A 72,089-nucleotide genomic window follows, 5' to 3' on the forward strand; every position below is an offset into this window, starting at 1 on the left:
AAGTGGATCAATGCACCTACCTCAAGATGAGTGGGAGCAACTTTACTATACTTGTCCTTTACGTTGACGACATTCTATTGGCAAGTAATAGTTTAGACATGTTGCATGAGTCGAAGCGGTTACTCTCGCATAACTTCGACATGAAGGATCTCGGAGATGCATCTTACGTCATTGGCATCGAAATTCACCGAGATAGAAACAAAGGGATCTTAGGATTGTCCCAAAGGGCCTACATAGATCGTGTCCTTACACGATACAACATGCAACAGTGCAAACCCTCCATCGCTCCAGTAGTTAAGGGAGATGTTTTCGGTTCGTTTCAGTGTCCGACAACAGAGGTTGAGAAGGAGCAAATGAGCCAGATACCTTATGCATCAGTAGTCGGGAGCTTGATGTATGCTCAAGTCTGTACTCGTCCAGATATCGCTTATATTGCTGGAATGCTAGGCCGTTATCAGACTAATCCTGGTCTAGATCATTGGAAAGCAGCTAAGAAGGTACTTCGATATCTGCAAGGGACGAAAGACTATAAGCTGACTTATAGAAGAAGTGATCATTTAGAAGTGGTGGGCTATTCTGATTCTGACTTTGCCAAATGCAAAGATGACAAGAAATCCACTTCGGGCTATATCTTTATGTTAGCAGGCGGCCCTATCTCTTGGAAGAGTCATAAACAACAGTTGACCACAACTTCCACAATGATGGCAGAGTACATTGCTGTCTATAACGCAACCTGTCATGGAATGTTGATTAGAAATCTGGTCACTGGACTCAAAATCGTTAATTCCATTTCTAGACCATTGAAGCTTTACTGTGATAATTCAGCTGCCGTTAGTTTCTCGAACAGTAACAGTTCGACTGGAGCTGGTTTATATCTCGATACGAAATATCTGTTTGTACGTGAACGTGTTGAGGAAAATAATCTTTGTATCGAGTATATTAGTACTAAGGATATGCTTGCGGATCCGATGACTAAAGGTCTCCCTCCTAAGGTTTATGAAGAACATGTTCGGAATATGGGATTATGTAAAGACCTTATTTGAGCATATTGTACTAGCTTATGTTTTATGTTTAATGAAATTTCCTCAAGTTTGATTTTGTATGTCTATTAGAATATGTTCAACCGGTATAATGGCATATAGACAAATAAAAGTTACAAATCAAACAAAGGGCTTACGCGTATTTTGATCATAACGACTAGGTTTTAAATTAAGGCTATAGTATGATTAATGGGGGTCCTGAGTCGCATAATGATTCAACGGCTGTATTTCTCTGCTATAGTACTTGTTTAAGGCTAAAATGAGTGTTAACTCCTGATCAGGCTTAGCTAATACTCATAGTAAATGATTACTCGGCTAAGTGGGAGAATGTAAGATTAAATATATTATGTTTAATATTTAATCTATAGCCATCTTAATCATTTACATTATAGAGATCAAAATATATTAGAACCTATTATTAATTAGTTGGTAATTGTTGATGGACCATATTACCCTTAGTAACTAATTAGGTTTCCTCCTGGGTGCTTATATAAGGAGAGTTATGTGGAGGTTTAAGGGTTACTCAGTTTTCACAATTCACACCCCATTAGATCATAACATCATTAGTTTCGGCCTCCTCTCCAAAGCCGATATCCCTTTTCGGTTTTCTTAGCACCATCATCAGTTAGCACCCTAAGGAGGAACCAAATCAAGATGACAGGCATGTCGAACTCTCTCACAGGATTCTCCTCTGCACTATCTGCTGTGACAGGTATGATTATATTGTTTTCCTTTATGCATAAACAGAACTGAACCAACATGAAATCCATTGATGTAGACCGTATCCAATCTTATGCATAAATCAACGCCTTAACGGTTTTAGAAGTAATAGAGCTCCTATATTTGTTATTGACCCTACCACCAGCACCAAAGGCTGATTTAGAAGGAATAGTTGACATTGGAATTCCCAAATACATATAAATTTTAATCTACTTATCAAGTTGCCAAAAAAATTATACAAAGTAATAGAGCACAATACACGTACACAACGGCCAACTAGACATTCCAACCTAGCCTTTTGGGCATGAAAAGTTGAAAACAATCAATTGCTCACACTTTCTTTATAGATTAAATTAAAATTAAATTAAGAAATACTTTTGTGAGCAAGCTTAACTTATATTATATAAAATACTAAACATTTGTTTTATTATCTAACTTTTTATTCAAGTTGTTTCCCACATACAAAGTGCTAGAGTTGTGAATTATTTTTTGAGTGTCAACAACAAGTTTAACTAAAAATAAACTAAAATTTCTCTTTTAAAGGAGACGTCCGCTCACCTAACCTCTCACTTGGGTCCACGCCTACTTAGATGACAATTTATGATACAACATGACACCAGTGCCGGCTCAAGCCCAAGCCAAATAAGGCAACTACTTTATGCCACAAAATTTTTTAGGCCCCATATTTTACAGGCTCGACTCTAGGTTAAACCCTTTTTTTTCATCTGGCATTCATGATGATTGCAGTCTTGCAAAGTCCCGTAAGTTTCCCTTAATTCATTGCATGTTCCCATGACAGAAATAATTGATTTTACAAATAGAACATGTGAGTGAAGAAGATATAAATGTATAAATCGTAAGGTTTGTTTTTTTTCTTTATCCTGTTTGTGAAGCCACTTCATATCCCCATAAGTGATGAATTAGTAAAGCACACCTTTATTAAGTGCTAATTGCATCATTCAATCACTTCGGTATGTTTTGATTATGTTTATGGAATTGATGTGTGAAAGTTGGAGGTGTTTACACCTGGTTTGTGATTGTCCTCATAAATCACAAAACAGAGGAAACTTACTTAATCTGTAAGTATTGGCCTTACGAGTACTAACCGGATAAAATGCCTTAATTTCGAAATTCGCTTTGGATCTCCAAAAGGGTTGAGCCGGCCCTGCATGACACAAATGAACTTATATATAAAGTGACTTGTTTATGACGTAGTTAAAAATTCAACTGTAACCTATCTAATGTGTTTGCATATGTGTTACTGTATCAATATGTCATGTGTGACATATTTTGCTGAACGAGTTATGCATGGTCGGGTTGATTCAACCCACTAATTACACTATCTCAAAGCAACACAACATATTATGTTGATTTTAAGATATTAATAGCGTAAAACTAGTATTAAATAGTGTTATTAATCTTAAAACAAAAGGTATATATATTTTCGCAATAGGTAGAGGATCCTGTAAAAAAAGCCTAAAGTGTGAGAATGGTAAGAAAGAATCTCAGCCATTAGATCTTTTGATCTAATGGTTGAGATCAATAGGGACCAAATTGTAAAATATTTTCATTAATTTGGACTGATTGAAATATCTAGGGGCAATATAGTCTTTTAAACCCACTAGAAATTAGGTAATGCACATGTAACTTCCCCCGTCTTTTTTAAACATCAATAACTTTTTATACGTAACTTTTTAAAAAAAAAATTACACCATCATAACGAGGGTTTTTTTATCTTTAATATGAGTACCATATTGCTATACTTATATAGAGAAAAAAATATGTTTCGATCAGATGTTTAGTCAATGAATGGTGTTATATACTTGCTGAATGGTGTTATATAGTTGTTGAATGGTGTTATATACTTGCTGAATTGCGTTATATACTTGCTGAATGGTGTTATATACTTACTGAATGGTGTTATATACTTGCTGAATGCTGAATGGTGTTATATACTTGCTGAATGGTGTTATATACTTCCTATAATTAAGGTGGCGGTTATGGGAAGTTTTTAATTAATTGAATTAATGATAAAATTACTTGTTTACCCTTTTCAATTAATTTAGATCTAATGGCTGAGATTCTTTCTTACCTTTCTCACATTTTTGGTGTTTTTTACAATAACCTTACCCCTTTGCAATATTCTAAATAAGAATTGCTTGGATGTATATTTAGGAATGGTAGTAACTCACATGCAGGTAGGTACGCCAAATCAGTCACAAACACAACCAAACAATGCTTAATCATTACCATCATTGGTATATTCTTTCTTCATCTTGCTTGTATATGATTGTGGAGTACAATAGTTTGTTAATTATTATTCATAAGAGTAAATTATAAGTTTTGTCCTTTATGTTTACATCAAATTGCAGGCGTTGTCCTTTTGGTCAAAAGTTTACAGGCGATGTCCTTAACCTTTCAAAATCTTGCACGTTTTGTCCTTTAGGCCAAACCTGGTTAGAAATCTCAGTTAAAAACTGTCATGTGCAATGCACAAAAGGGTAAAATGGTAATTTCCCTCACCCTAACACTTTCCCTTCTTCTTCAATGATTGAAACCTGCAATTTAATTACCTCTAACAATACCCTTCAACTTCATTCGAGTTTTCATGATCCACCACATTGGTTTCCACATCCATTACACCATTTTCATCTTCTACATTGTTTTCATGATGAACCCCATTTCCAGCCTCCATTTCTATTAAACTTTTTTTTCATAAAAAACACAAATTCAAAAATCAACTTGCTAATAATACTAATGGATCATAAAGTCTGAAACCACCAAATTATTGCGATTCTAGTTAAACCAACAAAATTTAACACAAATGAACAAAACCCAGATCGATTTTTAAGTAAATTTAGGGTTTTAAACCATAAAAAACCTTATTTTTGCGGAATTTTAATGCTAGAAAAACAGACATCATGCGCAACACTCACCTTCATACTAAAATTACAAAAATATATACTCAAATCAGTAGATAAATACAAATTCAATGCAATTGAGTATCGGGAACTGAGCAAAACAGAGTAAACCCACCTGTTTAAAACCGTCAAAAAGACTGCATAAAGCAAAGAAATTTTACTAAAAATGTCAACGAAAAATACAAACTTACCTTGTTTGATTGAAGATTTTGAGGGTTTAATTACAATTAACACAGAGATTCTGCCTTCAAATTCAAATAATACAATGAAAATGAAGTCTTGATTGATTGTGTGTGTGAAGAAGATTTTGAGTGGGGTGTGTATGAAAACAGTGCGGTATGGGTAAACGATATTGTAATGACGGATATGACCCTATGATGATTGTTTGGTAAAAACAATTCGGACACTTTTTAATTGCAGGTTTAAATCATTGAAGAAGAAGGAAAAGGGTAAGAGTGAGGGAAATTACCATTTTACCCTCATGTGCATTGCATATGACAGTTTTTAACTGAGATTTTTAATCATGTTTGACCTAAAGGACAAAACGTGCAAGATTTTGAAAGGTTAAGGACACCGCCTGTAAACTTTTTGCCAAAAGGACAACACCTGCAATTTGATGAAAACATAAAGGACAAAACTTGTAATTTACTATATTCATAATTTTAAACTCAACAATTTACGCTGTTTATGTGCCAAACACATTTAAGAACAAGTTAACATGATGTAGACATCAAAACTTAATATAATGTTAGGTTTTCTGGACAAAGTTAATGCCACCTAATTTAAAGTTATTAAGTGTTTCTTGCGTCAAAGATTCCCTCGTTTCTTTATTGTGAAAAGTTTGTTTTCTGAAGCGTGTGATACTGAATATGTTTTAACTTTTAACGATCATGTATTCTATTATTAATAAAAAATAATTACACATATTAATAAATATAAGTTAAATTAACAATAATAACTTGTAAGATTAAATATATATATATATATATTATGTATTTAACCAAGGGGTGGAGATATAATAGGAAGTTTATTTCACTAGGAAGGATAGGAAGCAATCATGATCGTCCAATTGAACAATTAACGGCCGAGATTAAAATCAAATTAAAAACTGTCATTTAAACACGTTCTCCGGGCATTCAAGGGTATTATCGTCAAATTGCAAATGTAACCGCTGTTCAATATACACAGAAACCCTTCGAAAAAAAGTTCATTACGTTTTACACTTCCAGTGAACGAACACACACATACAGAAATTTGAGAAAATCAAACTCCATTGAAGTTCATGGCATCATCGAGAGATAATTTGAAGGTTTACATTCGAGTTTCTGAAAAGAAATTTGTATCTGAAAACCCTAAATCATCAAAGAAGCCAAAAACATCATCAGTTGAAGAAAACATCGATCAACAAGGAAACATTAGCCGAAAATCAACAATGGAACAACAAACTAGTAGAAAACGCAAAGAGATTTCTGATAATGGTATAGTTTTGGTTTCTAACTGTATTCAAGTTACGTTTTATAAAGCGCAATAGACCTAATATACCTTATCCCTTCCCAAAAATTGTTTATGAGTGATATCTTATCCCTATCTTACCATTGAAAGTGCTTAATTAGGTTTGTTATTAGAGACTGTGTTGCGTTTTATGTTAAAACTATGAACTAAGGTGCTAATGCTTTTTATGGGATTTATATATTGTGAACTAATGCGTTTTACCTTAAAAAAACTAGCAGAAACAAAGAGATTATTATTATTATGATAATTGTAATCGAATATTAAAACATTGCATTTTATCTAGTCTTTGTATTTGCTGAGATACATGTGTTGTTAACTATTGCGTTTTATCTTAATATTGTATCAAATGCATTTTTATTTCTTGACTAATGCGTTTTAATTTAAAATAGAGTTAAATGCTTGGTTGGTCCCTGTGGTTTGCGAAAATTGCAGACTTGGTCCCAGTGGTTCACTAATTACACGCGTGGTCCTAATAGTTGTAATTTTTGCACTCGGGTGGTCCTTGACACTAACCTAAGTTAAATATCTCAGTTAAGTGTGTGTGAAATGTCTGTTTTACCCTTAAGATTAAAAAAATAGAAATAAGGCACCCTTCTTCTTCCCCACTCCACCCTTTAAAACCATCCACCACCACCAACTCTCCAAACCACCATTACCCGGTCAGTCAGTCACACGCACACACCCTCCCTAGCCCATCACACACACCGATCACCCCATTCTCTCGGTTCCCTTTCTCTCTCGTGTTCACAGCAAGAAGCACGGCCAGTCACCGGTGAAACACTGGCGACGGCTGTCGGTGGCGGGTCCGCTTACAGGCGATACACAAACACCCCTAGCCCTTCCTTCTCCGACAAACACCCGTATCACCTTTCTCTTCATCTTCATCTTCTCGATTTACAACTGTTTGTTCTTCCTGTGCATCTGAATCAACGATCTGTTCAACAGATCGTCACATATTTCATACTTTACTCAAAAAGGTTGAATCGAATCATGTTGTTTTAGTATGTTATTGCAGACGACCTGTGTTCGGACTCGTGGATCTTGTTTTCTTTCTCAGTCATGAAGATGTGATTTACCGGAAACATCTTCGAAATCCGGTTGAATTCGGAATACACATCGGTTTCGTTAACGTCTTCGTGTGATGCATCTGGTTGCGTGTTGAGAGTGAAATTCAGGTTAGAATTTGTGTAATTTAGGTTAGGGTTTGTGTGAAACAAGGGTGGATGGCAGGTGGTTGTTGGGGGTTTGTCGGAGGTGGGTGTGGTGCTATCGGGGAACGGAGATGCCGAAAACCGGCCGGTCACCGGTGTGAGATCGAGATAGAGCAGAGGGAAATGGGTATGATGATGGTGATGAAGATGATGCAGAGGGTAATATAGTTTTAGGTTTTTAATTGTTCAAGGGTAACATAGTCATTTCACACATAGTTAACTCAGAAATTTAACTGAAGTTAGGGCTGGGGACCAAGAGAGTGCATTTTTTACAAGTTTTGGGACCAAGAGTGTAATTAATGAACCACTAGGACCAAATGTGAAATTTTTGAAAACCACAGGGACCAACCAAGCATTTAACTCTTTAAAATATTATTAAAAACAAAATGAGATTATGTAATGTTAATTTGCTGAATTAATTTAATATGATGTAAAGTATTGCGTTTTATCTTAAAACTGTGAACTACTGCTTTTTATCTTTATAGTGTTAGCTAATGTGTTTTATCTTAAATTTGTTAATTGAAATTGTTTCACTATTCTGTTTAAAGATAAAAAAACAAGTGGAAAAACAAAAAAGGAGAAGAAAGAAAGTGGTGATAGAATCTTCAGAAGATACAGATTCTGTTTCAAAAGATGAAAATACTAGTCGAGCTATAATTCTGCATACTTCTGAACAACAACAAGTAAATTCAGGTAACATAAAACGCATTAAACATAATTTCATTGAAAATATATATGTTTCTAAAACACTTGAATGTATCAGATGATGATTTTGTTGATCCACCACCAAGAGTGAAACAGACAAAATATCAAAAGAAGGAAAAGGCAGAATAAAAAACAAAGAGATCATTGAAGAAAGATAAAATAGAAGAACAGCCAGAAGAACAACCAGAAGAACAACCATATTATGATTACGAGGGAAAAAAATCAACATAAGATGTGCAGTCAATAATCTCACAGATTATATTGAAAGTTTGTCAAAAGAGCAAAAGCAAGTTGTTAGAGAAAATAGGGTTTGGTAGCATACTATCATTCAAGTTGCATTCAGTTCCACGCAAATTCGGATATTGGCTGGTAAAAAACTTTGATGCTGAAAATGATGAGATAAATACTGGAGATAAAAAGATTAAGATCACAGCTGAATTGATCCAAAAGGTATTTCAAATACCAAATGGAAAAACAAAGATTGAGGAAAAACTGAGACCAAAAGAAACTGATCTTATAATTAAATTCTGGCGCGGTCAATTCAGCAAAGATATTTTGAAGAGAATGTATGCTGCCAAGTTGATTAAATATTTAAAATCAAGAAATGAGCTTGGAAGACTGTTCAAACTAAACTTCTTAGTTATATTTTTTACGGTCATGGCAGAGGCAATGCAAAGTAGTAATGTTAACCAAAGATTCTTGACATTGATGAAAAATGACAAAAAAAAACCCAAGATTTCAGTTGGTGTGAATATATTTTGAATGTTTTAAGGCGTACAAGAAGACAATGGCCTGGAAATGACAAGCTCTTCAATGGACCTATTGGATTGTTAGCGGTATGAAATCTGATCTTGCATTATTGCTACATATTATGCTGAATGCTTGTTTAGCCTGCTTGTTTATATTCTTTACTTAAAATATCTTTGATTAAAACGCAATGACTTGTTTATATTATTTGTTGGTTTGTTTAAAACGCAACGTTTATAAAGCAAAAGGCAATGACATGTTTATATGCTTTGTTCAAAATATGCTTGATTAAAACGCAATGCTTGTTAAAACGCAATATATATATATATATAAAGTTACAAAAATTAGTTGGGTAAGTTGTTTACAATGATTTATATTATAAAACACAACAAATTAGTTTGAATTAAAACGCAATGGACCTATTGGATTGTTAGCGGTATGAACCATGATCTTGCATTATTGCTACATATTATGCTGAATGTTTGTTTAGGCTGCTTGTTTATATTCTTTGTTTAAAATATGTTTGATTAAAGTGCAGTGTATATAAAGTTACAAAAAACTAGTTGTGTAAGTTGTTTACAATGATTTATATTATAAAACGCAACAAAATTATTATTGAGTATTGTTTTAAAACGCAATGATTCATACAGATTCTATATGCTTACAGAAAAGAGGATTTGAAGATGCTGAACACACTGAAGAGTTCTCTCTAGATAAAATTGACTCAATAACATTACAAGAATATGAAGATGAATTGGAAATTGCTTCACTAAATGAGGGGAGAGATCTTGTAAAGGATAAAAAGAAAAAAGAGAAAAATGTAAGAAAGAAAAAAGAAAAAAAGAAAGAGGAGGAGAATGAATTTTATGTTTATCCATCTGAATCCGACATTGGAAATGAAGAAATTTGTCAAGATGAATCCGAAGAAAAAGATGAAGACGATGTTCAAGAACAACTAGACATCCAAATCAACTCAGAAGAGATAAAAGATGGAAACACCTTACTTAAAGCTGCAATAGACTGGATTAAACTAGATGATGCTCAAAACAGCCAACTTGAAACCATTAAAACTGAAAAAACACAAACAGAAAGTGGAGGATCATGGGGGAAATTCTTCATAAAACCATCAGAAGAAAATAAAGATAAAATGTGGGTAGACAGTCAATGCCAATTGCGTAATTTCATGCCATCACAAAATCAAAGTGAAGATCTTTCTGACATTCATTCAACAAAAAGTGGCGGTGAAAATATGAAGAACATTGAAGGAAAAAAATCAAATGAAGAATATGTTGTGACTGCCTTAGATTTTCATTTTAAAGGATTTGAAGAAGTTTTCGAAAGCATCCAATCACGCATAGATGAGATCATTGAAGAATATCCAAATAGTGAAAATGTTCATAACAAAGTGAATTAATGGGTTTCATTGATTGAAAAAATTCAATGATCAAGCTAAAAAGCACAAGAAAGTTAGAATTAATTCAACTCTGATCGAAACTCCATCAAGATTTCTAAATTTGAGCCAAAGTGAAGACACGGAAAATCAACTCATTTCATCTCCATTGACTGTAAAACGCAATGATGATGCTACAAAACGCAATGAAGATAAAATAATTGAAGACCAATCCTCAAATCCAGAAAAAAATCATTGAGAAAGAACCTACATCAAGTCTGCAAACACACATTGAAAACCCTTTAAGGGTACAATCATCTTTTAGCGAAGAAACTCCATCATTAATGTTGGAGATAATCGAAAAGACAAATGAAGCAGAAAAAAAATCAAATAAAAAAAAATTCAAAATGATGAAGTACCATCCTTTGATTTGAAAATTTCTCAGTTGTCTTCAAATGTGGATGAAAATGAAGTGAAAGGTGATACTACTTGCCACGCTACACAATCCGAAAATCAAACAGAATCTGAAAATAAAACAAGCGATAAAGAAGTTGAAACTTCTGTTCAAATTACTGGGATACAAACAATGTTTGATAGAATTGAAGAACAGAACACTGAAAATGAGATCAGTAATCTGATTCAAAACACATCATTCCTGAACCCACAAGAAGATCCTTATAAAACACTTGCAAAACCTGTTCAGGAAGAACAACCAACAACTGATATAAAAAAACAGAAGAAATAATCACAAAGATAGTACGACCAGATCGACAGAGAAATGTTGCAGAAGCATTATGTTCACCATACTATCAAAGACAAATAGCAAAACGAAGCAAGAACGACACACGAAAACAACATATCGGGATATGCTTTCCATGTAGAAGGAGAAATAACGTACAAAATCATTTATATACACTAACACTAAACAAAAAATCAAAATATTATAATTTAATTATTTTTTTTTGCAGGGACACTCTCTTCGAAATTAAAGATCATGTATTTCTGTCGAGATATGCCGCAGAAACAATGAGGCCAGGATTGGAAATAACAGGAGAAGTAATCAACTGTTGGGCATATATTTTGAATGAAGAAGAAAAAAGAAGATCGAAAGACAACAAAGCTCCAAGATTTTTCGGTACTATTCGAATGCTGGTAAGATCTATAAAACACAATTTGTCTGTTTTATACAAATAATATATGTTTAATGATGTTTTTTGAAGTATGATTGAATAAAGTTATATAAAACGCAATTGTCAGTTTATTTGTTTCATAAAACGCAATGTGTAGTTTGTTTGAATGTAGTTTTATAAAACGCAACTGTATGTTTTATTACCTTCATAAAACGCAATTAATAATTTAATTTGTTTATCGTTATGCAGGCTTTATCATTGAATGAAAAGAAAGAAGAAATGATAGCAGAGTTCACCAAGAACATAGAAAAAATTCTTCAAAGTGCAAAGCTAAAAAGCATAAACGATTTTAAAATTATCCTTGTCCCGATTCTCCATGTAGAGCATTTCTATGTGATCTCATTCAATCTTGAAGATAAAGAAATATTCATCATTGACAACAATGCGAAAAAGGTCACAAATAAACAAAAATATGGGAATGTGCCTTCAAAGAAAGTAAGTTTTCCGACTTATGCTTTTAAAACACAATATAAACCACCTAATCTTTTTGTTTTTTTTTTCTGTAGAGGAATGCTTTAGCATGTTACCTCGAATCTGTTGGTTACAAAAATGCAGATGATATAAAGGGCATAAAACCTGTTAAAATGGAGATGAAATGGAAGACAAAAAATAACGACATTGATTGTGGAATATTCTGTATGCGTCATATGGAATGTTATAACGGGGAAGAAGCCGAAAATTGGGATTGTGGGTTTCATGAGGAAGATGAAGAACCTGCAATTATCGACCAGGGTAAAACACATGTGAGCAAGCAGAAAGCACAACTTGAAGATTTAAGAAGAAAGTTTTTCACAAAGCTATTATTGCACGATATCAACAAACGCAAAGATTTTGTTATTGAGGATTCAAAGAAGTTACGGAACCTCAGTGCAAAACTTAAAAAACAATCTTATGACCCTAGTTTAGAGAGGATTAATGTGACAACTCGTACCTTAGACCTATCTTGTAACGTTACGTGCTTATGTGAAGCTATATGATTAACTTAATGAATGATATATTTGATACGTGCTTGGTGTAAATGTATGTATGTATGTTATGTGAATATTACACGAACCGAACGCACAACACCGAATCAACCGCACAAGCCCATTTGGGCCACATCTTGTAATCGGACTAGGGCAGCCCATGTAAGGGCCGGCCCACTCCTTCCAAACGTGTAAACACCCACCTATGGGGTTTGTGATTTCATTTGTTACAATTTACCTCACACACAAAACCCTAGCTCTCCTCTCTCTCTCTCTCTCTTTCGCGAACCGAAGGCAGCCAAGCAATCCCCCATCATCAAGGATCTTTCTTGTTCGGATCAAGCCTTGTTCTTTCTCTTAACCGGTTAGTATTTCATGTTATGTGCTTTGTTTGAATGATGTGTTGATATATTGATGATATGTGATCGGATTTGAATATGAACTGTGAATCGTGTAATGGATGATTTTATGAGTGCCATGAATTATGTAGAATGATAATTATGCGCTAGGATCTAGAACCGATCGAATCATAGTCGGCTCAAAATATGTTCTTGTTTGTATGATTGTTGGGTTGGTAAGATGCATGCTAGAATTCAGATTCATGAGCCGTGTAATGATTATGGCGGGGCTAATGCTAGAATATGATTAATGTTCATACTATGATGCTACTAGGGTTCATGTGAATTAGTAATAGATTGTCATGTTTGATCGAAATTTTATAAAACAAGAAACTGTTAGTGGATATGGTAATTTTGGAAATTGTTAAATGTGTAACCGAATGAACATGATTTCCGGAATAATGAAACTAATCGCACAACACAAGTCGGTCGCACATCATGACTGGATTACACAAGCTTTCTGACCGCACAAGATGGCCCACTCGCACAAGATCCTTTGGATCGCACAAGCTGTAATAATGTTAACTGTTGGGCCGCATGTTAATTATTGGGCTGTAGACATGGGCTGGGTATTAGAGTTGATCGCACAACCCATCCGGAACGTACAATCCCATCCGGATCGCACAAGCTATACCATCCATTGGGCTGCGTTTGATAATGGACTGATGGTGTTGGGCCTCAAAGCCCAAAGGCCAATCGCACAACCCAGTTCAGTCGCACAAGGTTAACCGGGTCGCACAAGGTTAACCGAGTCGCACAAGATGTTGGTTTAACTGCTTTTGGGCCGTATATGTTTAGACTGTTTACTTATTTGTGGGCCGGGTATTGTTGGGCTTAGACATTGAATCGCACAAGATGGTTGGGCTCGCACAAGCTCAATGGCCCAACCATCCGAGACGCACAAGTGGTGAATGTTATGCGTTGACTGTTTACGTGCTATATGTGTTTGCTATGATTCATACGTGCATTACTTGAACCAAACCTGACTTGTATGGTAACCCTGTTAGGACGTGGTTGACCACCCTTAGTTCAAGAAACCCTTTTGTGTGTATCTGCCGAGCAACCCAAGGTGAGTTCACACTCTTACCAAGGCATGGGATTCCCGGGGTGTTGGGAATGGGATTGAAAGGATAAGGTTGAATAGATTCATACGGATACCATTACTAGACTACCATACCATCGTCCTCGGTTGTGCAGGACACATACGTAAAACCTACGTATACCTAAGTTACTCACTGTCCTCAGGTTGCGAAGGACACTCACGTAAAACCTACGTGAACGGATACTCACTACTGCCTCGGTTGTGTCAGGCACTTACGTAAAACTTACGTAAACCCCCGCGTACCCCTATCCTCGGTTGTGAAGGATACTTACGTAAAACCTACGTAAACTTGTACGTATTACTGTTCTCGGGATATGTAGAACACTTATGGTAACGCATAGTCTAGTGGATAAATAACATGGGAAGCCCCCACCAATAGAAACCAATATCGGCCCAGTAGAGCCACATGTTACATACGGACTTACTGTTATGCTTTTACTTACTGTGAACTCGCTCAACTAGTTGTTGACTCTCTGCTGCATGCCTTGCAGGACCTTAGGTACTAATGGAGCTTGCACAAGGAGGAGCAGGTCGTTGTGGACAAATGGATCGTGATTACTTATTAAACACTTACGATGTTTCAAACATTAATACTTATGTTGGGTTTTTACATTAATGCTTCCGCTACACTTACTTATATTGGTTTTGATAAATACCTTTCGTATTGAGGGATAACATTTGCTATTTATTTATATGTTCAATATGATTGGTGGCTTGATCCTGGTCATGTCACGCTCCCAAGCGGTGGTACTCCGCGTGTGGATTTTGGGGGTGTGACAATTAAAGAGAGGCTTGCTCTTGCTAGTTTACTTTGATTTAGATATGCTACTTATTATAAAACGCAATATTTTGTCTTTTATTCTAATTTATCATATAACACATTATTTTGTGGGGTATTGGATTTTAATAATCTCAAGTTTCACTAATTGGCCGGTAATAATCCCAACTTCAAAAACTGCCTACAACAGTCCCAACTTGTAAGATTTTGGCCACCAATGATCCTTGTCTAACTAGGTTATAACCTTGTTGGGCTGGTGACCTGCAACTTATTCCGGCGACCCGTTTTACCCCTGAAACCACCAAACGAGACCACCACCAATCATCTCCGACCTCCTGTAATCTTCTCCGCTTCTCAAAAGTTTAAAATTTCCACCATCTACGCAACTCCGGTGACCTGCAACTTATTCCCACGACCTTCTTTACCCCTGAAACCACCAAAGGAGACCACCACTTGTCATCTCCAACCTCTAGTGACCTTCTCCGCCGCTCAAAACTTCAAAAAAACTAACTGGGTTATAACCCAGTTAGACAAGGATCATTGGTGGCCAAAATCTTACAAGTTGGGACTGTTGTAGGCAATTTTTGAAGTTGGGATTATTACCGGCCAATCAGTGAAACTTGGGATTATTAAAATCCAATACCCCTATTTTGTTTGTATATTTTGTTTAAAACATATAATTAGAGTTTAAAATGCTTCTTATTGTTTGTTACTTTAAAACACAATGCAATGTCTTTATTTTTCATTTATCATCATATAACGCAATGCATCAAGATTTGATTGATATTTTTAAGATTTGTACAATTTATCAATAAAAATTTAAAATAATATGTTTAAGAGAAACGGTACATATATATTGAAATGCTATTATACTAAAAGGCAATATTTTATTTTATACACTTGTTTTCTTTTTTGTCATATTATAAAACGCAACATTTTAATAATATACCATAAGTCAACAATGTCTCTTTATTTGTTGTTTGACTTATGTTATTTATTCTAAAACACAATAAAAACATTTTCCTAATTATTCATGTCCAAAACATATAACGCAATTCATCTTTATAACGCAATAAATGTTTTTTTTACTGTTTTTATAACCCACAAAAAAATAAAGGCTTGATGACAATTATGACAATCAAAAAACTACTATTTTATATTCTTTCTAAAACACAATGTTATAAAATAAAATAATAATAATAAATAAGGAAATGATAAGACAAAAAAAACTGACTGCTTAATAACAAAAGAAATTGATAAGACAAAAAGCCTTAAAAAGCCTTTTGGATTCCTGATAACTGATAAAATACTGTATGATTGAACAATCAATTCAAAGAAAAAACTAAAAATATAATCATTTTTATTATTACGACACTTGATACCAATCCCTCTACAAATCCATTATATAAGAACAAAAACCCTAATTATATTCACATTCCTCATACACCAAAATACCCAACCACAAACACAAACAAAAAACCCTAAAATGGCTAATCAACAACTCTCAGTTTGGTGGGTTAAAAGAGAACAAATCGTTCTTCAATTCCCTTATAGCAAAAAAATAAGATACCATTCCATTGCGTCTGTTCTTCAAAACTGCAATGAGAATGTGTTGAGAAGGATGAATGAAATAGGAATACCACCTGCTTGTTACACAAACCAGACAGCAGCACTATTCACAATTCTACACAAAAGATATGGAAATCCGAATCAAACTGCAGTTAATGAAACCCAAGTTACATCTTGGGAGTTCATAGAGGAAACTTTCAAAGTTTCAGTGACTTGGGACGATGGTGAGGTAGAGATATACGACCCAAAGGACATATCTTCCAGTGAGGATATATCCTTTTTGAAGCAGTTATCTGAAATACCTATCATCAACAACTCTGGAAGCAAATTTGCAGAAAAGCTTCAAAAGGCAGTACTCTCACAGGTTGAACTTTGGACAGAATCTGAAAGTGATGAGGAAATCCCTAGTGGAAGCTTAGGGTACTCATCTGAAGAAGAAACAAACTTTGATCCATGAATCTGATCTTGCTTGAAATTTTTATTTAGTTTTGTGGTTTGTAATCATCATCTTTGTTTTAAACTTTCATTATCTATAAAACGCAATATTTAAGATATCCATTTGCTGATCATTTTTAATTTGATCTGTGTTATCATAAAACACAATATTTATAGGGTACCATTGCATTATAATGTTGTATGTATAAAACGCAATAACAATAGATTGTTGTTATCATAAAACGCAATTAACCAAAAAATAGTTGATATTTATGTAGGATATCACAAAACCGCAATAACAAAAAGAGCTGAAACCTATACATCATAAAACGCAATAAAAAAATTTCTTTTTATTCTATCAGAATTTTTATACATACTTACATTGTATTGCTAGAACCTATAGCATTAGAAGAAACCTTGTCTTTACATGTGCGACTGTTATGTCATTTTCCACCACATACACGGCATGATTTCTGGATCTTTGATGATTTCTGAATTGCAATCTCACGATTAGACTTAATCCTTTTTTGTACACCACATCCTTTTGTCCTTATTTTTATCGGTACACGAATCATAGCATCCGACTTTTCTATGTTCCCTCCAATATCAACAAACCTATCTTTGCGACTAGAAGGCGGCGCAGCAACCATAACCTCATCCGCTTTATCAATATAAGCTTTAATATGATCTCTGTAACAACACGACTGTTGGGATTGAACCCTATCAGAGGAACAGATAATTAAACCAAAACTGGATCAGAGTAGTGGATTCTGAATAAGCAGATGCTGATATACAAATATCTCCCCTTGAAAGTGATTACAACTACTGATGACCTCCTATCTGCTGATCTTGCTAAACTGCTGACCCATAACTGCTGCTCAACTAAAGATCTGATGGAAGACTAAAGTCCTGCTGATTCAATCTACAGCCTTGAGTCAAGCACTGCTGATCCGGACAAGTGCTGCTAGGTTCACAGCAGTAGAAGGTTGCAGCAGCTGTTCTAAAGTCTGTTTTGTAATAGAATGTATTAGCAGTAGTTAACACAAGCAGTGTCTGTATAGATCAGAGGTTAGAGTTTGTTAGGAGGTTAGATGTCACTTTCATGGTGACGTCAGCAAAGATGCTCAGTAGTTTGCAAGTGCCTATAAATAGTTCAGTACTTGGTACTGTTCTATTAGCTCTTTGCATCATTCGTCTTCTTTGCACGAACAAACTACTGAGCTCTGGCTGAGGGGGAGTTTGCATTCGTACATCAATCATTGTAATCGTAGTTGAAATAAATTCAATCTTTCGGTTCTCTGTGTAAAGATGTTTGATAAAAGTATTACTCTCGTTTGATTGTATGCAAAGTTTGTTTTCATCATAATTTCCGCTGCACACTCATCCATCTTCATCTTATTTTCAAACATAAAATACAATCAAAATCAAACTCAGATCCAACAATTGGTATCAGAGCCTGGACAGTCAAATTTGATTTAACAATCATTTTGACGTAAATAGTTCAGCTCAAAACAGTTGATACTGATCGTTTGTTCGTCGTTGAAAAACAGAGTAAGGATTAATCACCACTAAAGTTGACTTCTCAGTACCTGTAAAACAACAAGAATGATGTCACAATCTCAGGACGATAAAAACAACATTGGTTCTCTCTTTAAACCACCTATGCTAAAAAGAAATGAGTACAACATCTGGCAGAGGAGGATGGGTCACATCCTCGCTCAACAAAGCACAGGTTGTTGGAAGTCTGTCATCTTTGGTCCTCATGTTCCTACAGTGCCAAGCGCTGAAGATGCTAAAAAACAAGTTCCAAAACCTGTTGAAAATTATACTGAAACGGATTATCAAAAATTTGAACTAGATGCTAAAGCGTTTAGTATCATAGCATCAGCGCTGCCCAACGAAATATATGCTGGATTGTTACATTGTGACAATGCCAAAGAGTTATGGGACGCGCTTAAGGAACAGTTTGGAGGTACCGAAGAAGTCATAGAAAACAATAAGGAAATCCTGAACCAACAGTATGAAACATTTTGTCATGTTAAAGGTGAATCACTGACGCAACAATTTGAGCGTTTCAGTTGTCTCATCAGTGAACTGAGGCTTGTTAAAACTACTTTTACAAACTCAACTCAAAACAGCAGGTTCCTCAGGTCACTGCCAGAAAAATGGGACACAATAGCTTTTGTCACCCGAAATTCACCTGAGTTCAAGGATCTGACCTTGACCCAACTCTATGGTCGACTCTTGACCTACGAAAGGGAGTTGAACCAGAAAAGGAAGTTACAAGAGTCAGGGAAAACCGTTGATGATTATTCATTCGGTAACACTGCTCTTCTGGGTCAAGAAGAATCTGGTGGTAGTGGTAAGGATCAGGGTTATGATCACTTCATTGACATAACTGCTGGTGCAAATTTTAACAACCCTGATCCTCACTCTACAGGTTATGCATTCACTGCAAATGAAAACCAGATGTCAGACAATTTAAGCTTTGAACTCAATGATCTACAGCATTTTGACCCCACTGATCTAGAGGAAATGGACATCCTGCACCAACTGGCCTTGCTAAGTGTTAGAACTAGCAAGTTTTATAAAAGAACAGGGCGAAAATTCCCAGGGTTGCATGGGAATCTAAGGGTTGGGTTGGATAAATCGAAAATCAAGTGTTATAAGTGTAACAGGTTAGGACATTTTGCTAGAGAGTGTAGGAGTCAAACAACTGGTCCCATAATCACTCACCCTAGTTCAAATCCTAGACCTTAAAGTCAAAACACTGTGCACTATGCCCAATATGCCCCAACAGCACATGTGAACACTGCTCACTATGCTGTTGCTCCTGTGCCAGTGCATTATGTCCAAACAGCTGCTCCACATATCCAATATGTTCAAACCCCTGCTCCCCAGGCACAAGTGCAACCTGCACCACAAACCACTGCTCCAGTAGCAAAACAACCAGATCAACAAAGTTTCTTTACTCAAGAATTTGTTGACTGGAGCAGTATGCCTGAAGACCTCAGTGATGAAAATTTTGCACTCTATGCTTCTAATGGTTCTTCTCATGATGAATTTTGTTTAATGGCATTAGAGTCAATACAGGAGGGGGTTGAATCTGAAGAGGAACATCTGGCCTCTGAAATAGTGGATGAGGTGATTGAAGAAGTGGTCACTGCTGTGGCAAATGAAGTATTGTTGGAAGAAAGTTCAGGCACCCTGATTGAGCCACTGACAGATCCATGGTCTGAAGAAGAAAAGACAGGTGAGATAGAAGAGAGAGCTGAAGATGAGGAAAATCCTAAATGTGATTGTGCAATGATGATTGCTGCAAAGGTATCACCTCAAGTTCTTGAAAAACTGTGTTCTGACAATTGCATTATTGCTTTTGCTAACATCAAAGAGGTGAATGAAAACCTTCGTGATAAAATCTTATCTGATGAAGTCATATTTGAAAGGTCTCTAAAAGAACTTAAAAACAAATTGGCTGAAAAAGAGAAAGAGATTTGCAGCATGAAAGAAGAGCAAAGCATAACCAAAACCCAACTCCAAACCTTGATAGAAAAATACCAAGGTTGCAAAAAGGAGTTAGAGTCCACCCAGATCACATGTGAGAGATGGGTGGAATCATGCAAAGGGTATGAGGTTATGCTTGAGAAACAGATAAAAAGCAATGTGAAATTTGGGGTTGGTTATAGAAAACATGATGATGAAAACACTGCTTTTGAAAAATCTGTTTCAACCACTGATGTAACTACTGAGTTCATCCCCACAAACAAGAATGGCCAAGAAGTGAAAATCACTGACAAACTTGGTAACAAAATCACACTTGACAGACCAATGGGTCCTTCTGCTTTTGAGGAGATTGAAAATCATCAATCTAAACCAAAATGGTCTGATGAGTGTGATATTCTTGAAAATTTCAAGCCAATGGACTTTACATCAACTGATGGTGTTAAAGCTCCAAAAGCTAAAGTCATTCCTCTTAAGGACATCCCAGCAGTGGTTAAAACCTCTGCTGCAAAGGAGTCTGAAAAGAGGAAGAAGAAAGAAAAAATTGATAACTTGTTTTGTGACTTCTGTGAGAAAAGGAACCATCTAACAAAAGATTGTTTCCACTTAAAAGCTTATGATATAAACAAAACAAGTGTCATAGTTTCAGCTAAAAGCTGCATTGTTTGTGGTAAAACAAACCACAAAACTCAAGCATGTGTGTATCTCAAAAACTTTGATATCAAAAAGAATGAGTACCTTGCTAAAACATCCTTGAGTCCATCAGCTTCACCATCGGTCAAATTCACAAAGAAACAACCACTGTTTGTGCCAGTTCAAACAGCTGTCACAAAACAGCTGAACCAAACATCTGTCAAAAGAGATGTTCAGGTTACTGATGCACCTCCTGCCAATCAGTTCAGAAAAGGCAAGGAAAAACAGTCTTACCAAAGGATTCCACACGTTTATGAGGTCTACAAAAAGCCCTCTAAACCCAGAGTGAATAGGTGATTGGGCAAGACCCTCAACAGTGGTTAGCAAGAAACAGTACTAAAACTGTCCAAACCCCTGACTTAACCACTGTCCATCACACTGCATCCATGTCAGACACTGTTGAGACTCCATCCAAAGCCCTGCTGGCTTTGGAGTCCTTAATGAACTAATCCTTTTACTTCATGTGCAGGGAGCTTCTGCATGCTTTGATAGTCTGTGGTATGTAGATAGTGGAGGCTCCAGGCACATGACAGGATGTAAAGCCCTCCTCAAAGACTTTAAAATCCATGGAGGGGGTGATATATCCTTTGGAAATAATAGTAAAATTTGAAAATGTCAATCTAATAGACAATCTGAAATTCAACCTTCTGAGTGTATCTCAAATGAGTGACAAAGGGTTTGGGTCATTCTTCACAAAAGATTGTTGTAGGATTGTTGGACCAGAAATGGTCAAAAGATTGAAGCAATAATCAAAAATGGTCAAACTAAACTTGTTGCTCAAAGAAGTGGCAATGTTTATGTTGTTGACATGTCTAAAGAGTGTCCCAGGGCTGATGCCTGTCTGTTCTCAGCTGCCTCTAACAAAGAGACAGAACTTTGGCACAGAAGACTGGGGCACACAAATCTTAAGACAATAACAGAAATTTCAAAAAATGGGTTGGTGAGAGGCCTACCACAAAAATTGTTTTCATGTTCTGAACATTGCATTTCCTGTTTAAAAGGAAAACAACAAAAAAGTTCTTACAAGTCCATTGAAGAGTCCAAAACAACCCAGTGTTTGCAAATGCTGCACATGGATTTGTTTGGCCCAGTTCAAGTCATGAGCCTCAAAAAGAAAAGATATTGTTTGGTTATAGTTGATGACTTTTCTAGGTTTACATGGACTTTCTTTTTGCACTCTAAAGATGAAACTGCAGGCATTTTGCAAGAATTTGTGACACAGGTTGAAAAGCAATTTGACCTTCCAGTGAAAAGCTTTAGGAGTGACAATGGCACAGAATTTAAAAATAAGGAGTTGGATGCCTTCTGTGTGAAGAAAGGGATTGTAAGGCAGTACAGCATCCCTAGAACACCAGAGCAAAATGGGGTGGTTGAAAGAAAGAACAGAACCTTGATTGAGGCTGCCAGAACTATGCTTGCAGATTCAGGTTTGCCATTAACTTTCTGGGCAGAGGCAGTAAACACTGCTTGCTATGTCCAGAACAGAGTTTTAATAAACCCCAGGCACAAAAAGACTGCCTATGAAATTCTGTATATAATCAAACCACTGATCTCATACTTCAAAGTGTTTGGCTGCCCATGCTTTATTTTGAATTTAAAAGATTCCATTTCAAAATTTGCAGTCAAAATTGATTGTGGTTATTTTCTGGGATACTCAACCACTGCCAAGGCCTACAAAGTGTTCAATGCACGGACCAAGGTAGTGGAGGAGACTTTAGATGTAAAGTTCAATGAACTTTCATCAATGAAAATTCCAGCAAATCCTGCTGATCTGTTTGATCTTGAAAAATTCACCTTTGAAAATACTGCTATCAAGACTAACAGTGCAGGTCCATCAGAGGATACATCACCAGACTATGGGTATGAAATCATCATCCCTCAAAGGTCTGCCACAAAGGGAAAAGCACCAGTTGTTCAAAACAGCTGCCAAAGCTCAACCACTGCTACCTCAACAGTTGTTGACCAAAGTAGCCCATCTACCACTGCTTCCACATCCTCAAACACTGCTGACAAAAGTCCTCAAACAGTGGATAAAAGTCAGCAGTGGTCCACTCCATTACCACCCATTCCACCACCTTTTGAAGCCACTGCTGGGTCGTCAAAGTCACCAGCAGTGGTTAGCTCAGATGATACACATTTGCAGCCTTCACCAACAAATGCCATCATGCCATACCAAGGAGATTTAATCTTCTTGAGATCTCATCCACCTGATCAAATCATTGGCAACATCAATGAAGGGGTGCTCACAAGAAGCCAAACCCAAAACATTTGTCTTTTTGCTGGCTTTCTATCACTCCATCAGCCAGTCAAGTACCAAGAGGCACTAAAAGACAACAACTGGGTAGAAGCCATGCAAGAGGAGCTCCAACAGTTTAAAAGACAACAAGTATGGGAGCTTGTACCACTGCCAAAAGAGGTTAGTCCCATTGGCACAAAGTGGGTCTTCAAGAACAAAACAGATGAAAGGGGCATTGTTGTCAAGAACAAAGCCAGGCTTGTGGTTCAAGGTTACAGACAGGAAGAGGGGATTGATTATGATGAAACATTCGCCCCTATTGCAAGATTGGAAGCTATCAGACTGTTCCTGGCCTTTGCTGTCAACCACAACATGAAGGTGTTTCAGATGGATATCAAAAGTGCTTTCCTCTATGGTACATTGCAAGAAGAGGTGTATGTATGTCAACCTCCAGGCTTTGAGGATCCATTTTATCCTGATCATGTCTACAGGCTAAACAAAGCCTTGTATGGCCTGAAACAAGCACCAAGAGCATGGTATGAAACTCTTTCCAACTTTCTACTCTCAAATGGTTTCAAAAGAGGTACCATTGATAAAACACTGTTTCTTAAATGGAGAGGGAAAGATTTAATGATTGTCCAAATTTATATGGATGACATTATATTTGGAAGCGCATGTACCAAAATGTGTGAAGAGTTTAGAGAACTCATGACAGCTGAGTTTGAAATGAGTGCAATGGGTGAGCTGCAATGCTTTCTTGGTCTCCAAGTACAGCAATTGCAAAATGGAACCTTCATTCATCAAAGCAAATATGCTAAAGAACTTTTAACCAAATTTGATATGAATGATTGTAAACCATGCAGCACACCCATGGCCACAAATAAGCTGGTCATGTCTGATGAAAAGGATGAGCTGATTGACCAAACACTTTATAGAAGCATGATTGGGTCTTTATTGTACCTAACTGCATCTAGACCAGACATCATGTTTGCAACATGTGTCTATGCAAGAAGTCAATCAGCTCCCAGAAAATCAAATCTCATTGCTGTAAAAAGGATTCTCAGATACATAAAAGGTGCTCCCACACTTGGTATCTGGTATCCAGCTAATGGGAATATCAAGCTTTCAGGTTTTTCAGACAGTGACTTTGCTGGATGTCACACCACAAGGAAGTCCACTTCAGGAGGGTGCCAGTTTCTAGGTGATTGCTTAGTCTCTTGGCAAAGCAAAAAGCAAACAACAGTTTTAACATCTACTGCTGAGACTGAATACATTGCTGCTGCAAGCTGTACAGCCCAACTCCTGTGGCTTCAAAATCAGTTGCTGGATTTTGGTATCACTGCCTTAAAGACACCACTCATGTTGGACAGCCAGGCAGCAGAAAATATCATAAAAAATCCAGTTTCCCACTCTACCACAAAGCACATCGACATCAGACATCACTTTGTGAGGGATTGCTATGAAAAAGGTTTGATTTCTCTGCATCATGTCCCAACTAAAGACCAGTTGGCAGATGTGCTCACAAAAGCACTTGATACAGCCACTTTTGAAAGCTTGGTCTCTAGGATTGGGATGCTAAACATGGAATAACAAGCAACATCTTGTTTTTCTATGAATAAAAGCAACAAAATGTTTTCAGAAAATCAAAAATCCATCCTTAAAAATAGCTAAAAATGAAAATTTCATTGAAATCCTTAAAAGTCTGCCATAACCACTGATTGTTCAAAAATCTGCTCTACTTCAAAAGTCTGCCCACTGCTGAAAGGTAACCTCTGTTCTCTCATTTCTTGATAACCTCTGTTGTTCAAAAGCAGTGTCTTATCCACTGATATGCTATCCACTGATAGTGAAAATCATCCACTGCCCCCTTTCCACTGCTTTCATTAGTTGCTTTCACCAAAAGTACTGTCCTTCATTTTCACCAGTGGTTGTCACGTGGGCAGTACATAGCAGTCAGACCTTTTGTAACGGCTGCCACGTCTGCATTCATTCTCTTTCCTATAAAATTCCCCACTCACCACCAAAACAGGGTTTTACTGTCGAATTGAATTCTTAAAAATTCTCTTCTCAGAGCAGTTTTCTTCTCATCTCTCACAAAATTCCTTCGATCGTTCGTTTCAAAAATGACAAAATCGAAGTCATCTGCAAAACCCACATCAAAATCATCGAAAACAGCCTCTCAAAAGGCAACCTCCACTGAAATTCCATTCAAAAAATCTCACAATCTCCTGGGTCTTCTCGCAAAACCAGGAACCACAGATGTTTTCGATTCCATTATTACCATCATGGCAAAGTCAAAGTACAAAACTTTGCTCACCGCCGATGCACCAACCTATTTGGCGACCCAACGGGAGTTTTGGAAAAATGCAACCCTTGAAAAACAAGGAGACATTGCAACCACCATTCACTCTTCTATAAAGGGTAAAACTGTCCAAATCACGCCACAATCCATCTCCGAAGTCTTCCAACTCGATGACCAGGCAGGTAAAACTTCCTTCACTAAAAACGAGTTGCACATTGACTTCATTGAAAGAGGGTATGAAGCCACCATGATGACGAAACTGACCTTAGAAAAAGGTTATTTTCCTCCTGCACCCAGATTCCTATTTCATACCCTCCTACTGTGTGTCTCAAACAAAACCACTTCTTTTAATGAGATCCCTATAAAGATTCAAAATCTGGGATATGCAATTCTTCAAGAAGAAAATTATAACTATTCTCGGGAAATCTTTAAAGATTTGGTTAATAATGTTGAAACCAAATCATTCTTACTGTTTCCAAGGTTTTTAAGTTACTATTTTGAAAAGAAATTCAGTAAGGATGATTTAGCTTTAATAAACCAAGGTGAAATAACTGTAATAAACTGCCTAACATCTGAAACTTTTTCACGAATGTTAGCACCTTGCAAAACACAAGCAGGGGTACCTGAGCAGAATTTAGCAGCTACCACTGCTCCTCAGGTATCTGCTGCTGAGCCTACTGCTCTAGGTGATCAAAGCAGCAGACCAACTGTTTTGAAACCCACACCTACAAAACCCAAAAAGCTTTACAAAAAGAAAAATCAAAAACCCCCCAAACCAATCAAAACGGCAACTCTGGAGGATGAGATACCATAGTTAATGCCTGCGACAACACAAATGTCACAAGAAACCACTGCGGCTTCTTCCTCACAGCAGTTGGTACAAATATCTCAACCCATAACCATAACTCCTCCTGCTTCTTCACAAAAAGAACAGGTTGTACACAAAGGGCCACCACATTATGATGCTCTGGATACACTCGTTTCCATCATCCACAGCTCAATGCCCGGAGCAAATCCACTTTCTACACCCACCATCACATCCTCAATTCCACCAAAAACACAACTGCTGTTGGATGCAATTGATTTGAACCAGGCATTACTTGGTCCTTCTCAATCACCTGTCAACGAGAATATACCTCAACAAATGACTGAGCCTGTTGTATCATTCTTTGCTAACCCACCAACACAACCTGAGGAGGTTACACCCATTGAGTTACAAGTAACTCTTTGTGGTAATCCAAGTGAAGCAGCCACTACAACTGTTGAACCTACTGGTTTACAGTTGGACAGTGGTTACATCAATAAGACTTTCTTGGAGGCAATTCCTTTTATAGCACCTCTGTCACGACCCCCGACCCCATCCTGGCCGGAATCGGAAGCCGCGAGCAGTCAAGTGGTACCGGTGATTATTTTGAAAAACATTGCAGCGGAAATTTCATCAGGACCGTGAGTTAGGAAAAATATCAGAGTTTAGAAACACCGGATTTTATTTAAATAGATGGAATAAATTCCATGTTTTACAAAGGTAGCTTTTTAATAAAAAACAATATTTCTTAAGTTGATTTAATTAATAAAATAAGCCACTTCTTGAAGTCCTTCAGTGCCGGATCCAATTCTTATTCCAATCTACTGTAATTACCTGAAACGCGTTTTAAAAAGGTGTTGTCAGCGGGAAATACTGAGTGAGTTCATTCAGGTTTATACAAAAACATATTTGTTATAATTTACAGTATTAAGGGGAATTACAATGTTTCTAATATCAAACCAACTACCCACAGTACTTGTCACTCGACTACCCATTGGCTATCTCGTTGTCCAAATGGTGTCTGTGACTGTGGTCAGATCACCCCTTGGCTAACTCGTTGTCCAAGTGTGACGGGAAATAAGTAATGTATACAAAACCCCACATACCGGCTGTATTTTGGTGATTACATAGACTTAATCCCTGTAATTATAACTTTGGAAAATAATTTGGAGTTTTGTAAAACAGTTGATAAAAAGAGAATGACTCACTTTATAAGCATGCAAGATTGAGTTAACAAGCTTCTTGATTCTACTTCTTCCGATAATTAAGCATGCACTTTATTATTCTGGATCTTCTGATGATTTAATAGTTTGTTTGATTGTGAGTGTGTAGTGGGAAGTATTTTCGGTAGTTAAACATATAGTTTAACAGAATGGAATACGTATTTGTGTAAAACCTAAATCAAACCTTAACGATGGTTACGAGATTCGAACCTTAACGAAATTCACAAAGTGTAGTCTTATTCAGACAGTACTTTGGCATCCGTTTAACGAACTCACAAAGTATAGCACTTTGGCATCCGTTTAACGAACTCACAAAGTATAGTACTTTGGATTCCGTTTAACGAAATTCACAAAGTATAATACTTTGGCATCCGTTAGTTGGTTCCTGAATCGACCGAACAGAATATCGTATCGGTGATTATTGGTTAGAACACCAACGTATAGAGAGAAGAAGAAGAGAAATGAGCAAGGAAGAATGAAATCCTAAGCTTCCTATTTATAGCAAGCAAGCAAGCACCTCAAACATATTTCTGGTCGATGTGGGATAGATTTGACGTGCCTACCTACCTGCTTGACATGCTAGCTAGCTTGCTTATATATATTAATTCAGCTGCTTCACTCGTTTTTCTCGTATAACTTTTAAAATATGACGTTTTATAAAACGACGAATATGTCTTTAGAACGAGCATATTTTTATCTACGTTTTAACCTAAGTTTCATTAAAAACGGAGTAAGGTAAAAAAAATAATATATTTAATTATTAATATTAAACGTTCTCATACGACCCCATATATATCTATAAACCCTACTTAGCTTAATTAATCTTGTTAGCTTAATTAATATTGATTAACTGATTAATTAAATTAATTAATCTACTCAGCTAACTTAACTGCTAAGTTTATTTAACTTATTAAGTTTACTTAGCTTTTAAGTATTCTAGCAATTCCTTGCTTACGAGTTCTAATTTCTAGATACAAGGGAACCCGTATTAGTTGTATTAACTCAATTCAACTTTAACGATAATCACGAGATAAAACCCTCACAACGATTTACAAGTGCAATACTTAATAATTCCGCGGATTCACAACGAATGACAGAGTATAGCCCGAGTTCGGACAGCACTCAAACATTCAAGTTGAAATCACGATGAATAACAAAGTATAACTCATTTTGAGCAGCACTCAGACAATCGTTGGATAGTTATAATCGATCAGATAAAGTATCGTACCAGTGATTAGAGTTATTACCCTAATAACGGGCAGAGTTTAGGGATTTAGAGGGTAAAATCCCGAGCTATTATTTACAAAAATAAAAGCTGACGGAAAGAAAAGAATTGAACAGCGATCGAGTTAATACCCGGCATCGTAGTAGCACTTCGTGACCCGTGTGTGTTTTAATTGCACTACTACTGCTCTAATTCGACGTACATAGTGAGAATTGACGTCGTTTCAATCACAGAAAGCAAGTGCCAATGTCTGCTATTTATACACGAAATTTGGCAGGCTTACGGACCGTAAGCCATATCCCTTACGGTCCGTAAGGGAAGCACTTTATTTATAGGCTGCCTAGGTTCGGGACTAGCCTTGCTGACTTGATGATTTTGACCAATAAGAATTAAACAACGTTTTATGTTGATAATCGTTAGCTAGGGTTTACCCCCTTTGAGTTTTAGGGGCCCTGATCCTGATTCCGATTGTTCTGGAAATTTTAGGGTTTATGCAGAATCACTTGGGTGTCTCAATTAGGGTTTCCTTATTGGATAATTATCATACTAAGTATTAATTTTAGTGAGAGTTGTTACATCCTCCCCACCTTAATAAAAATCTCGTCCTCGAGATTTGGACTATGATATTTTCTTGGGGTTATGTTTCTTCTTTTAATTAAGAGAAACAATGTATCGTGAAATGGAATCAAAAGATATTTTGAGGGGTATGAAAATTTAAAAATAAAAATGATTTATAGAAACAATTGGATTTAATATTCGAAATGAACTTACTTTGATCAATTGAGGGAGATTCCGAATTGATAAATATCTATTTGTGAATGGGAGTATGGAAAATGATTTGTTAATGATTATCCGAAAATCAACATGGTTTACTTAAATGGTACTGGACAATACAATTTAGTGTATCGTAATCGGAGTACATAATTGTACCAAGAATATGATAAATCAAACGAATGGCGTATGAATAGGGTTTAGCACAGGCTATAAATCTATTCGGACGCTACAAAGTGTTTGTAATGATTGAAAGAATTCAATGATGACCGAATAAATTCATCGTTTTCGAATTTGAGAGTTTCAAGGAGGCGAATCTGGATATTTTAAAAGATGAGACATTCCGATGAAATGATATAGTTTCCAAGGTGATTACGTTTAAGCCAAAAGATATATGGTCTATAGATTTTTAGAATGAATGTGAAGAACTTTTTGGAATTAGTAAAATTCTTTGTCAGAAGAAAACTTACCTTGATTGGTACCTAAGGAAGATTTAAGATTGACAGGTTCAAAATGAAATGAAAACATGAAAATGATTCGTCAAATGTTGAATTATGATATGAGAAAATCAATGTGCTGAGATGGGTGATTTGTAAGAATACACGAAAAGATAATAAAGTTAGTGTATTTTTGTCTTAATACATAATTGTATTCAGATGATTTTAATCAAAATGTTTGATTAAAGATAGGTGATATTTTGATTTATTAAATACCTTTTCTTTTTATGTTATCATAAAGTAGAATAATAAATAAATATAGATAGGTTTAAAATATCAAAACCCGTGGTAATTTTGACAAAATAATGATATATGTTTTACAAATAGGTTTACTTAATATCGTAGAATTTACGATTATCATTTTTAAAATCAAGTATGTTTAACTATAAGATTTTACAATAGGGTATTTTTAAATCATAAAAGTAAAATAATAAATGTTTATCAAGCATACTTAAATATTGGCTTGCGTAAATAACATTTGATATTTTAATATATATATTTTATAAAAGAATATTTCTATAAGTATTTAATAGTTGTGAAATATTAATCAAGATGAACATTTATTTACAATACGTCTTGTTCATGAATACGTAGACAATTATTTAGATAATTTTATTCGTCCCTTTAATTGTTTTATGACAATATGTCTTCTTTTTACAGTACAAAGTACATATATTTCTATATATATTTAATATAAAAATATTTTTATATATAATTGAAATTTACTAAATAAGTATGATGACTTAATTTATATACATTAAATAGTTATTATCATGGTTGGATATTGGTTAGTGCTGCCTTGTTTAAGCATAGGTGGCCAGTCCATGCCTAACTAAGGCTAGGCTATTCAATACATGCCCCTGATAATAACTCTAGTATCTAAATATAATACTAACACTATTACTATTAATATATTTTTACTAATAATAAAACTAATATTAATTGCCAATAATAAATGCATAAACTTAAATGAGAATATACTTTAAACAAAATTTTATACGTAAAAATATAAATTCGTTACCTTAATGGTTTTAACAAAAATTTTAAATACAATTGTAAGTTTCTATATATAATCAATTAAGTTTATATAATGTTTTTCGATCAATGATGATAAGGTAAGAAATATCACGAAAGGCTCGATTGAGGTTGTAAGGACTACGGAATTAGGACATGAAATGGTGGATCATTATCTTAGCACACAATTGTGTTAAGATTGCTTTTATAAAATAAATCAACAAAGCGGATTCAATATAAATAAATAAATAAATAAATAAATCCTAGATTAGCGCAATCTTCAAATTTGTGAAAATGTCATCACAAAGTGATAGTGATCAAAGAAATGATTTGATGAATTCGAAGACTAAACAAGCATGTTATGGTTCAAGAGAATTGAAGTGCTTGTTGGGACTATATTGAATATGATGGTTTCAATCCATCATATGGGACTTCGAATTGAATACGTATTGCGAGCAAGTTAACTTGGGTTGAATAGAACGAGTTTTAATAAGGAAGTTCGGTCATGATCACCACAGAAACCATGTATACCCTAAAAAAAATCGAGTTTTTTTTTAAAAAATTCATTGATTCGATATTAAATAGTTATCGCTTTGTAAAACGCGTTTACAATGCAAAGATCAAGTATAGCAAAACGAGATTTGAACTTTTAATAAAACAACAAATTGGAATGAAGCCTTCCTATGGTCTTTGTAACTCAGATGAACCACATGTACAACAAACAGTGCATGTGTACCGTGTAGATTTACCAAGAAATGAAATAGATCAATATTTGCCACTATGAAAGAAATCTTCATTGTATGATGACCATTAGGGGAAGTAGCAAAAGTTTTATTCATAGAGGTCAGAATTGCAACGAAGGGAATATAAGAGCTTTATCTGGAATTTCGTGTGATAACCGTTGTTAAGTGACATTATCAGGGAATGTCGAATAAAATGAAATAGGGGATTTGCGAAGGTATGGGATTCCTTTTGCAGTGCTAGTAATTATGACTCAGATTGGATTCTTGTTCTAACGTATCTAGTGAAATTTAGATCGTTTGTAAGATCATGTGGCAAAGTGCCGCTTTTTGATTAGTAGTACTTTTACTGACGGAATTAATATTGGTGTCATCGTGCCTAATTTATATTTTTCAAAGGTCTTGCTTTGGAAGTTGTGTGTGATAAACTTCGACGTCTGTGGACGTATTATTTAAGTTTCATGTGTTTTCTTGTGCATTAGCACAACTTTATATGCTTCTTATTTGCGTTCATAATTTATGGCGTTAATAATTTATGATAACGCATTGGTAATTCTTATATATATATATATATATATATATATATATATATATATATATATATGCTTTTATGGTGTTCCAACTTATAGAGTTTCCACTGTTTTATGTTGACGCTCGAGTTACGAGGTAGATGATCAAACGAAATAATGTTTGTTATCGATATATGTAAGAGATTCTTGATAAAGGAATCTAGATTTATTATTGACACATATACTTGTGCTTTATTCTTAATTATCAATCGTTATGGCTTTTGGAATTTCTTATAGATATGCATATCTATATAATCGTATATTTCACATGTTGTAATATACATACCCTTTATAAGGTTAATGTATTTAACAGATTCTTATTTCCAAAAACAAGTCTGATATCAGGCCATGATACTATTTAGGGAAATCTTGTCACTTGTTTGACATTTTATATACCCCATCTTACCCGGTTCTTGCCGGAGAGGTAACCTCAGTATATCCGGACAAGCTGGAGAGTCTGCTACTCTATACCCAGTTTTGCCGGGGAAAATTTTCTATTTCCCATAAATCGTATCTTTTCAAAATTTTTAAAGTGCCTCTTTTATTAGGGCTTTTACCCAGAATTAAGGAAATTTGTATTCCCATAACATATCTTATTCTAGACCAAATAATATCAATAAGCAAGAAGCAATTAAGTGCTATTGCCTGCTAATCGTCATTCTTATAGAATACCAATATCCATTACATTGTACTTATATAAGTAATTTACCTTAAAGTTTATTTTAAGGCAAAATTCATAAGTTCAAGTCTAAATATTATCCGGAGTGCTATCAGATAATATTAAGTTTCTAATTCTCCATTTAAACTTAGGTATTATTATAACACCTAATTGCGTAAACAAGTGGCTTAGCTTATACTAAGGCATCTTTTCTTATGTTCAAGTCTAACTGCTATCAGCTGTGCTACCAAATAGTAATCTCCTAACTCTTTTTATTTAAGCTTAAGTATTATTATCACAACACTTATAGGCTTAAAGCAGTGGCTCTGATACCACCTTCTGTCACGACCCCCGACCCCATCCTGGCCGGAATCGGAAGCCGCGAGCAGTCAAGTGGTACAGGTGATTATTTTGAAAAACATTGCAGCGGAAATTTCACCAGGACCGTGAGTTAGGAAAAATATCAGAGTTTAGAAACACCGGATTTTATTTAAATAGATGGATAAATTCCATGTTTTACAAAGGTAGCTTTTTAATAAAAACAATATTTCTTAAGTTGATTTAATTAATAAAATAAGCCACTTCTTGAAGTCCTTCAGTGCCGGATCCAATTCTTATTCCAATCTACTGTAATTACCTGAAACGCGTTTTAAAAAGGTTTTGTCAGCGGGAAATACTGAGTGAGTTCATTCAGGTTTATACAAAAACATATTTATTATAATTTACAGTATTAAGGGGAATTACAATGTTTCTGATATCAAACCAACTACCCACAGTACATGTCACTCGACTACCCATTGGCTATCTTGTTGTCCAAATGGTGTCTGTGACTGTGGTCAGATCACCCCTTGGCTAACTCGTTGTCCAAGTGTGACGGGAAATAAGTAATGTATCCAAAACCCCACATACCGGCTGTATTTTGGTGATTACATAGACTTAATCCCTGTAATTATAACTTTGGAAAATAATTTGGAGTTTTGTAAAACAGTTGATAAAAAGAGAATGACTCACTTTATAAGCATGCAAGATTGAGTTAACAAGCTTCTTGATTCTACTTCTTCCGATAATTAAGCATGCACTTTATTATTCTGGATCTTCTGATGATTTAATAGTTTGTTTGATTGTGAGTGTGTAGTGGGAAGTATTTTCGGTAGTTAAACATATAGTTTAACAGAATGGAATACGTATTTGTGTAAAACCTAAATCAAACCTTAACGATGGTTACGAGATTCGAACCTTAACGAAATTCACAAAGTGTAGTCTTATTCAGACAGTACTTTGGCATCCGTTTAACGAACTCACAAAGTATAGCACTTTGGCATCCGTTTAACGAACTCACAAAGTATAGTACTTTGGATTCCGTTCAACGAAATTCACAAAGTATAATACTTTGGCATCCGTTAGTTGGTTCCTGAATCGACCGAACAGAATATCGTATCGGTGATTATTGGTTAGAACACCAACGTATAGAGAGAAGAAGAAGAGAAATGAGCAAGGAAGAATGAAATCCTAAGCTTCCTATTTATAGCAAGCAAGCAAGCACCTCAAACATATTTCTGGTCGATGGGATAGATTTGACGTGCCTACCTACCTGCTTGACATGCTAGCTAGCTTGCTTATATATATTAATTCAGCTGCTTCACTCGTTTTTCTCGTATAACTTTTAAAATATGACGTTTTATAAAACGACGAATATGTCTTTAGAACGAGCATATTTTTATCTACGTTTTAACCTAAGTTTCATTAAAAACGGAGTAAGGTAAAAAAAAATAATATATTTAATTATTAATATTAAACGTTCTCATACGACCCCATATATATCTATAAACCCTACTTAGCTTAATTAATCTTGTTAGCTTAATTAATATTGATTAACTGATTAATTAAATTAATTAATCTACTCAGCTAACTTAACTGCTAAGTTTATTTAACTTATTAAGTTTACTTAGCTTTTAAGTATTCTAGCAATTCCTTGCTTACGAGTTCTAATTTCTAGATACAAGGGAACCCGTATTAGTTGTATTAACTCAATTCAACTTTAACGATAATCACGAGATAAAACCCTCACAACGATTTACAAGTGCAATACTTAATAATTCCGCGGATTCACAACGAATGACAGAGTATAGCCCGAGTTCGGACATCACTCAAACATTCAAGTTGAAATCACGATGAATAACAAAGTATAACTCATTTTGAGCAGCACTCAGACAATCGTTGGATAGTTATAATCGATCGGATAAAGTATCGTACCAGTGATTAGAGTTATTACCCTAATAACGGGCAGAGTTTAGGGATTTAGAGGGTAAAATCCCGAGCTATTATTTACAAAAATAAAAGCTGACGGAAAGAAAAGAATTGAACAGCGATCGAGTTAATACCCGGCATCGCAGCAGCACTTCGTGACCCGTGTGTGTTTTAATTGCACTACTACTGCTCTAATTCGACGTACATAGTGAGAATTGACGTCGTTTCAATCACAGAAAGCAAGTGCCAATGTCTGCTATTTATACACGAAATTTGGCAGGCTTACGGACCGTAAGCCATATCCCTTACGGTCCGTAAGGGAAGCACTTTATTTATAGGCTGCCTAGGTTCGGGACTAGCCTTGCTGACTTGATGATTTTGACCAATAAGAATTAAACAACGTTTTATGTTGATAATCGTTAGCTAGGGTTTACCCCCTTTGAGTTTTAGGGGCCCTGATCCTGATTCCGATTGTTCTGGAAATTTTAGGGTTTATGCAGAATCACTTGGGTGTCTCAATTAGGGTTTCCTTATTGGATAATTATCATACTAAGTATTAATTTTAGTGAGAATTGTTACAACCTCTGCCAACCACCAGTGGATTTATTTATCCTACTGGCAATATCAAAAGGTTGTCAAGTGTTGAAGGAAGAAGACCCCAGTACCAAGAAAAAAGGGGCATCAGTGGTTAATGTTTGGAGTAAACTCCCTACTTCAACCACTGATACAACCACTGTTAGTGGGAAATCTGATGATCCCATTAAATTGGGTGATGATTTAAAGTACCAGAAATTGACGGCTCGTGTTCAAAAACTTGATAACTCTGTTGCTGAGCTCAAAGATATGCTCCAACAGTTGTTACAGGTACAAAAGGTACAATCCACTGCTGTTCCACCTCAAGCACATGCTCTACAACAGGCATCTGCTACAAATGAGCTCTGGAATCTATTTCAACCTTTTCTCCATCATTAAGCACAAATAGCAGATCAGCAACATGAAAAACATGTTCAAGAGCTGAGAAATGCTATGGAGTCTAGGTTCAAAGACACTCAGGCTGATCTAAAGGCTCTCAAAACTCAGATCCTGCACAACTCTGGCACTGCTCCTCCACCAGTATTCTTCATTGATCAACTCCCCGAAGATAATGCCAAAAAGGGGGAGAAAATTCAGGAGTGGAGAAGGAAAGGAATAACAGATGGTCTCTACCTTGCACCAGAAAATTCAAATATGACCAAAAAGCTTCCTTTGCCAGATGGGAGTAAGAAAATTGATGTGACCACAAATGCACTTGCAGAAGCACTTGCATGTGTGAAAAGGGATAGAGAGGCCAAAAAGAAAGCCAGGGTGGATTATCCGGATCAGGGTACTTCAGGGTCAAGAGATAATGAAAATCTTATTGATGAAAAGAAGAAGTCTACTAGAAAAGTAAGGCTACCCAAATCCATTCCGGTCAGACGTTCAAAATCTGCTCAAAAACCACCACCTACTACAGCTGTTGTAACTCCTGTTGTATCAGCTGCTGCTGGTACTTCAGTAGTTCCAACATCTGCTCCTACTTCAACACACACCACCTCAACACACACTACATTCACTGCTTTACCACCATCACCACCAAAATCAAAATCACCTCCTGTCAAAAGGCAGAAGACAGCAGCTGTTATAACTTCTGCTGTAAAGACAACAGTGGTTGGAACACCAGTTGTTTCAACAACTGTTAGTCTATCACAAACCACTGCCACTACAACCACCTTTCCATCCAAAACATCATCAGTCCCTCCTCAAATAAAGAGGAGAAGGCTAATTCCTAAAGATGATGTCACTGCACCATCCCAAACATCTTCAAAACCTTTAGCTCTTGTCAAAATACCAAAACCAGTTCCACTCTCTTCTGTTCCAATGCACAAGCCCTTACCTCCTGCAGGTGTTCAATTTCCTCTTGAACTAGAAGCTGTTAGAGAAGAAATAAAATCTTTCTATACTGAGGATGACCCTGCCAAAAGGAGTTTGCCTTCAATCAAAGGATATCCCTGGCCCAAAAATATTGAAGAATATTTGAAGATAAAGGCCAAGCAAGCAGAGGATATCTCGAAAAGAAACACACAAGGGAAATCTGACAAAGAAGTATCAAGATACTACCAATATCTGCTCACACAAGTCAGTTCCCTAGAACGTTTTGCAAAGAATGTCAATCAACAAATTTCAGAAAGAGCAGCTGAAACTTTGAAGAAAGACTACATTGAAAGCATTATGTTTCACAAAAGATACAAAGGAGAGAGACACATGTACAAATAGTGGACTGTTCCTGAACTTGAAGTTGAAGCTGCAAGAATTCAAGACATGATAAAAAGGAAAGTCACTCACACTCCTCCTGATTGGGCAAAGTTCAGAAAGAATGTACCTGATAAGCAAATGGAACTAAAGAGAATGAAAGAAGAACTGGTTGTTGCTGATTTTGGTACAAAAAGACAAATTGCTAGATGGAAAGAAGATGTGGTCAGGTCAACCTACAAAAGGTTGGAGGAATTAAGAAAGAAAGATCCAAAAATTCCTCAAAAACCTGACTACCCTGAAGCAGCGGTTTCAAAAGACCATCAAAGCTGCAAAATAGGAGAGCCACTGCTCCAGCTGGTAATGCCATCTACAAAAGAAGGAAACAAAGCCAGTTAGGAGCTGAAACTGTTCAAGAAATTCTTACTGGAAATGCTGTTGTAAAAGAAGGCTTGATAAGAACGTTAAAAGAAGAACTTGAACAGGAAAACTCTGCTACCACTGCTCAGCTAGTGATGAACAGGCCAGCCTCACCAAATAATTCTGCAAATAAGCATCTCCCAAGAAACCCACCAGGCTCAAAAATACAAAAGTGGGCAACTGACAAACAGACCTGCGTATTGACTTTGCTCAGGTCTGGTGGAGAAGTGGAGAAAATATCAAGGGAACAAGCTCTTGACCTGAGTCTTGAAGATTTGCAGGATCTCCTTGATCTTCCACTTAGCAGGGATGATGAAGATACAGATGCCCTTGACTTTAAATTACAATTTAAAGGTCAGATAAGGGAGCTGTTAATGAGGCAATAAAATATCCACAAATAATGAAGGGTTTTGGCATTATCTGTTCCAGGGGGAGATTGTTGGGATTAAACCCTATCAGAGGAACAGATAATTAAAGCCAAAACTGGATCAGAGAAGTGGATTCTGAATAAGCAGATGCTGATATACAAATCTCTCCCCTTGAAAGTGATTACAACTACTGATGACCTCCTATCTGCTGATCTTGCTAAACTGCTGACCCATAACTGCTGCTCAACTAAAGATCTGATGGAAGGCTAAAGTCCTGCTGATTCAATCTACTGCCTTGAGTCAAGCACTGCTGATCCGGACAAGTGCTGCTGGGTTCACAGCAGTAGAAGGTTGCAGCAGCTGTTCTAAAGTCTGTTTTGTAATAGAATGTATTAGCAGTAGTTAACACAAGCAGTGTCTGTATAGATCAGAGGTTAGAGTTTGTTAGGAGGTTAGATGTCACTTTTATGGTGACGTCAGCAAAGATGCTCAGTAGTTTGCAAGTGCCTATAAATAGTTCAGTACTTGGTACTGTTCTATTAGCTCTTTGCATCATTCGTCTTCTTTGCACGAACAAACTACTGAGCTCTGGCTGAGGGGGAGTTTGCATTCTTACATCAATCATTGTAATCGTAGTTGAAATAAATTCAATCTTTCGGTTCTCTGTGTAAAGATGTTTGATAAAAGTATTACTCTCGTTTGATTGTATGCAAAGTTTGTTTTCATCATAATTTCCGCTGCACACTCATCCATCTTCATCTTATTTTCAAACATAAAATACAATCAAAATCAAACTCAGATCCAACAACAACTCATCTAAATCCCCAACCAACCTATTAACCACATATTCATTTGCTACAACGATTTCTCTAAAAACTTCATCAATTTCACTATTCCTACCAATTTCATCAAACCGAATATTGCAATGAATTGAGCCATTTGAAACAACATCTCTCATCCATCTTCTAAGAACATATCTTCTAGGAAACTCAGTTATATCATCATACCGTAGAACATAAAATATATGCCGGCACAACATACCAAATTGTTCAAACCGTTTGCAAGTACAACTTATACTTAAACCATCTTCTTGCTTACTGTATTTAACATGTAAATAAAATTAAACACGCAATGAATAATAAATATAATAAAGAAATTTAGTATATGATCATATAATGTTAAAACGCAATAAACTTAATGATAAAACGCAACAAATGGTGGAAAAATAAAACACAATAGATGTTTAAAACAATATTAATTTAAAAAAATACCTTGAATAAAGATGTGCATGGCTGTTTGAAATACTTTATTTCAAAATATTGAACATCACCTACAGTATCATGAGACTTAGGCATACACTTTGTAATGGCAGCATCAATTTCAATCTGAATATCTTTAAAAATGGTTTTGGTATATATTTCTGATGCTTGTTTCTCCAATACAAAGTCACTCCAGGTCTTAGACTGAATATACCTTGTATCATGATCATTCTTCCTATGCTCATGCCTTTGAATATCCATTGCAGTCTCAAAATGAGAGAAAAATTCAACAAGTGTACATCTTGGATTGCAAATCTGACCAAAGAAGTAATTCTCGCTTTCACATCTAGACGTAGTACGCATAAGACCAGCCAAATTCTCTCCATGGTAATAAGAAGAAATCCAATCAAATCGAAGATCGTACATATCTTTTAACCACTCATGATTTTCCAATCCAAAAGTAGACATTATTGAATGCTACTCAGTTTCAAAATCTTCTGGAATAATAGTATCATTCCAAACAACACGAGTCATTCTTTTATTAAAGTCAATATTGGATGACAAAACAGGACCAACCTGTATAAAAAGCAATAAAATTATTAAACATAAAACACAATAATTTAAACTATATAAAGAGTTACAGTTTATAATAGCATAACATGTTTTCATTTATTCTTATAATAAAACGCAATATTATGAAAATGATAAAAGTAATACATTATTGATAAAACGCAATTGTGTTATATTAAAACGCAATTATATTGATAAAAATGTTTGAGGATCTTATTGTATAATACACAAAACCCAACAAAAAAACCTATATAAAAATTGTAGTTTAATAGATCATAAAACGTAGTTTAATACCATTGTCTTCAATTTCTCCCATATATGCCACATACATAACCTATGTCTACTTCTTGAAAGAACATCCTTAATAGCTCTCTTCATTGCAGCTTCTTGATCAGTAACCACAACTTTAGGCTCATTTCCAAAAGCATTAACAAAGCACCTTAAAAGCCATCGATAAGAATCTGCAGTCTTAGAACCAAGTAATGCACCACCAAATGTGACATTCCTAAAATGATTATTAATCCCAGTAAATGGTACAAAAAAACCCAAATCATATCTACAGAAAACAAATTAAAAAAGCATTAGAAAACAAGAAGAAAAAAAGGAGTATAAAACGCAATAGGATATATAACGCAATAAATGAAAAAAACTTACTTGTTTGATTTATAAGTAGCATCAAAACCTACTGTGTCACCAAATACTGTATAATTTGTTTTTGATTGCTCATCAGCCCAGAAGAGTTCTTTCAATCTTCTATCATCACCAATAACATAATCACATGTGAAAACAGGAGAACATTCTTTCTTCCTAATAAGACGCCTAACTACCATTTCTGCATCATACTCTCCTATGTAAAGATTCAAATCCCTTCTATAGTTCTTACAATCAACTTTACTAGCACCAACTTCACCAAAACCATCGTACATTGTTTCATAATATTGAATGCTTTAACAGGTCCAATATTGATTGCAGACAATCCAGATATAAAACTTTCTTTAACATAATCAATACTTCAGGCAGTAGGCAAGAAATGAATATCTTCATCTTCAACAAAGATATGATTATGTTCTTCTTCAAAGTAGTAGATTTTAAACATGTTATTGTTCTCCAATTTTATTTTCACATGAGCATTGCATCCAACTCTTTTTGAACCTCTATTACGTCTAACAATCTTTTTACTATTCTCATCAACTGAACTAGAATATATTTCTTTGCTAACATGAAAACCTTCTTTTGAGCACACAATATATCTTATTTTCACTAAACCACCACCATTTTTCCAAGAGGTATTTTTTCTTGCAGAAAAACCTGCAGCAAGTGCATATCTCTGATAAAACGCAAAAGTCTCGTCAAATGATTTAAAAAACATTCCAACAGAAGGTCTAATGGATGCACTGACTTTAGGTTTGTAAAACTTTCTTCCAGTGTTTAAGCATACACGTTCCTCCCATTTGGAAATGTGATCTGAAGCAATTAACAAATAAATATAAAACGCAACACCTCTTATATAATCATGTTTTTAGAGTTAATCTTAAAATATGTAATTCAAAATTGAAAAAATACAAACATTTAAAGTTACAATCATCTGATGTGGTTAAAATCATAAAACACAATAAGTTCAGTAAAACGCAACAAATGATAAACAAACAAAACAAATGTATAAAACAATATAAAACTGTTAAATTGTACATCAATGATAGTTATGTGCATTATATTAGAACAATTACGAATTTAGAGTTTGTATGCATATAATGTGAATAAAATTATAAAACGCAACAAGTTCATTAAAACGCAATAACTGATGAACAAACAAAACGAACAAATTAAGTTAAATTATACTACAATAACAATAAAACATATGAAAAATCAAATATTAATAACAGAAAGACGAATTATTAAACGTAAAACATTGAAAATCGGCAAAATAACAAAAAGTTACTCAAAATTGAAGCTAAACTTACCAACAGAGTCTGCAGAAGACATTGACGTTATCTAACTGACAAAAGAAACAAGAGAAGAGAAGATTATTGCTTGAAAAAAAAGGTGAATTTGCGATCGATTGCGATTTAGGGTTAAGGAATCTCAATTCTGTTATGAAATTGACGAACTAAAGAGAAAAGGTAACAAAATCTAGTATAGTTAGAAAGAAGATATGATAATGTAAAATGACAAAAATGCCCACGCGTCCAAAATTTTAAAAATAATAGATGAGCGGCTAAGATTGCTTCCTATACTTCCTAGCAAATATAAACTTCCTAATTGATCCCAACCCTTTAATCAAGTAGCGATCCTTATCATTTATATTATATGGATCAAAATAATAATTGTTATACTTTATTAATATTAGTTAACAGATGTTTTTTTTTTTTTTGAACGGCCAATGGAATCAAAAGGAGTACTCCGAGAGTAACCCGAGTTTACCACCAATTCTGGGGAAAACTCGGTAACCCACTCGCCCGATAGGCACGACGGTGAAATTACCGGTAAAACCCGTTTGGCTCAAGGATCGAACCCAAGTTTCCCTGGATCTTCTATCATTTCCAACCAGTGTCTCACTATACACCAAGTAGGAGTTGAACCTGTATCTCCCAAAAGAAATGCAAGGCTTCCGCCACTTGTTCTAGAGATCGTTGGCACTAGTTGATAATTGTTGATGGTTTGTATTACCTTTATTAACTAATAAGGTTTCTCCTTATGTGTATTTAAAGAGATGACTAAAAAGGGTTTTAGGTCAGACACTAATCATAACATCACAACAATATTCGACCTTCTCTCTCTCCATAATCACGAATTCCTAATCCCTAAAAAAATTCGTAATCACCATCATCAATATACTTCCTAAACGGGAAATAGATCAAGCTACCCAGCATGTGGAACTCTATGTTCCATCTGTTTTCGGATTCTCTGCTGGCCTGAATGTTGTAACATGTATTATGTTTATATGTTTTCCATTACATACTCACAAAACTGTTCCACATAACTACTTTTAAGATACGATAATACCATCATAAGCCAAAAGATTTAGAATTGGCTAATTAAAATGGTTGAGTTAATGGACGTTTTCTAGGTTATTCATGGTTGTTCTTGCGTGTGTCGATATTGGGTAAATTTGCTCATATCTCGTTTTAGCCAAGCTGTTTATCCACATGAACGTGAAGGCAGATATGTGATGGAGCCATTTACTTATTTTTTATTATAATAAATACACATATAGTGATAGATATTTAATACAAAAAAGTTGGTAATAGTGTGACGATATTTTTGAATGTTTTTGAGTTTCTTGTTTCGATGAGTTTTCAAAGGCCAATGTTCACGAAGAAACAGAACAACATCTTCAGACTTCAGTTTTCTCCAACTAGGATTGTTTTACGGATTATAGAACTTCTGTAATTGCAACTGAAAAATAGTGATATTACCGTTGGTAGCTAGAGAGGAAACGAAGAAGGTCATGATAAATGCTGATCATAATGTTGAGAAAATAGAAAGAAAACTCAAGAACTAAGTTATAACATAACATAGAAATAGGAGCAGTCGCAAAGCTTGAAAATTTCCATCGGGGGTCGGAAGTCAACGAACCTAAAAATTCTATACAAGTAAACTTTATTTTTATAAAACCGTGGAGTCGAAAACGTATATACCTAAAAAAATTCTACACAAAACGTACATACATAACACTACTGAGCCAAAAGTTCGGGAGGCCGGGCGCCCCTCCCGACCCCTTGAAAGTTACGCCCTTGAGGAGGAGAGTGGGGAGAGTAATGTGCTTGCTCCAACTAGTTAGTTATAACATATAAGTATATTAGCGCACACCAAAGGGCCTTTGGTAAGGTTTCCAAGTGTGTTACATGGTTTCCCTCCCCAAAAGCCGTGGGTTCGAGTCCCACGGAGAACTACAGTGTAGAATCATAAACATATTAGAATCGTATGAACTTTCCACTCGGGCAATAACCACAAATTTACGAGATCCTTATAGGAAAATCAAATAGTATTCATTTGTATGAGATGCTAGATGTTATAAGTTATATAAGAGCCACTCTTAATCTGTTTATGGTGGTGGGACAAACATTATTGGGGTCGATGGCTCCCAACGGGAGAGGAGGGGTTGTTTGTGTTATTATCAAACAAAGAAATATGCAGATCTAACGTTTAAAAATTAATACAATGATATCAAAGCAGTATTTTAAAATCCAGACCATACTGGTTGGTTAAAGAGGAAACCATAACGAAGCGGTAACAAGGGAAACATAAGATTTTGAGTGAACCAAACAACAAAGGTAATCAAACCATCGAATGCTTCTCTTCTCCCTTCTACCAACCAACTAATTGTTACCGTTGGATTGAGTAACTGAACCGGTGGATCACCAGAGCTTTAGGTTCTTCGACTAACGATTTGTTGTACCAAACATTCATAGTAAGACTTGCATGAAATAATATATAGACATTTTAGATATAACCACTTCTTGTGTAGCACAAAATCAGTCACGCACTCACACCAGCACAATCATTTCAAAACATAACTTCAAAATGGGCTAAACACCAAAAGCAATCAGCCCGTTTATTTGGGCTCAATACACAGAAAAACTAGTCCAACCTTTTCTGATGCTCCTTGTAAATTCTAGCTATAATATTTACTTAATACACCCCAACTAAATAATAACATAATCAATTGGGGGGGGGGGGGGGTTCGGTAATCGTGTTAGATTACAATTGATGATTTAAAGCGAGCGGCTTTTTAAAGAAGCTTGAGGCAAGATCTTGATCTTCATCATTGATATTCTTTAGTCAAGAGTTCAGTCATTCCTACACTTTTTAGGCTACCTAGACAAATTTAGCATTCAAAAATCTAAAGGTAAACTAAACCGGTTTTGTAGCTGGTCTGTAGTCCGACTGAGCGGTCCGGTTCGATCATGAAAATATCTAGTGTAATTCAGTTTTCATTTTGTTTAAATTTGTCTTGTTCCTTAACCTCTTTACTTTTTTTGAACGGTCCAACGAAATAAAAACCGGCTACCCGGGGTAACCTGGCAAAATGTGACCCCATACACCCATGACCACAGACAGCGTTGGGTAGCCCGAAGGCCCACTGCGGTAAACCTGGTTGGAATCAGATTTGAACTTGAGACCTACGGCCTCAAACCCAGATCTTCACTTCCCCTCCAATGTCAATTGAGCTATAGGTCATTGGCGGTAACCTCTTCACTAATTTTCGGATGTTTATTTGGTTATAACTAGGTGTGTTTGAATAACCTTATTTTTAACAATTTATGAGTTCATTAAAAACCAGTATTGAAAATCATAAACTCAAGTTGCTAAATTATTAATGATAAAACTAAGTTGATCTCTTTTTAAAATTCAATATGCCCATGATTCACAAAACCTCACAAAATAAGCTTAATGGTTTAGTTTTATGGCATCCAACACATATTTAAACCGCACAAATCTTTTCATATGTGGTGGTTGAATCAAGTATGAGATTAGGGGTGTTCATATGTTCTGTATGTACCATAATTAATGTCAAACTGGCATAATTATATAAATGCATGTTTGCAATTAGCTTTGACGCACAAGTTAATAATGATGCGCGTCAAAACGTTTTTATCAACCCATAATCCCATATAGCTTGAGATTTACTTATATAGCTTTAGCACTAGAAAATAAGTCAAAAAAGAACGTGCTACTTTTATTAGAACATGATATCTAAACCTATATGATATCACAATTCAAGATCTCTTCTGTGGATGCTTACAGCACTAGAAAAGTGGCTATTTTCAACGTGTTTTTTCGCACAAATGTGTCGCTAATTCAAATTTGCTAAGGATTAACGAAAAACCTTAATGTTGGAAAAAGCCCCGTTGACCATTAACTACGCATTTACTATGCAATTTTCAACGTATTTCCAACAAACATATTTTGTCGGAAATTTGTGGCACATTTCCTAATTATTCTTTTTAAATTTGCTACACATTTTTGACAAAAATAAGTTAAATTTTTTTGTCACGGAATATTTAAAAAAATAAAAAATATATATTGCTAGCATCCTGCAAAATACACAAAATTCAAATTTGAAGATGGGCTACAATCTCAAAACAAGAAGTTGATATACAAGTCCAAGACTAGCTAAAAAACATGCACTTAAGCTACTATTCAAATACATGACAGGTCTGCTCTTCTTTATTCCTTTTTTCACAAATTCATCAACAATCAATGGAGACAATCCTGAATACATTTGATATTTCATGATTGTTAATACCCATTGGTATGACTTCCATCTTTACTTCACCCCCTCCTCCCCTAGCAAAAGTTCTACTTTATTGGTGAAGAAATCAGGTGGTTAAGTGGAAGAGACCATCATACATCAAGCTATATGGATTGATAAAAGTGATTTGAATATATGTACTCAAAACGTTTGACGCACATCATTATTAACTTGTGTGTCAAAGCTAATTACAAGCATACATTTATTCAAATCCGCCATGACATGAAGCTCAATTTTGTTTTTTATGTATCTTTTTAATTCTAATTATGATATGCAACTTTTTTATTCTAAATAAAAACTGTTTAATTAATAAAATTTGATAGGTTAAGTGTTGTAGTCATTTATTTAGGGTGAAACAAAAATAATTTTGAACTATATTAGTAGATTACGTCTGAGCCCTCCATCATTTCTTCTCCTTCTTTCCTCCCCTATACCCCTGCCACCACCACCACCTCTTCTAAAAGATTTCCTCACTTGCATCCCTACAATTTCAAAAGAAAATTTTCCATTTCAATGTTGTTTTCAAAACAAATGTGTACTGTCTCTCACCATCATTTCTTCTCCTTCACATTCTTCTAACGATCTTCAAAACATGAGACTTACAACAATATTGTGTTATGCCAAGAAACTTAAGAGTGCGATCTTTGTCCTTGAATCAAAGGTTTTGAAACCCGCTTGCACCACCAGTGTGACCCCAATTAAATGGGGTCATCACCCCCGATCACACTACTAGAAAAGTGCCTACTTTGTGACAACCAAATTTGTAGCAAATTTGTAGAAAATTGGCCTTACCTACAGATTTGCTACAAAAATTTTCGTGCAAAATATGCTTGTCGAAAATCAGGATAGCTACAAAATTCTGACAAAATTTCTCACAAATTTTCGACAAAAATTTATCGTCACAAGCATTGCCACAAAACACCTACAAACCGGTTTTTTTATGTTTTTCCTACAATTCTTCCACAATTATGCCTATTTTTGTATTTTATTTTATGATATTTTACTTTTAAAATTAATAACACTAATGAGAAAAATTATCCATAATCATTACTAATTATTTTTATTTTACGACAAAATTCCTACAAAATTATAAAACTTTCTCTTAACAGTTTGCTACAAATTTCCTACAAATAAAAAATCTATTTTTTTAATTTGGCGACAAATTTCCCACAACTTAAAAAATGTGTTTTTTAACTTTTGTGACAAAATTTCTACAAACCAAAAAAAAAAATAATAATAAACGTTGCCACAAAATTCCTACAAACCAAAAAAACTAAATGTTGCGACAAAATTCCTACAAACCAAAAAAACAAAATTTAAAGGTTTGCTACAAATTTTCTACAACCCAGGAAAAAATCCTGCAGCTGTTTGCTACAAATTTCCTACAACCCAGGAAAAAATCCTGCAGCTGTTTGCTACAAATTTCCTACAACCAAGGAAAAAATCCTACAGTTGTTTGCTACAGATTTGTGACAAACTTTAACAAATTAAAGAAATTAAATAAAACCATTTTTATGCAAAAAATGCAGCAAAATTACTATTATATTTCAAAAATAATTGCAGGAAAATTCTAAAAATATTAAAACAACATTCCAAACATTCCAAACATTCCAAAAATTTTAAAACATTCCAAAACGCACAAAAAATCCTAATTAAAAGCATTCAAAACTAATCCGATCTTTAACATTCTAATACTTAACAAGACGGGAGCTTTTACTTATTTCCGATGTTTTTGAGCTTTTCTTCCATAGCTTTCTGCCATGCCGCTTGGGCGGCCCGTTCTTTTTCGCGTTCTTCTTGAAACTGTTCGAAACGGGATTCTATTTTTTGTCGGGCCTCGCGTTCTTTTTCTAATTCCGCCTGAACTTTTTGAAGCTGAAAGTTGTACAAAAAGATATAATTAATACGTATTAACAAAAACATATGGTCAAAATTCACATATCATAACGATTTCAAATATCTTTTTTAATTATATTATTTACTTTTCAAAAATTAAGAAATAAAAATAGATTAACTTTTTTTTTTGTCGAAAATATGTAGCAAACGGTATCAATTTGTTACAACTTTCCTACAAATTTTCAAATTTTATTTTTTTTATTATTTATTCAGTTGTAGTTATAAATTATAAAAACTTTTAATTTATTTTGTCTGAATTTTGTCGAAAAACTAAAAAATGTTGTGACGAAATTGCTACAAATGTTTGCTGTGTGGAAATTTTGTTGGAAAATTGTAAACATGTTTTGGTTTTTTTTTTTTCTTTTTCTTTTTTGTTAGAAAACTGTAGAAAACTTGTAACAAAATTTGAGTGGTGGGAAATTTGTGGGAAACTTTTGTAGGAAAATATGTAGTTTTCTAGTAGTGTCAGCAGGTGGCACAACCTCAAGAACTTGATGATAAGTTCTTCCGATCTGCAAAAGAACTCAGACTAAAGAAGATATATCACAAGGACTACAAGATCCTTGTGGTCAATGAAACCAACTTCTTGAAGGTCAAAAGTATCGACACTGGAATAGGAACAATAACATCTACTTTGAAGCTTTCTACAAAAAAAAAAAAAAAAAAAGAAGTAAATATGAAATCTAACTCTGAAGCGTTCTCTCTAATATTTCTTCTAAATGTTTAGTTCCTCAATAGGTGAGAAACACTAGAAACTGAATGGCATAGAAGCTACATTATCAAATGATAACATAACTTATGATACTAACTAGTGTTTTCATAACCGGGCGGGGTAACAAACTGGTAGCTTTACTGACCCAGTGGTCAAACCGCTCGGATCGGTTGGATCGTATTACAAAACCAGCACCTTTATAAGTAAATTATACATATATTAAATATGCAAAAAGCATAAGCTCGTAACTTCATATTACATGTCCAATTATATAATCTTCAAATACCCCATCTTCAGCCCAATTGCCTTCAAATTTATGTTGTCACATCCTAACTATGAGTTATCCTACTTGAATCTTCAGCCAAATTAATATTGGCCCATGCTAGATAAATGAAACCCTACTAAACCACTGTGAGAAATGAAATGTAGGTGCCTCCAATTCTACCTTCTCTGGTTCATCGGCGTAATATTTTGTCACCTACTTTTTTCTCTTTTGTCATTCATCGTTCTCCAATTAAGCGCCGGTTTCTCCCATTGCAAATCGAAGTTGGATCTAGCTCTCTAATTCGTCAATAGTGTGCGAAGGGTCTTCATAGTCTAGATGTGGCCTTCCCCGGACATTTGACGATGGTTTACCGGTTCTAACGCCAACTGTAAAAATCCGGCCAAATATCTTTTTATATGGCTCAAATAGACGCGCTAGACCTCTAGTGTCACTGATTCCCTGTTAACCTATCCAGTCTAGTTGTGAAAACACTAGTACTAACATAACTGAAAGATTGTTTTATATGGTAAAAGGATCGATGTCCTCTGCCTTTCTATTCCGTTTCATTATATAGAATAATTACAATCTCCTATTTTAGGAGAGTTACAACATACTGGGAGATATATATAGACTTAATATATGTGCTAAATATACATAGTGTAACGCCCCAAAACCCGAATGATTATATTGTCGTCAGTTCCTATAGGACATAACATGAGATAAATAACTAGGCTATTGAACCTAGTTAAAATGGGTAGCTAAGAATAATAAAGGAATGAATCCTTAGGGGGCAAACATGTTAAAAATAGAACTTGAATGGTTAATTTAGGGTTAAAACACAAACACACACACATTCAGGTGTGTGTGTCGCGTGGATCAGGAAGGAGAAAAGGGGGAAACCCCTAATCATCATAAATTTAGCAAATTCAAGCCCTAGATGTGATCTTGAGTTGATGCATGTCTCGATTTTGGATCATCTATGCATTCTTGAACACAAGGTAAGTAGAATTTTGGTGTTTAATGACTTTGAATGTGATGGGTTATGTTGTAAATCGTGATTTGGTATGAAATTGAGTATGAGTAGGTGTTAATGTCATGATATAGAACCAAGATTATACGTGGTGTGGGCTAAATTGATGATTAGAGGTGAAACCCATTTGTTTTGGTAAGGATGATGACTTGAATGATCATCCATGTTTAATTAGTCATGATTGTTGATGTATTATGAGGGATAGGATGGATTCTTACTAGAGGAATTGAAAGGAATATGATGATAATATGTTTGAAGATTTGTGTGGGAATGATATATGTTATTAGTAGGAGGATTTGATGAATTATGTATGAAACTAGGAAGAATGTGCTTTAATTAGTTGTACATTATGCTTAGATAGTGGTACGCACGCCAAGTGTTTGAAGAAATGCCTAGTATAAGTTAGTATGTAAAGATTACATGATAACAATGGATGAATAAGGATGTATGGTGGGAATTATGTGATTGTTAGTAAACCTACATGAAGAAGACGTGTTAGATTGATTCCATGTGGAGATTTTGTTGATTTCATGCCCGGGTAGAAAGGTGCACTAGTGGTTTGTACTATGTGTTTAAATGATGTGATGCACACCATGTGGTTGTTTGATCCGCTAGTTGTGAACTAGAGGTATATGTGAAGCATATGAGATTCCTAAAAAGAATCATTGTTGGAATAGTATAAGGCTAGCTTAATACGTGTTATAGTGTCAGTTGTGGAGTTATAGAAATACTAGTATAAATGGAATGGATTACGTATGTGTGTGTGTACGTAGGTAAGTAATTATATGGTTGTATGTGTGTGCAAGAATATGATTACAAAATGCATAGGATGTCGTTAGTATGGTTCACTACATCAATATGGACATATGTTCTTGAGTTGGAAATTTGTATGCTTGACTGTTGACTTTCTGAAAAGTCAACGAATATGTGAATGGTATGGTTCGACTTATGAATGCTACTGTAAGGTTTAGGAATAATTATGTGTCATGAGTTAGGCTAATGACGTGTTAGACGTGTGTGTGTGTTTAATACGATGAAACGATAGATTACATGAGTTTGAAATGACATGAACTTGGTTACATGTATTATGCTTGTTAGAAGTGACAAATGGAAGTTAAATGCGAATTACGCGATCGGTATGATCGTTAACATGTACAATTGTGTATGCTAATATGAATGTGATTTCGATGACATGAAAGTATAGGGATCATGTCGAGACGGAATCAAGCACGGAAGGCTAACGGGTCAAGAAGTGGCAAGAAAACGGATACGAGCACGGATGCATGAGGTAAGTGATTCTGTAATCACTTCTTATGTTCTGTTAGGTGATATGGCGTTTTGATTAATTAAACATGATGGTTGAGGTCAATTATGTGTCGTAGTCTTATGTTGTAAAGGATGGGATTAAGTTGACCAAAATGCCCTTGATGGGTATTTTGGGCAAACGATCTTAATAAGTGGTTTGGAAACAAGTTATACGATTAGTGTAATGTTTTGGGTAAGTATGGAAGTGGGAAGTATGGTTTGTTAGTCTTGGATCAATTAATGCGCAAATACCCATAACGGGTCAAATAATTAGGAAATGACAATGAGTCATTAGAGCGTAAGATAAGAATTTCCTTAATCCGGATGTGGGATTCTAAGTTCATATGATAGAATATGAATTTACAAACATGTAGAAAGAAACGGGAGGTTAAATGGGTAAACGGTTCGAAAGTTACGCGCGTTTTAGTGCGTTCGGACAACGAAACGGATCTGCAGGAAAAATGCATATTTGAGAGGCCGTCGCCGACGGGCAAGGAGGCCGTCGCCGACGGGTTAAGGAAAATCAGATTTTCTCCGACGGGTTATCTTCCTGTCTACGGGGTTTTGGCTACGGGAAAAACTACGGGCCGTCGCCGACGGGCCTAGGGCCGTCGCCGACGACCTCCCCAAGTCCAAAAGGCTGAAATTTGTTAGTTAGCTTGATTTATGGATCGTAGGCTTCGGTTTATTATCCGTGGACTGAGGCGGACTTTCTAAACATGACTTTGATTGATCCTTAGATGAATATGGACTATAAATCAAAGCTTAAGTCTCGTGAAATTAACGTATTAGTATGTAAGAGATGTGCAAGATGTTGTATGTGTATGTAGATGCATATTTAGATATATTCGAAGATATGCGTGATAGTATGTATATATGTGAAGGCGTAGGAACGTATGTATGTATGCGGATGTGTATTATGCATGTATGTTGGTGTGTAGGTAGGTAGAACGTATGTATGCATTTAGATGAATATGAGCTCACGAGGGGATCCATACACGAAGGTATGCAAGTATGTAGGTTTGTGTGAAGGCACGTAATAAGTGTGCATGTATGTATGTATGTACGTAAGTATGTATGTATGTATGTATGTATGAATGTATGTATGTACGTAGGGTGTGAGTTTACACGGGTATTAACGATACTAACTAGGTTGCCTTTGAGAATGAAATGAAATGCAGGTACATTATTGTTGATTCATTGAAGTTTAATCATCGAGATGTAATACTCGAATTCAGAAAGATAACCAAGTGAGATGGATATGAGGATAGAACACGATGGGATTATATAATTAAGAACCTTAGATTATATATATAATGTCACCAAGTACTAACTATGTGAATGTATGTGGTGAATGCAGGATGTACGGAATCACGGATCATCATCATGAGGTGTAAGCGGTCGAAGATCGAGTCACAAGATAGATTGTACGTGAATGCTTGATTATGTAATTAGTAAACATAAGTTATGTTTTCATTTCATAAATGAGAACAAAGGATAAATTTATTGTAAAAGAGTCATTTCAAAATGGACTTTCAATCATGTCAAGACGTCTGTAAAGAAAGAAATTTTATGGTACGTGTTTCCGCTGCGACTTTTGTCATGTACAATTTAGGGCGTAACAAGTTGGTATCAGAGCCCTGGTTTGAGAGAATCAAGTAACAGGAGGTAAATACTTGAACTCAAACCGGTGTGCTCTCATGACCAAGAACCCGTACGATCTAAGACTCGATCGAGGCCTAAATGCAAAAGCGAATGTAAGTATGTATTAGACTGTGTATTTGAAGGAAACTAATAGTATGATATGTGCAAGGTAAGCTTAAGAGTTTGAAGAGGGTGATCCGTGAATGCAGAATAGGATGAGCGCCAAGGCAGGCGAAGGTGCAACTAGGCAAATTAACCCCAGGTACACAATACTAATATGTATGAGTACCAATGTCAAAATGAAAAGGAAAGGGTCTCCTTGGAAGGGTAATTATTAAACGAAAGACCATGATATGGTCTTAGGGAAGTATTAGAAATATGCACGAAACTGAAACCCATCTCCCGGGCATAAGGCGATGATTACATGAAGGCACGAAACTAGTGTGTGGATTGCGCACCTGGCCAGTACGCAAGAAGCATATGACGTTCGTGAGACCGTGGCAATTATTGCAGGTATGCCCGGTAGAATTGGGTAGCAGGTGGGCGCTATGTTGTAGCGAATGCGAAATAGCAAATCCATTGCGGATTTGGTTATGCTAACGAAGGTTATGAAGGGTTATGCTAGTCGACCGGTTCTAGCAAACAAGTCGAATAAGAATGAGCTACCATCTGTTTTGAACGGGTGATTTTGAATACTCTAATGAATGCTAGAAGCTTAATCCGTATTACGGATTGAAAGGAGAAGTTATGATTAAAAGCGAAAAACCCATTTACTTGGGTAGTGGAATATGTATGCTTAACTCTCATTGAGAGTGATTATGCCAAACCCAATTATTTGGGTAATCGAATGCGAATGCTTAACTCTCGTTGAGAGTGATTATGCCAAACCCAATTATTTGGGTAATCGAATGCGAATGCTTAACTCTCGTTGAGAGTGATTATGCCAAACCCAATTATTTGGGTAATCGAATGCGAATGCTTAACTCTCGTTGAGAGTGATTATGCCAAACCCAATTATTTGGGTAATCGAATGCGAATGCTTAACTTTCATTGAGAGTGATTATGCCAAACCCAATTATTTGGGTAATCGAATGCGAATGCTTAACTCTCGTTGAGAGTGATTATGCCAAACCCAATTATTTGGGTAATCGAATGCGAATGCTTAACTCTCGTTGAGAGTGATTATGCCAAACCCAATTATTTGGGTAATCGAATGCGAATGCTTAACTCTCGTTGAGAGTGATTATGCCAAACCCAATTATTTGGGTAATCGAATGCGAATGCCTAACTCTCGTTGAGAGTGTTTATGCCAAACCCAATTATTTTGGGTAAGTCGAATGTGTATGCTTAACTCTCATTGAGAGCGTTTATGCCGAACCCCATTTACTTGGGTAGTTGAATGTGTAAGAAAGAAGAAAGCTCCTATATGAATAGAACTAAAATGAACTAATTATGATTCGACAACTAAGATGACTAACCTTAAAACCTTGTTGCTGAAGGTAGGTAAAACTTTATGTTTTTGTTAAACGCATGTAAGAAAGAAAAAGTAAGAATGACATGTTTGAAACCGCTAGATGGATTCAAACATGGAAGGAATGAAGGGTACGGATGTTACGCTTAAATCCGTGGGACGGAATTTAAAACATAAAAGGATGTAATGAATGCCTTTATAAGTAAGCGTTAATATAGGTATGAATATATAGGGACGATAAACTATTACTAGTCGGTCAAGGAAATGAGAAGGTTACGTGGAAATATGGCATGGGAAGTATAGATTTGTTAAGAAGAAGTCAAACATGATAGGTGTATGTATAAATGGAAGTGAGAAAGGAAGTATCGTTAAGAAATGTTAACCCTGATGCTCAGCTTGTTGGCCATGTTCATTTGAACAAAATGAAAGATGGCACATGATGAATGAATAGTATAAAGTAAATCGATTTATTTTGATTAGCAAATATATGAATGTGATATGCTTAAATAGGGAGTTAGAAACAAGCCGCGTACTTAGATTTGTACAATTTATAATTATAAACAATTGGAATAAATTCGATGAAAGAAACGTAGTAATGCTATTTGTTAAAGGCTAGTATTATAAAGTGAAAGACACTAATAAGAGCTCTGGAGAAGAGTCGGGCATAAGTATAATTATGAAAGTAACTTACTTAATAAGAGGGCATATGAACGATGTGTACAATTATGTTCATGCATGAATAAAACCTTTGCCAAGGTCCCGAATGCGTTTAGGTTGTAGTAAGTATAGTGAGTGAACAACTTGAAAGGGGTAAGAGTATAATTGGTCTAGTTTGAATGAGAAAGGTTTCGGGGACGAAACCTTATTTAAGGGGGGTAGACTTGTAACGCCCCAAAACCCGAATGATTATATTGTCGTCAGTTCCTATAGGACATAACATGAGATAAATAACTAGGCTATTGAACCTAGTTAAAATGGGTAGCTAAGAATAATAAAGGAATGAATCCTTAGGGGGCAAACATGTTAAAAATAGAACTTGAATGGTTAATTTAGGGTTAAAACACAAACACACACACATTCAGGTGTGTGTGTCGCGTGGATCAGGAAGGAGAAAAGGGGGAAACCCCTAATCATCATAAATTTAGCAAATTCAAGCCCTAGATGTGATCTTGAGTTGATGCATGTCTCGATTTTGGATCATCTATGCATTCTTGAACACAAGGTAAGTAGAATTTTGGTGTTTAATGACTTTGAATGTGATGGGTTATGTTGTAAATCGTGATTTGGTATGAAATTGAGTATGAGTAGGTGTTAATGTCATGATATAGAACCAAGATTATACGTGGTGTGGGCTAAATTGATGATTAGAGGTGAAACCCATTTGTTTTGGTAAGGATGATGACTTGAATGATCATCCATGTTTAATTAGTCATGATTGTTGATGTATTATGAGGGATAGGATGGATTCTTACTAGAGGAATTGAAAGGAATATGATGATAATATGTTTGAAGATTTGTGTGGGAATGATATATGTTATTAGTAGGAGGATTTGATGAATTATGTATGAAACTAGGAAGAATGTGCTTTAATTAGTTGTACATTATGCTTAGATAGTGGTACGCACGCCAAGTGTTTGAAGAAATGCCTAGTATAAGTTAGTATGTAAAGATTACATGATAACAATGGATGAATAAGGATGTATGGTGGGAATTATGTGATTGTTAGTAAACCTACATGAAGAAGACGTGTTAGATTGATTCCATGTGGAGATTTTGTTGATTTCATGCCCGGGTAGAAAGGTGCACTAGTGGTTTGTACTATGTGTTTAAATGATGTGATGCACACCATGTGGTTGTTTGATCCGCTAGTTGTGAACTAGAGGTATATGTGAAGCATATGAGATTCCTAAAAAGAATCATTGTTGGAATAGTATAAGGCTAGCTTAATACGTGTTATAGTGTCAGTTGTGGAGTTATAGAAATACTAGTATAAATGGAATGGATTACGTATGTGTGTGTGTACGTAGGTAAGTAATTATATGGTTGTATGTGTGTGCAAGAATATGATTACAAAATGCATAGGATGTCGTTAGTATGGTTCACTACATCAATATGGACATATGTTCTTGAGTTGGAAATTTGTATGCTTGACTGTTGACTTTCTGAAAAGTCAACGAATATGTGAATGGTATGGTTCGACTTATGAATGCTACTGTAAGGTTTAGGAATAATTATGTGTCATGAGTTAGGCTAATGACGTGTTAGACGTGTGTGTGTGTTTAATACGATGAAACGATAGATTACATGAGTTTGAAATGACATGAACTTGGTTACATGTATTATGCTTGTTAGAAGTGACAAATGGAAGTTAAATGCGAATTACGCGATCGGTATGATCGTTAACATGTACAATTGTGTATGCTAATATGAATGTGATTTCGATGACATGAAAGTATAGGGATCATGTCGAGACGGAATCAAGCACGGAAGGCTAACGGGTCAAGAAGTGGCAAGAAAACGGATACGAGCACGGATGCATGAGGTAAGTGATTCTGTAATCACTTCTTATGTTCTGTTAGGTGATATGGCGTTTTGATTAATTAAACATGATGGTTGAGGTCAATTATGTGTCGTAGTCTTATGTTGTAAAGGATGGGATTAAGTTGACCAAAATGCCCTTGATGGGTATTTTGGGCAAACGATCTTAATAAGTGGTTTGGAAACAAGTTATACGATTAGTGTAATGTTTTGGGTAAGTATGGAAGTGGGAAGTATGGTTTGTTAGTCTTAGATCAATTAATGCACAAATACCCATAACGGGTCAAATAATTAGGAAATGACAATGAGTCATTAGAGCGTAAGATAAGAATTTCCTTAATCCGGATGTGGGATTCTAAGTTCATATGATAGAATATGAATTTACAAACATGTAGAAAGAAACGGGAGGTTAAATGGGTAAACGGTTCGAAAGTTACGCGCGTTTTAGTGCGTTCGGACAACGAAACGGATCTGCAGGAAAAATGCATATTTGAGAGGCCGTCGCCGACGGGCAAGGAGGCCGTCGCCGACGGGTTAAGGAAAATCAGATTTTCTCCGACGGGTTATCTTCCTGTCTACGGGGTTTTGGCTACGGGAAAAACTACGGGCCGTCGCCGACGGGCCTAGGGCCGTCGCCGACGACCTCCCCAAGTCCAAAAGGCTGAAATTTGTTAGTTAGCTTGATTTATGGATCGTAGGCTTCGGTTTATTATCCGTGGACTGAGGCGGACTTTCTAAACATGACTTTGATTGATCCTTAGATGAATATGGACTATAAATCAAAGCTTAAGTCTCGTGAAATTAACGTATTAGTATGTAAGAGATGTGCAAGATGTTGTATGTGTATGTAGATGCATATTTAGATATATTCGAAGATATGCGTGATAGTATGTATATATGTGAAGGCGTAGGAACGTATGTATGTATGCGGATGTGTATTATGCATGTATGTTGGTGTGTAGGTAGGTAGAACGTATGTATGCATTTAGATGAATATGAGCTCACGAGGGGATCCATACACGAAGGTATGCAAGTATGTAGGTTTGTGTGAAGGCACGTAATAAGTGTGCATGTATGTATGTATGTACGTAAGTATGTATGTATGTATGTATGTATGAATGTATGTATGTACGTAGGGTGTGAGTTTACACGGGTATTAACGATACTAACTAGGTTGCCTTTGAGAATGAAATGAAATGCAGGTACATTATTGTTGATTCATTGAAGTTTAATCATCGAGATGTAATACTCGAATTCAGAAAGATAACCAAGTGAGATGGATATGAGGATAGAACACGATGGGATTATATAATTAAGAACCTTAGATTATATATATAATGTCACCAAGTACTAACTATGTGAATGTATGTGGTGAATGCAGGATGTACGGAATCACGGATCATCATCATGAGGTGTAAGCGGTCGAAGATCGAGTCACAAGATAGATTGTACGTGAATGCTTGATTATGTAATTAGTAAACATAAGTTATGTTTTCATTTCATAAATGAGAACAAAGGATAAATTTATTGTAAAAGAGTCATTTCAAAATGGACTTTCAATCATGTCAAGACGTCTGTAAAGAAAGAAATTTTATGGTACGTGTTTCCGCTGCGACTTTTGTCATGTACAATTTAGGGCGTAACAAGTTGGTATCAGAGCCCTGGTTTGAGAGAATCAAGTAACAGGAGGTAAATACTTGAACTCAAACCGGTGTGCTCTCATGACCAAGAACCCGTACGATCTAAGACTCGATCGAGGCCTAAATGCAAAAGCGAATGTAAGTATGTATTAGACTGTGTATTTGAAGGAAACTAATAGTATGATATGTGCAAGGTAAGCTTAAGAGTTTGAAGAGGGTGATCCGTGAATGCAGAATAGGATGAGCGCCAAGGCAGGCGAAGGTGCAACTAGGCAAGGTCTTCAAAGACTATTACACCCCCGCAGTCGAAGGTGACCGGATACTGAGACTAGAGCGAAGGTCTTCAAAGAGCACTCTTGGTACACCTTTAGTAAAGATATCAGCGATTTGGTAACGAGGTGGAAAATACAGAACCCGAACTTAGTCGCGTTGAACTTGCACTTGAACAAAATGAATGGCAAGCTCGATGTGCTTCGTACGTTGATGTTGTACTGGGTTGCCAGATAAGTAGATTGCACTAACATTGTCATAGTATACCATAGTAGCATGGTTGAGCGGATGATGAAGCTTTAATAACATATTTCGGAACCAACATATTTCTGCCATGATATTGGCTAGCCTGCGTGAATGTCAAATACTGAAGTGCACCAGCAAGGTTGTGGTAATAAGTTGGGTTGATAAAAGCCTCACCCAATGAGGCACATAGCTTTGGATGTGTGTCAACCGGAGTGTGTACCAGATTGCGAGATTGCATGCGAGCACGTTCAATAACTTCAAGAGCATAAGCTTGTTGGGATAAGAACATGGTATCTTTTTGTCTTGAAATGGATATACCAAGGAAGAAGATTAGAGGACTGACGTGCGCGAGGGTGTGTATAATTTTTAGATATATTTTAAGCACTTTTTACTCGTGGATCAAGCTTTAAATTTATAAAACACGATACAATACTACTACTCTACACACGTTAGGGCAAGTGCACCCATCGTAGATGTAGTATAATGATGGTAAGATACCGAGGTCGTCCAAGGACACAAGAGCTTTTAATACCGGCTTATCATTAACGTCTAATCTAACCAAATTTTGATAAAAGTTTTGAAAATTTTAAAAAGGTAAACTAGAAATAAAAACGTAAATGAAAGGAAAAACAAATAGACAAGAAGGAATCACTTGGTTCCAACTCCTCTTTTATGTATCCTTTGATGATTTCCGCACTTTGGGCTTTTTAAGAGATTATCTTAGTTATAGTGGCATGCCACTCTTGTGAAGGCGATGTTACCCTCAACCATATTGGTCTGAGTCAGCAGGGATACAATCCCGCAAGGTCGGATTATTGAAAGATAATTAAATAAGTTATTAATGCAAAAAAGTGGTAGGCCCCTCTTGTGAAGACGACGTTACCCTCGGCCATATTGATCTGAGTCAGCAGGGATACAGTCCCGCAAGGCCGGATAAAGTTTTAATAGTAGTTTATTTATAAGGGGTTTAAGTTGTTCTTACTTCCCCCGATTTGATGCTATCTACCTCAAGGGAAGTTCTAATAAGCTTGAACCAAGTCGTCGCAGGATCTATACACTGAACGAGGCAAGAACTTTATCCAAACACCCTACTAACACCCTACCAAGCAGTTAACGCGTTTTATATAGACCGTAAAGACACGAATGAGTGAATCAACGAAACATGAAGAAATGTTTAAACAAAGTTCACTTTCAATATAAAAAAACTAGTTATTAAAGTCATTAATACATACCCAATTAAAAAGTTGCCAAAGATTGGAAATCAAAAGTAATACATAAAAGATTTGTCTTCGCCAAGTGATGTAAAAGATTAGCCAAGCATGGCCTTTGTTTGACAAGAACTCTTGCAATTGATCTTGGATGCCGAGACTACTACACACTCTAAAAGATGAAAGATGGATGATCGGGATGGGTGTTGGTGTTGTAGTGGTGGTGGACTGATGGAAAGTGTGAGAGAAGTGGTTTGCCAATGGATGCCTTTCTCTTGAACCAAGCACCTCTATTTATAGCTGAAAACAGAGGTCTCGCACGGCCCTATGGTCTTCTACTTCTCCCCCTTCATTAACTGCAAATGTCAGGTCTTGACCACGGCCCATGTTGAGTTGGCACGGCCCCGTGTTGGTTTGTCTTTTGCTATTGTCTTTTTCTGCAGGGAATCTTGACTGGGCACGACCCCATACCTGGTGGGCACAACCCCGTGCCTAAGCTTTTGTTTTTGTTTTGGATGTGGATGGGGGTTCGACAGGTGATATCAATCCTTCTTCTTTGTATTTGTGTTGGTTTCTGCTGTTAATTTGTTCCTATTATTCGTTTAAGCTCTTTTGATCCTGTAAATTAAAAGTAAACAAAGAAACATGCTTTTTCCAACATTAGTACTAAAAAGGGTCGATTTATGCCTTGTTTGATGTAATTTATATTTTGCATTTTGCGCACATCAATGACCAAGGTCTTTCTTGGAGAATTCTCTTGCAAGATGGCCCATAAGCTGATGATGAAGGCGATCAAGAGATGTGATAAGCAGTATATCAACATATGGTAGAAGAAATACTACGTTCTAGCCATGGTGAAGAATGAACAATGAAGCATCACATTTTCTTTGGTGAAATCCCATTGTGAGAACAAAATCCCTAAACTGTTGGTACGAGGCTCAGGGTGTTTGCTTTAGGCCATATAGAGATTTCTTGACGTCACATACATGATCTGGGAAGTTTTTCCTTCTAAAACCCATCGGTTGGTACATGTACATGGTTTCATTAAGAGTGCCATGTAAGAATGAATTTGTGACATCAAGTTGAAGAACCGACCATGATTGAAAAAGAGCAATAGATAATATTGTGTGAATCGTTGCTGGCTTAACCATCGGGCTGAATGTATCACCATAGTCAATCCCCACTTGTTGTAACTGACCATCACAAACATGTTATGCTTTGGTTAAGTATGCGTAGGAGAATGGTGGGTCGTGAGAAGTTGAGCGACTGTGGGGTTTGATTGGGCCTGGTTGTAGAGGATTGTGCCAGAAGGGATTGTGCCTTAGGGGAACGGGCGTTGGCGAATGTTTCATTGGTTTGGGCCGGTGGGGTATGAGAGAGCGGGGACATAGGTTATGAGGGAGGTGTATGGGCATGAACAAAGGCCACATATGAGAGGGAAATTGATATGTGCGAAAGTTGTAGTTTGGGAAAGGGTGTATGATTTGCGAAGGAAATAGTGTTTTTTTTGTAAATGTCACATGTATGTAAATGATTATCTATTTGGTTTGTAATTTTAAGCACTTATAACCGCGGTGAGTGGATGGGTAACCAAGAAACACGCATGGATAAGACTGGTAATCAAGCTTATGAATTGAGGTGGAGGGGATTAGTGGGTAGCATAAACACACGAACACGCGTAATGGTCGTAAGACAGTGTTTGTTTGTACAAAAGTTTAGTTGGGGTTTTGTTGGCGAGATGTTTGGTTGGTAAAAATTATTGTAAGTGGCGGTGTCTAGGGCATGGTGCCAAAAGGTGTTAGGAAGAGATGCGTGAACGGTAAGGGAATGGATCATGTTGTTGATTGTACATATTTTGCGTTCGGCCTTGCCATTTTAGGAAGAGGTATGGGGGCAAGAGTGACGAAAGAGCATACCTTGTTTGCGGAAGAATTGGTGAAAAGAAGCATTAACATATTCTTTGCCATTGTCACATTTAAATGTTTTTATTTGTCATTCAAATTAAGTTTCAATTTGTTGTGTAGGTGATAAAATATAGAGAAGACTTAGTAACTTTTTGGAGATATGAATGTCCATAAAAAATTTGTTAGGTCGTCTAAAAGTAATATATAATATGGATGACCTTCCTAACTTAAAATGGGTGAGGTCCACAAGTCGCTCTGTATGATATCAAATGGTTTAGAAATGCGAGTAGTAGAACTAAAAGTGGTAACCTAACACTTTTACCAAGCACACAAGAGTGACAAATATTTTTATTCAATGACTTAAAATCAACATAATAAGATTGTTTTAAAGAGTGCAATAAAGGTTGTCCCGGATGGCCAAGACGTTGATGCCAAAGTTGAGATGAAATAGCTGCAAAAGTAGACGGTGTTGTGGTTGATCCAGATCCGAGCACGAGTGGATATAGAGCACGGTTGTTGTTGCATCGAAGGATAGGGGTCCATGTCTTGCAACCCTTCACAAGAAAACCAAACGGGTCAAGTTCTACATAAACAGAGTTGTTTGTGGTAAACCGATTGACGGAAATTAATTTTTATCAGTTTTGGTGCATAAAGTACATCTTTTAAGATAAGAGGTGGGAAGGGTGCGGGTAGGGTTTGTGTGCCATGTCTAACAACCGGGATAGTAGAACCATTTCCAACGATAATTTTTATGCATGTTATTATTAAAAAAACAATGGAAATTACCTGTTGTGTTTGGCATGTTACCCGTTGCTCCAGTATCCATGTAGAGAGTCGAGTCCGGTTGATTAAGAGACATAGCATAGAGAGCCTGCTCGATGTCGATTGGAGTATAGGCGGTGTGGTAAGCTTGATAGAGCCATGGGCCAAGGAAGCCATGTCCACCGTAGTTAATCGAATGTTCTTCTTCTCACCTCCAAAACTTTCACTAGGAAGCGGGTCATTAATTCAAGCGTGAATTGACGTTGAGTTGACCGGAGATAGATATCAATCACTCGCACAGATCGAATAGAACAATATATAGTGAAAGCGATAGTGAACGATAGTTTTCTAGGTTTTGACATGAATATGTGAAATTTAAACTTGCTTAATTGATTGAAACGGAGAATTTTACCTGTAGAGATGAACAATTAGAGTTTGGAACTTTATCTGAGAATAAATTCGATCTAATCGTGTAACACCCCAGTGTTTCGAAAGTCAAAGTCAAAGTCAAGATTGAAGTCAAAGGAGGAAAAGATCGCTAATTGCAAACTGTCTCTCCTTGCTCAATCCCTGTTTGACTTCTTTGACTGTTGTTAGTCTATGTTATGTTTTTACGTTAGTTGTATTATGTGGAGTAATTAGTTAAAATCGAAGTAATCGATTATTTATCGCTACGAATCGCTTTACGACTGTGAATAATAGGACGTAACAATGCGATAAAGTCAATTAGACGCAAATCGAACTAATCTAATCAACATCGCGCTCGCAAACTCGAATTACGCATTTTGGTGTTTATATTACGTGTGTCTGTGCCTTATGTGTTACTTGTGCGTGTTTATTTATGTTACTGTGTGGTAATCAATCGAATCGCAATCAAAACTCAATCGCAATCAAATCGCAATCGCAAATCGAATACGAAACAAGGATGATTGTATGTAAATATAGTATAATAATTAATGGAAAAGAGACAGCGCGCGATATGAGTGGCTGGGATTAAAGTAATTTGAATAGGAAACTCTATCGCATTCGCATCAATCGCAATCGAAATCGAAATATCAAAAATCATCGCACCGAACACACGAATCAGGCAACTGATCGATCAGGCTACCAGTCGATAGCCGATCGGACTGCTGTCCGATCGGACAGGCTGTCCGATCGAGCTACCTGGCCGATCGGCCAGCACTTTCCTCATTTGGAAGCCTATAAATACCCCTGTCATTGTCATCATTTCCACTTTTGGAAACCTCTATCCGACCAGCACGCTCAGCTCACCTTTTCTTCGATTTCTCTCAATCCCGGTAAGATCTCTTCCTAAATCTTGTACTTTCTTGATCTACACGCACTCCTACACCTTTCTATCTTTTAAATCTTAACTTTTAACCGTGAAATCATCAAGATTGAAGTGTTCTAGGATGATTCATCATGGTGTTCTTGAAAACTTCATGTTTTGGCCTCAATCCACCAAGGATAACTTAGATCTAACCGATTTCCACATAAACAAACAAAGATCTCTAGTAGATCTAAACATTTTCACCAAAGAAAGGATTGAAAGATGGTTTTCCAACTTTCTTTCAACCCTTTTACACTCAATGCACTCAAAACCAGTGGAATCGGACCTGGTGTCAACACACTACTCATTCTTGTGATTGTGTGGCTCAAGATCCGGATCCTATCCATGAGGTTCACCGATTTCGGGTTAAACATGAAACACCGTCCCGAACCGTTCGCTAATCAGATTATTAGGGGAACCAAGTAATGACGAGGTTTCTGTTGCTTGACTCGTATCAAAACACCTCGATAAAACAACAAACAATCAAAACAATCAAGTGTTAGACGAATAGGCCGACCAGGATAAGGCACTGTCCGATCGGACTGCTCTCCGAACGGACAGCCAGCCGAACGGACAGACAAGCCGAACAACTGGCCAACTGATCGGCTAGCACATAGGTCCCACACTTAATCAACCTATTTGGAGTTGAGTATTGAACGAACTGCCGTCCGATCGGATTACTCTTCGGATCATGAGATACTTGACTTTAAATACTTAATCGATTTTTCAACATGTTCAATGCGCGGGAAATGCTACCCGATCGAACTACTGTCCGATCGAGTGACCTCTTGCTGAGGACATGTTCTTCACTGAAGTACCAGCCGATCGGGTTGCCGACCGATCGAACGACCGTCCGATCAACCGACCTTAAAGGCAAAGATACTTCAATGTTTTCAAATACTACAACGAAAACTTCAAAAGTCAACCATCATACATAAACACGTCCTACTCAAAGGAAGAAACAATCCACTCGAACAGCCATCCGATCGGACTCCCGTCCGACCGGACAACTGTCCGAACGGACTGTCAACCGTACGGCCCGCCGTCCGATCTGACTACCATCCGATCGACCAGTTGTCCGATCCATCGACACTTGTTTCCGTTTTATGCATTTCTTATCGTTATACAATCGAACTGTTCAGGCTAACCTTACTCTCAAGCGCTCCCTTCAATCCATCAACCGCTGTGAGTATACTCGATCCCTTTTTGCTTTATGCACTTTTGGGTGTTGCATACGTTACTTATACTAAAACACATCGAACACACTATGCAATAATTTTAAACGCTAACCGCTACCGCATGTTATACGTGACTTAATGAATGCTTGTTTGTTATGTTTACACATGGAATGTTGTCTACCTGCCTCAACGACGATAATACTATAGTTTGGACTCAACACCCGCTCATGCGGGGGTTGTTAAGGACAATTATTTGCGTGGATTACAGTGGTGATCATGTATTACGAACTGCCTCGGGCAGTCAACCCGCAGTCATTGGTATCGATAGATCCGTATCGATAATTAACATGCTTCGTTTTCCTCTGTGTACGTGCTGGTTATGCGTAAACTAATTCGAACTCTATATGCTATTATCAAACTTGTATACTCGTCTTTACACTATGTGTATTGACTTTTATTTTAACGTATGTGACAGGTATTTAGGATGCTTATCTGCTAGGAAAGCGAGGATAGAATAAAGCTCTAGAGTCCAACAAATAGTTGTCTATAGTAATTGAATCAAGGGTCTCTAGAAGCAGATAAACAATTGCTATATTTAAATCTGAGTTATCAGAACAGAATTATTTGCCTAGATTTTGTCTGTAATAATTTGTTTACTGTTTGAGACATGGTATGGGACATGTTACTTTAAATTGAATAGTAATGATAATTGTTATGGAAACTTCTGGACAATCTGTTTCGCTCAGTGCCGCGCCCCGATGATTCCGTCATCGGTTGGGGTGTAACAAATCGATATGTTTGCGTAGTGAATCTTGCATATGGTTTACACTAGTTACTCAAAAATGTTAATCACTAGCACTCAAAGAGGCATTTGGCACTTGTTATCCGTAAAAATGTGTAGCAAGTTACCACAAATTTCCAACACAATATTTAGAATACTTAGAATTAGTATTAGTATTGTAATTAGGTATTCATCAGAAATGTGTTGCAAATTAATAAAGTTGAATTTGAGAATAGTAAACTAACTAAGTTAATAGTTTTAAAAGAACATTTGCAACACATTTGCTACAAATTTGTTAAAAGATAGTGTTTCTTTTATTCATCTCGTTATTGTGTTGTAAATGACTAAACATTAGGGTTTTTTAGGAATTGCGTCATAAATATGTTGGAATTTACAAAACATTTTTTACGTTGAAAATATCCGTAACAAAATGACTATTTTTTTGGCAGTGACAGAGAATAATCCTGAAAAGATGGTTCAACATTAATTATACAAATTTAGCGACCTTGAATCATGAAAAATATAAAAACTAGGACCAAGAAATCAGACATAAATCGTACACGTTGAATAAAAACTAGGACCAAAAAATCAGACATAAATCGTATATGTTAAAAGATGATGAGTCATTATCATCAACTCCATCGTAAAAAGTTCTTCATTCCGAGTTCTGAAAATGGAAACCGAGAAAAAGAATCGAGTTATATTTTACATTCTCAATTCTTTTGGGACATAATGTAATTTTTTATGTAATTTCCTTACTAAGGTAAAAATAATTGAGGGACAAATGTTAGGGCATAACTTCTATCTATGCTTTTTATGAAAAGTTATTTTTATTTCATCATTATATGTATAGATGCGTGCATGCATATCTTGCTATCCTCGCATTTAATCAAATAATTCCATAGCCATTCTAAGAAAATTATACTCAAAACAAGCTTGTTAAATTAGGCATGCCTATTTATTGTTATAGGTAGGAAGTAACGTATAATTAGAAATACATAGGGCTACGAGAAGACCTCAAGATCGTAACTTCCTATCATAAAAACAATGATCTATTAGTTATCATTATGAAACGGTCATAGTATGGGCAATTCGGTAGGTTGTCATATTCAACACCCTTGCACCAAAAAAAATTGAATTCTTCATACATGAGTCTATGTTTACTTCATTCATTTTCTAGGCATTGCATAAATAGATGAAGGTATTTTTGGTTGTGTTGTGCCAAAGACAGCCTAACCATTACTTCATGTCTATTCGTTGGGGGCTAAGGAACACTTTGGCAGATATTTTCAGTAAAAACCTTACGGACACAAACGTTCTCTCTCTCCTTCACATATCGCTCGTTCACATGTACAGACTCTGGTTTGGGAAACCGTCCCCTCTCTCCTTCATATTGACGCCTCTCTCTTCGTTAAATACACGTGATTATTTTATGCTCGTATATGTATTATTAGTTTCATGGTAGATGTTTATGATCAAAGAGGAAACTATATACTTTTCTTAACTTGGTAGCTTGAAATGGACCAGGATATGACACCCTATAAAGAGATGTTGACATGGAGACTAAGGGTATATGTATTAAGACCAAGTTGCATAATATGAACTTGACAAGATAAAGTATGTAAGTTTCACCTAATGCCTATATAGGTGTACACTCAAAATCACACTTTATACATCAATTAACAATTTAATTATTAAAAATTAAGTGGATATGGTCTAAACTGAAGTTTATAAAAATAATATAATAATCAGAAAAGGGTAACTAGATAATTGAAAATTTGGATGGGCCGTGGCATTGATGTGTTAATTTAAGGCCTATATAAAGAAACCGGCCCTCGTCTCATTTTCATATAACAAAACACCCTTTCTCAAGATGTTTATTAACCACTATAATATGGCTAAACTCATCACCTTTCTTCACGTTCTTGTAACCATGTTCACTCCTTTTGTTGTTGTACATGGTGCCAATCCTTCGATGACATTATCCGTATGTGGTCAAGCTCCTTATCCCGAAATTTGCACATATTTGGTTGGAAAGACTAGTATAGAAATGCCGTTGGAGGTTCGCAAAGTGACCCTCTTGTCCACTTTGGCTCAAGCCGAACATGCCCACAAGCTTGTTATGGCTATGGACTTGAGCTCGTTTGAACCACGGGCTAAGTCAGCTTGGACTGACTGTTTGGAGCTATATGACGACACGATTTATCAACTAAACCGTTCGCTTGGCTCCACCAACAGTCATGATATCCAAACATGGCTTAGCTCGGCCTCTACCAACCATGAAACATGCCAAAATGGTTTTCATGACTTTCATTTGTCTTCTCATTTTCAAACTTTTAAAGCTTCTTTAAGTGGCTTCTCAAAGTACCTTAGCAACTCTCTCGCTATAAACAAAGCCTTAACTCCATTACTTACAACTTCCAAACAACTCAAAGGGAGAAGACTCATGGAAACCAATAATTTCCCAAAATGGTTGTCTAAAAGTGATAGAAAGCTTCTTGAAACGCCCTCGGGTACCCCCTCGGCCGATCTTGTGGTCGCACAAGATGGGTCAGGTAGCTACAAGACCATATCCGAGGCAATAGCGGCCGTGCCTAAGCTTAGAAAAGGAACCTCAAGGTTTGTCATACACGTGAAAGCAGGAGTGTACAAGGAGAATGTAGACATCAAGAAAAGTATACGTAATTTGATGCTTGTTGGAGATGGTATGGGTTCTACAATCGTTACTAGTGGTAAAAATAACGATGATGGTTCGACAACTTTCGGGTCTGCAACCTTTGGTGAGTTAACTTGTTACACGTAGTTTTTGTTTATATTATCAAATCATTATGAAATCTATCTTTAGGACTTTTTTTTCAACTAACTAATTGTCATTATCATGCATGTCATATATGTCTCATTGTCATTTAAATATTTAATAGGTGACGTTACGTGTTCAATGTATTTAAGGAAGACTAATATATTATATACCATGCATAATAGAGATAAATACACGATTGGAAGAAAAAACATATTTAACAGAGATTGTAATTGGATTAAAGTATATTTAAATATCTAGCAGGGAGTCAACTGTGTCACGTTGACAGGTTCTGCTTGACAAATTGGCGAGTTAAACTGACAAACTCGAATACGACACATATGTTTGTTCATGATAAATACATCTACCTATCGTGTACACTTTTTAAAATTATGTAACCCGAGTATGCCTCCGTGTAACTCATTTATCTAAACATGTCAACCGGCTTGATGGATTATAAGCTAAACAGATCATCTACAACTTACAAGCTATGTTTGTAAATGGGTTTGTATAAAATGAATTAAACGGGTTGACGTATTAATCTTATAAAGTATATTTTTTATCTTAATTTTAATTGAGTTAAACATGTCAACACAAGTACTCATTTAGTTAAATGAGTTAAAAGGTGTCACTTGCTTGTTGCCTATTTACCAATTATCTCGATGTAAATTCATAACACGATTGTGAAAAAAAAATAAAAAAATAAATCAATTTCAATATATATATATGAATATAAGTCAACTAGTAATAATAATAAAAAATCTAAAACCTAATTAGTTTCATATCATGTTTTCTTTCTGATCGTGTGATAATCACAAATAGGATGAAGTGAATGATCTAGGCCCAATTAAAACATAAATCAAAGTATCGAGATTGAATATAAATCAAGTTCTTTTTCATTAAAATAATGTTACAAAAATAATTAATGGTGTAATAATTAATATGTTACATTAACCAGGGGTTTCTGGAGCCGGGTTCATCGCTAGAGACATGACGTTTGAGAACACGGCTGGGCCCTCAAAGCACCAAGCCGTGGCCTTTCGGTCCGGGTCAGACATGTCGGTCGTGTTCGGGTGCGCTTTTAAGGGCTACCAAGATACATTATATGTATACTCTGGACGTCAGTTTTACCGCAACTGTCAAGTATACGGGACACAAGATTTCGTGTTTGGCAACGCAGCCGCGGTTCTCCAAAGTTGCAACATATATGTACGAAAACCACTAGGTGGTCAAACGAACACAATCACTGCTCAAGCCCGTACTGACCCGAACCAAAATACTGGCATTATTATACACAACTCGGCTGTCACGGCCGCTTCGGATTTGAGAGGCTCGGTGGGTTCGGTCAAGACTTTTCTCGGTCGACCTTGGAAAGCATACTCGCGAACGGTATTCATGAAGTGTTCTCTCGATAGTTTAATCAACTCGGCCGGCTGGCTACCGTGGAGCGGCGGTTTTGCTTTAAAAACATTGTACTACGGTGAGTACATGAACACCGGTGCTGGTGCGAGCACCGGTGGTCGAGTGAAGTGGCCGGGATATCATGTTATAACAAGTGCGACTGACGCGATGAAGTTTACCGTTGGTGATTTCTTGGATGGTGGTTCATGGATTCCAGGGACCGGTCTACCGTACACAGCCGGACTATGAAGATGCACATAAGTTTGATTATATGTTAAGGTTATGTTTGTCATGTCATAAACAAAATGTACCATAATTAAAAATGGTACTTTTTGTTAAATGAAAATGACTTGTAGTAAATGGAATTGTGAATGTCATTACCTTGTTTGGTACTATTTCAATTTGTATATATGAAAATGGATTATGCTTTTGCATTTATATATTTGATAATTAATATGTCATTACTTTATTTATCATGAGTATTGTTTGTTTGTTTTTTTTCATATAAAAGGGCATGTTATTAATCAAGATTAAGAATAAATATTGAAGTTTGTTGAAATAATTATTGAGTAAATACATAACAATCTTAAAAGAACTAGAATTGATCCCCACATAAAGGTAGGGTTTTTTTAACGTGATTTGAGTGTACTCATTTTTTTAATTGTTTATCAATCAAAAGGTAGAATAACTGAAAACATCCATAAAAATAAGCACGGAAACGTATTATATTTTACATGACTCGTGAAATGTAAAGTAACTCGAATTTATACCATCTAATTAAAACGTATTTTATTTTGACCCAATTTGTTTCCGAAAAAAAATTTACGTTAAAACGTAAAGCAACTGAAAACGTCCATAAAAAACCATAAATACGTATTCTATTTGACATGACTCATTTTCGATAAAATCACGTTGAAATGTAAACCAACTTGAATTTATACTGGAACGTATATGAAAATAAGCATATAAAACTTAACGAGCTAAAATGAAATTTTAAAATGGCAATTATATATGATAATGATAATGACCATGTCCCCAATAAATTAGATGCATGAGTTTACATCTTACATGTGGTTGTTGATCAATTAAAATTCATTATAATTGAAATATGAATTTTCTTTTCTTAACTGTTTGATTTACATAGTTGGTTGGAGTTATAATCTGAATAGTTAATATATTGATTATTGAATAAATTTAAATGAAACTAAAACGATCATTCTAAAGTAATCAACGCCATTTCTTCTATATGTAGTGAAGAAATTCTAGTTTCTACGATGATGGCTGATAAACATACTTTTTTTTTTTTGAACAGCAACGATTCTATGATTTATAGAACAGGGCCAGCATATGCTGTAAAACCCAAAGATTATAAGCTAATACATAAAAACGAAATATAATTTTAAAGA

At 35.9% G+C, this 72,089-nt stretch overlaps 2 protein-coding genes and 2 long non-coding RNA genes across 4 annotated transcripts; 3 read left to right on the forward strand and 1 right to left on the reverse strand.

Annotated features, from left to right (window-relative positions):
- Positions 1-16,965: 16,965 nt before the first annotated feature.
- On the reverse strand, positions 16,966-39,947 carry LOC110892610. Its single transcript, XM_022139765.1, has 4 exons — positions 39,694-39,947; positions 39,054-39,317; positions 17,145-17,403; positions 16,966-16,998 (listed from the first exon to the last, which is right to left on the reverse strand). Exons 1-4 carry the CDS (start codon positions 39,945-39,947, stop codon positions 16,966-16,968), a joined length of 810 nt encoding a protein of 269 aa, XP_021995457.1.
- A 12,732-nt stretch (positions 39,948-52,679) lies between these two features.
- Positions 52,680-53,107, forward strand: LOC110896497. The gene is made up of 2 exons (XR_002567943.2): positions 52,680-52,763; positions 52,874-53,107. It is a non-coding gene; the product is annotated as an uncharacterized LOC110896497 (long non-coding RNA).
- A 5,246-nt stretch (positions 53,108-58,353) lies between these two features.
- Positions 58,354-58,781, forward strand: LOC110896498. Its single transcript, XR_002567944.2, has 2 exons — positions 58,354-58,437; positions 58,548-58,781. It is a non-coding gene; the product is annotated as an uncharacterized LOC110896498 (long non-coding RNA).
- Positions 58,782-68,341: 9,560 nt separating this feature from the next.
- LOC110894418 (pectinesterase) lies at positions 68,342-71,111 on the forward strand. The gene is made up of 2 exons (XM_022141651.2): positions 68,342-69,265; positions 70,241-71,111. The coding sequence occupies exons 1-2, from the start codon at positions 68,359-68,361 to the stop codon at positions 70,930-70,932; spliced, it is 1,599 nt and encodes a 532-aa protein (XP_021997343.1). The 5' UTR covers positions 68,342-68,358; the 3' UTR covers positions 70,933-71,111.
- The last annotated feature ends 978 nt before the right edge of the window (positions 71,112-72,089 follow it).

This window comes from Helianthus annuus, chromosome 12 (assembly GCF_002127325.2).
Source record: "Helianthus annuus cultivar XRQ/B chromosome 12, HanXRQr2.0-SUNRISE, whole genome shotgun sequence".
In the NCBI taxonomy this organism is placed as follows: domain Eukaryota; kingdom Viridiplantae; phylum Streptophyta; class Magnoliopsida; order Asterales; family Asteraceae; genus Helianthus; species Helianthus annuus.

Excerpts from the sequence above, each read along its gene's own strand:
- LOC110892610 (XM_022139765.1), bottom strand. The coding sequence starts at position 39,947 with ATGTCTACTTTTGGATTGGAAAATCATGAGTGGTTAAAAGATATGTAC. Across the intron at positions 39,318-39,693 it reads AAGAATGATCATGATACAAG|TAAGCAAGAAGATGGTTTAA; the intron begins GTATATTCAGTC and ends TGTTAAATACAG. Across the intron at positions 17,404-39,053 it reads AATGAATATGTGGTTAATAG|GGTTCAATCCCAACAGTCGT; the intron begins GTTGGTTGGGGA and ends TTCCTCTGATAG.
- LOC110894418 (XM_022141651.2), top strand. The coding sequence starts at position 68,359 with ATGTTTATTAACCACTATAATATGGCTAAACTCATCACCTTTCTTCAC. Across the intron at positions 69,266-70,240 it reads TTTCGGGTCTGCAACCTTTG|GGGTTTCTGGAGCCGGGTTC; the intron begins GTGAGTTAACTT and ends TACATTAACCAG.